This window comes from Leucoraja erinacea, chromosome 5 (assembly GCF_028641065.1).
Source record: "Leucoraja erinacea ecotype New England chromosome 5, Leri_hhj_1, whole genome shotgun sequence".
NCBI classification, from domain to species: domain Eukaryota; kingdom Metazoa; phylum Chordata; class Chondrichthyes; order Rajiformes; family Rajidae; genus Leucoraja; species Leucoraja erinaceus.
In genome coordinates, this window is record NC_073381.1 from 39,425,401 (window position 1) to 39,497,489 (window position 72,089).

At 41.8% G+C, this 72,089-nt stretch overlaps 1 protein-coding gene across 1 annotated transcript; it reads right to left on the minus strand.

Annotated features, from left to right (window-relative positions):
• Positions 1-7,172: 7,172 nt before the first annotated feature.
• Positions 7,173-55,005, minus strand: LOC129697144 (syndecan-1-like). Its single transcript, XM_055635396.1, has 5 exons — positions 54,817-55,005; positions 19,095-19,245; positions 14,719-15,182; positions 14,208-14,409; positions 7,173-9,689 (listed from the first exon to the last, which is right to left on the minus strand). Exons 1-5 carry the CDS (start codon positions 54,877-54,879, stop codon positions 9,523-9,525), a joined length of 1,047 nt encoding a protein of 348 aa, XP_055491371.1. The 5' UTR covers positions 54,880-55,005; the 3' UTR covers positions 7,173-9,522.
• Positions 55,006-72,089: the final 17,084 nt, after the last annotated feature.

A 72,089-nucleotide genomic window follows, 5' to 3' on the forward strand; every position in this document is an offset into this window, starting at 1 on the left:
TTTGACTTTCTGAGGTTCAGCCTTAGATTTCCCAGCATGTTGGGAACAGTGGCACAGCTGGTAGAGCTATTGCTTCACAATGCCAGAGACCAGATTTGATCTGGATTTTGGGTGCTATCGGTGTGAAATTTGCACATTGCACATTTTCCCTGTGACCATATCCAGGTGCACCGATTTCCTCCCACGTCCCAAAGATGTGCAGGTTAGGAGGTTGATTGGCTCTTTATAACCATATAACCATATAACAATTAAAGCATGGAAACAGACCATCTCGGCCCTACAAGTCCGTGCCGAATAACATTTTTTCCCTTAGTCCCACCTGCCTGCACTCATACCATAACCCTCCATTCCCTTCTCCATTTAAATTACCTCTTATGTGTATTTCTTTCATTTTAGTTGCAGAGGTACAGCGAGGCATCGGCCCTTCAGCCGACTGAGTCCGCGCTGACCAGCGAACCCCATACACCAGTTCTATCCTTCAGAGACAATTTATAGAAGCTAATTAACCGACAAACCTGTATGTCTTGGGAGTGTGGGATACCACCGGCGCACCCAGAGAAAACCCACACAAAAGTCACGGGTTGAACGTAGGAACTCCATACAGACAGCACCTGTAGTCAGGAATGAATCTGGGTCCCTGGCGCTGTCCCATTCCAAGTGCTCCCCCGAGTTTGCCCTGATTCGAACTCGGAAATTTACGGTAATGGCCGCTCGTCGGTACTCGGGGCTCTCGTGGACATTTTTCAACGTTGAAAGATCTTCACGAGTTCTCCTGAGCTTACCTGCCGTTAGCGAGTCTTCCCGAGTACCTGCTGTTAGCGTTACAAGCCGCTAAGAGACGTCCCCGAGCTCCGACGTACCCGCTATGTTAATTCTCCGTGCTTACCATGAGTTTGATTTTTTTTAAACTCGGGCGAGCTCTTGGAATGAACTTGTACCGTGGGACGGGGCTTTAAGGCAGCAACTCTACCGCTGTGCCACCGTGCCGTCCTTATTAAATGGGAATACTTTATCTACCCCTAAAGGAAATATCTTCACATTACATTAGGAGTAGGTAACACCCCTAAAGATATATATCTTAGATATAGAATTTTAAGCCTCATCTATATAGGCAGTCAGATTTCCAGCTCTCTAATAGATGTAAGTGTCGCTTACGGCAGTGGAAAGTTAGGCAGGAAGCAATTTTTTCCTGGTCAGAAAATGCAAAACCTTGGCATGCAAGAATTTGTAGGGATAATTTCTGCTGCCTGCACTAGGAAAGTCAAATAAAGTTCAAGCAAGACAAAACTGTGTGTGCCTCCCTCTGCTCCTGTTTCTTCTTCCTACTGTGTTGCACTGGCGGAAGGGCCACAACACTTTATTCTCTGGAGCGCAGAAGGTTAAGGGGGGACTTGATAGAGGTCTTTAAAATGATGAGAGGGATAGACACAGTTGATGTGGACAAGATTTCCTTTGAGAATAGGGAAGATTCAAACAAGAGGACATGACTTCAGAATTGAGGGACAGAAGTTTAGGGGTAACATGAGGGGGAACTTCTTCACTCAGAGAGTGGTAGCGGTGTGGAATGAGCTTCCAGTGGAAGTGGTGGAGGCAGGTTCGTTGGTATCATTTAAAAATTCAGATTCAGATTCAGATTCAATTTTAATTGTCATTGTCAGTGTACAGTACAGAGACAACGAAATGCATTTAGCATCTCCCTGGAAGAGCGACATAGCAAATTATTTGAATAAATAATAATAAGTGTCCGGGGGGGGGGTGGTGATTGGCAGTCATCGAGGTACGTTGTTGAGTGACAGCCGCCGCGAAGAAGCTGTTCCTCGACCTGCTGGTTCGGCAACGGAGAGACCTGTAGCGCCTCCCGGATGGTAGGAGGGTAAACAGTCCATGGTTGGGGTGAGAGCAGTCCTTGGTGATGCTGAGCGCCCTCCGCAGACAACGCTTGCTTTGGACAGACTCAATGGAGGGGAGCGGGGAACCGGTGATGCGTTGGGCAATTTTCACCACCCTCTGCAATGCCTTCCGGTTGGAGACAGAGCAGTTGCCATACCATACTGTGATGCAGTTGGTAAGGATGCTCTCGATGGTGCAGCGGTAGAAGTTCACCAGAATCTGAGGAGACAGATGGACCTTCTTCAGTCTCCTCAGGAAGAAGAGACGCTGGTGAGCCTTCTTGACCAGAGTAGAGGTATTGTGGGTCCAAGAGAGGTCATCGGAGATGTTGACTCCCAGGAACCTGAAGCTAGAAACACGTTCCACCTCCGTCCCGTTAATGTGGATGGGGGTGTGCGTGCTGCCTCTGGACTTCCTGAAGTCTACAATGAGCTCCTTGGTCTTCTTGGAGTTAAGGGCCAGGTTGTTGTCAGCGCACCATGCTGCTAAGTGCTGGACCTCCTCCCTGTAGGCCAACTCATCGTTGTTGCTGATGAGGCCAATCACCGTTGTATCATCTGCATACTTGATGATGGTGTTAGTACCATGTACAAGTGTGCAGTCATAGGTGAAGAGGGAGTAGAGGAGGGGGCTCAGCACACAGCCCTGTGGAACGCCGGGTGAGGGTTGTTCAGGGTGAGGGTTGAAGAGGTGTGCTTGCCTAACCTAACAGACTGGGGTCTGTTGGTTAGAAAGTCCAGTATCCAGTTGCAGAGGGAGGGGTCGATGCCCAGGTTACCGAGTTTGGTGATCAGTTTTGATGGTATAATGGTGTTGAATGCTGAGCTGTAATCGATGAACAGCATTCTTACGTAAGTGTCTCTGTTGTCGAGGTGGGAGAGGGCGGAGTGTAGTGCCGTTGAGATGGCATCCTCCGTACTCCTGTTCTTGCGGTAGGCAAACTGATAGGGATCCAGTGTGGGGGGTAGGCAGCTTTTGAGGTGTGCCAGGACCAGCCTCTCGAAGCACTTGGTGATGATGGGGGTAAGTGCAACTGGGCGGAAGTCGTTGAGGCTTGCCGCAGTGGAGTGTTTTGGCACTGGCACGATGGAGGTGGTTTTAAGGCAAGTGGGGACAACTGCTTGGGCAAGTGACAGGTTGAAGATGTCAGTCCAGACGTCTGTCAGCTGCGCAGCACAGGCCCTGAGCACGCGCCCGGGGATGCCGTCAGGGCCAGCAGCCTTACGTGCATTAGTCCTACTCAGTGCCACGTATACGTCGTAGGGGGTGAGTGTGAGGGGTTGGTGATCGGCAGGTAGCACAGCCTTGATGGCTGTCTCTAGATTGTCCCTGTCGAAGCGGCCATAGAAGTGATTAAGCTCCTCAAGGAAGGAGGCGTCGCTGGATGTGGGGGTGGTGTTGGAGGGTCTGTAGTCCGTGATGGCCTGGATGCCTTGCCACATGCGTCGGGGGTCGGAGTTGTTGTTGAAGTGCTCCTCAATCCTGAGCTTATGGCAGTGCTTGGCCTTCCTGATGCCCCTCTTCAGGTTAGCCCTGGATGAACTGTAGGCTCGAGCATCGCCTGACCTGAAAGCGGTGTCCCGTGCTTTCAGCAGTAGCCTGACCTCGCTGTTCATCCATGGCTTCTGATTCGGGAATATGGTCACCTGTTTGAGGGAGGTGACACTATTGATGGTGGAGTTTATAAAGTCCAGAACAGAGGATGTGTAGGAATCAATGTCCGTGTGGGAGTCAAGGGTGGGAGTCAAAAATAAATTGGATAGGCATATGGATGAGAAGGGAATGGAGGGTTATGGTACGAGTGCAGGCAGGTGGGACTAAGGGGAAAAAAAGTTGTGTCGGCATGGACTTGTAGGGCCGAGATGGCCTGTTTCCGTGCTTTAATTGTTATATGGTTATTTGTTAACACCTACTCTCTCAGGTTACTCAAATGACAGCACCAATGTTCAATCTGCATGACAGAGGTGTCAGGGGTTATGGGGAGGAGGCAGGAGAATGGGGTTGAGAGGGAGAGTTAGATGAGCCGTAATTGAATGGCAGAGTGGACTTGATGGCCAAATGGCCCAATTCTGCTCCTAGAACTTATGCTCAGAGAAAGACTCCAATGGGTAGAGGATTGCACTAGCTTGCTCAGAAGCAAGTATCAAAATCAGAATCTGAGGGGAGAATGCACAACCCTGGTGGATGAATCCATCTCTAAAGTTAAGTGGCTGTCTGATTGCTTTGCAGCAAGAGAGCAGAGTTAATATTCTAGTTTAGTTTCATTTATTATTGTCACATGTACTGAGGTACAGTGAAAAGCTTTTGATTCTGTGCTATCCAGTCAAAGAATATAATACAATGATTACAAGCAAGCCGTCCACAATGTACAGATAAGGGATGAATAGTACATTTAGTGGAAGATAAACTCCGATAAACTTATTTACTTACCATCACCCTGCGGGGTCACAACATCGGAAGCGTGGATCGCCTCAACGCAGAGGGAGAACAAGGAGGGAAGAGACAAGGACTTTAAGACTTTTGCCTTCCATCGCAGTGAGGAGGTGCCTGGTAGACTCACTGTGGTGGATGTTAAATCTGTGTTTATTGTGTGTTTTGTTATTTTATTCTATGTTATGACTGCAAGGCATGACATTTCGTTCAGACTGTAAAGTCTGAATGACAATAAAGGATACTTTAACTATGATTAAAGATAGTCTCTGATTAAACATAGTTCAAAAGGTCTCCAATGAGGGAGACAGGAGGTCAGGACCACACACTTGCTGATGAGAGGACCATTGTGACCTGTGACCATAGAAAAAACTTCCACGCCGAAATACTAGCTGGGAAGAAACTGTTCCTTAAATCTAGTGGTATGAGTTTTCAAATTTCTGTACCAGATGGGAGAGGGGAGAAGAGGGAGTGACCGGTCCTTGATTAACCTGTCAACCTTGCCGAGGCAGCATGAAGTGTAGATGGAGTCAATGGAAGGGTGGTTGGTTTGTGTGATGGTCTGGGATGGGTCCACAACTCTCTGCAATTTATTGCAGTCTTGGATGGAGCAGACACCAAATCAGGCTGTTTAGAAGTTATTTAAGAATAAACCATGTTGCTGTGGATCTGGATTTACAAGACCGAGTAAAGATAGCAGATTTCACCTCCTGCACCACACTGCATGAATCAGAACTGACTTGTTATAATTACTTTACATTTTAGGTTAGTTAATTAATTAACAGAATTTGCATTCCACACCTGCAATGGTGAAATCTGAACATAAGGTTCTGTCTTGTTGGGTTAAGTCTCTGCTACATTAACCTATGTCACCATACTAGATGAGAAATTTATGAAAGACAACAAATGAAATAAGCAAAAATATTTTGGATCTTAATCCTTCACTGCGTAAAAACTAAAATGTTTTTGATGGAATGGACATGGAATTTTTTTTGCATGTTCACAGGTCTGAAATCCAAAATAATTTCTCTCCCTCTCAACCCCATTTAGAAAGTGTATTGGAAATTATTTCCTCATATCCAGAAATTCGTGAAATGTCTTAAAAGTCTAATTGGTTTATTTAAAATGTTTTATCGTCTTGGGAATTTGGAGTACAACTTGTGTAACAAGTAAATTCATTCATTCTTAGCAAATAATTAGACTGAATCTGGCACATTACCTCTCATTGTTTGTTTTATGTCAGGTAGTAAAAAGGTATTGCTCAGAAATTGAGTCACAGTAGGAGCACATCTCACCATCCTGAATTCTCTCCCACCTCTACTTCAGCACGTATGGAAAAGGTTGCAGTCCCTCATACCTTCTGTTCACACCCTTCAGAAAGTGTCAGATAATGTTGGAATTTGTAATTAATAATATGCCAGGCAGCACAATGATGCAGTGGGTAGAGCAGCTGCTTCTCAGCACCAGAGAACCAGGTTCGATCCTGACCGGGGGTTCCATCTGTGTGGACTTAGCATGTTCTTCCCTGTGACCACATGAGTTTCCTTCAGGTGGTCCAGCTTCCACCCATACCCCAAAGACATGTTGGTTTGTAGATTAATCAACCTCTGTAGATTGCCCCTGTGTGTAGGGAGTGGATGCAAAAATGGGATAGCATAGAACTAGTGAGTATGGATGATCGATTGTCAGCATGGACTATGTGGGCCGAAGGGCCTGTTTCCATGTTGTATCTTTCAAGCATTCAATAGCAATGAGGCAGATTGGAGTTTAAAATAAAATGTTATGAAAACTATTATGGTAACAGTTAAAGTTACTGATACAGCCTCAAAGATCCACTGCTCTGTGACATTTCCAGTCAAAACTCTAGTTTTAGAATCCTCTGCCCTGGGAACAAGCCTGCATTTGTTTGTTTGTTTGTTTGTTTGTTCCGGCTAAGGTGCTGTGCACACGGCAGCCAGCCAACAGGCGCTTGTCTTTTTCTCTTTGTTTTCACCATTAATTTCAAGTTTTGGTGTACCTTTGTTGTGTGTTGTGACTGTTGGCAGACCAATTTCCCTTGGGGGTGAAAAAAGTTTTATCGTATCGTAGGATGGCCTGTTGCTCATTAAAGACTCAATTTCATCATCCCAGCAACTGGGAGGCAGGCTCCACAGCATGCAACATAATGTAGACACTACATAGACCAGATAAGATTCATTGGAACCCGTTATGCTTTTCAGGAGGTTTAAAAAAAAAAAGTAATTGGATTTCAAATATTATCAATTTGAAATTTGAAATTTCCACAAAGTTAGTTCCTTCTGCAAATGCTTCACATAACCCAGGCAATTCCACAACAATTGCCAGGAGTCAATTGGTGGTAGACTCAAATCACTAGCACCAATGCTGCCGCAAACGTTGCCTACTTCTTTCGCGCCATAGATGCTGCTGCACCCGCTGAGTTTCTCCAGCATTTTTGTGTACCTTCGATTTTCCAACATCTGCAGTTCCTTCTTAAACACTTTGTCTACTCCACTGCAAAATCTCCTCAAGGTATGCCTACTTTGAAGAAGTTCTCCTCCTCCCTCCGGAGACAGTTTCACAACCTCCTCTCTACTGCTCCTCCTCCTTTTTCCTTTCTTCTTTCCCCCCCTCCCACCACTCCCACCCACCATCAGTCTGAAAAAGGGTTTCGGCCCGAAACGTTGCCCACTTCCTTTGCTCCATAGATTTCTCCAGCATTTTTGTGTACCTTCACTAGCACTAATACCACATTTAAGGAGGTGGACAAGATGCACATCTTTTCAGAGCTTCCAAATCATTTAATTTCAGAGTTTCCATCAAATGGGTCCTATCACATTCACAGATCACAGTAATTAGTGTGCCAGAGTGCCTTTATTGCTTGATACAATTAGAAGTAGCACAGATAATAAATAGAAAACATTAAGACATACAGTATTTCAACACTTGTGGAACAACTCACTAATTCATAAACCCTGTGTTCAACCAAATCTTTTGATAATTGACATTTTCGGTAGTTACAAATGGTTCAATTAAAAAATTTGGCCACTATTTCTGTTGTACAAAAATAATTATATCTTTTAAACGTTGTTACCTTAGAAATGTTCCCAATGTTGGGTGAGTCCAGGACCAGGGGCCACAGTCTTAGAATAAAGGGGAAGTCATTTAAGACCGAGGTGAGAAAAAACTTTTTCACCCAGAGAGTTGTGAATTTATGGAATTCCCTGCCACAGAGGGCAATGGAGCCCAAGTCACTGGATGGATTTAAGGGAGAGTTAGATAGAGCTCTAGGGGCTAGTGGAGTCAAGGGATATGGGGAGAAGGCAGGCACGGGTTATTGATAAGGGACGATCAGCCATGATCACAATGAATGGCGGTGCTGGCTCGAAGGGCTGAATGGCCTCCTCTTGCACCTATTTTCTATGCTTCTAAATGTTGTGCAGATTTCATACTGCAGAGGAGCCAGGTTAGGACCACAGCTAACTTTCACAGACTAATTTAAATTAAATGGCATTAATTGGAAGATACCAAAAGGCACATATCCCTGGTTATAAATCATTTGTTCAAAATTTCACTACAGTTTTAAATTACAAGATGTTAAAAAGAACAAATTGGGAATGCAGAATGCTCGTCAAACTTGGTAGGAATAGAGGAGCAGCTGAAAAAAGAAAAATCTCCTGCAAAGGCAAGATTATGCCAAGGTTCAGCTCATATGTATTGATCTATGCAGAAAGGTGCATGACTATTTTTTTATGCTTTGTCACATTCAGTAAATTATTCTAATTGAGGAGCTTTCAAAGTCTCAGCATAAACTGGCTACACTGCAGGACTGCTTACTACAAGCATGCCGACATTTATCAGACAAAAGAAATATCTGAAAAAAAAGTGAAACGTTTTATTTAGAGTTGCAGGGACTGCAAATGCTGGTTTACAAAAACAAAAGGCACATGCTGGGGTAACTCAGCGGGTCCGGCAGCATTCCTGGAGAACATGGATAGGTGACGTTGGGTCGGGACCCTTTTTCAGACTGGCTGGAGGGGAGGTAGAAAGCTAGTGGAGGAGTGGGCTGAATAAAGCATAACAAGCGATAGGTGGATACAGGTATGGGGTGTTTGATAATGCAAATCCACCTATCATTTGCCAGGCTTTTTCCTGCCCCTATATGTTTTCCAGCTGCCACACACACACACAATCAGTCTGTAGTCCTGGCCTGAAAGGTCACCTATCCATGATCTTCAGAAAGGCTGCCCAACCTGCTGAATTACTCCAGCACTTTGTGTAAGTTTTATTTAGTTGAGTTAGATCACCAAGATAAGTGACGATCAGGAAAAAAACAAACACCTATCTATGTAAAATGGGGGCAGACCTGGGAGGGTATTGCCCATAATTAATCTTTTACAAACTCAGAGGTCCAGCTCTCTAAAATAGGTCAGGTGCTTCAGTGGCTGATTATATTATGAAAACATATTATTGACAGAAATAAGGCAAAAAAGCATCGGGATCAAAAATATATGCAACTCTAGAAACATTCATCTATTCTTGCCATCCGTCATTGATTAATTACCTTTTCAGTACATAATTTTTCAATTAATCCTTCTGTTGTCTTAAAACTGGAGCAATTGTTAAAATTAGTGTCAGTTCTTTAAAATGGTTATGTATTTTCTCAATTAGCTACATAGTACAACACAAAATATAAACAAATGTGTATCCAAAGGTGTCTATTGTCTATATCTATATTATTAGATACACACCTTAAGCTTTCATACAATTTGAAATCATATCAATACAAGTATCTCTTTGTCATCTATCTCCCACCCATTTAGTAAATATTTTTACATTATAAAAATTTACATGTGTAGTCATATTGCAACTTTACAATGTAACTTTGCAGATTCCCAACTGATTTATTTAGGTCCAAAATAAAAGCCTAACTTTGCTTACCCTAATGTTTCACAAGGCAGCTATCCATGAGAATATAAAAATTAAAATGAAAGTTGTCACCAATGAAGCCAAATTGCAATGCTTCCTGTTAAACCAATGCATTATCTCTGCCTGTCTGAGAACTGTCAGAAAGTACAATTGTCATGGCGATAGAAATTAGACTGGCAATTTTCTGATTCAATTTCTAATGCAGGCAAGAAGAAGGAAAAAAATAAAACTTGTTCTTTTGGCATAAAGGAATAATGCAAAACTTTAAAAACATATTTAGGCGTAGAACTCCTCCTGTTTTTTTGGCTTTTGGTAGCCTCCATTTGGCTGCTTTGCTTCATCCAAAGTATAACTTCCCTCATCCTTTTTCTTCATCCGATATACCAACAATACTACCAGCAGGACAGCGATCATGAGTCCCACAAGTCCTCCAACCACAGCAGCTTAAAAGGAACAAAAAAAATAGTTATTAATCACCTCCGTGGAATTTGTAACAATAAGTTATGTTCCAAATTATAATAGTCACAGAAAATGTCACAATTATTGAACACTGCCCTAGCAAAAGAAATACAGTGAGTTGTTTCAACCACAAAATATGTAATTCAGTACACACATATTATTCATCAGGTCTATCACCACGTAATCAATGTCATCAATATTTCCTGTTCTACTGGTCCTTTGAATCTGATAGCGGAAAATAAGTGCCGCACAATATAAATTAGCTTTAGAAATTTAAATACAAATGCTTGGAAGGGTTTGCAGTCAGAATTAACAGGAGTTTAAAGATAGTGCATTTGGAATGATGAATAAAGTGTTAAAGGATATCACACAGGGGAGGGGGGGGTGGGGGAGACAGGGACACATATATATATATATATATATATATATATATATATATATATATATATAGTGGAGTAACTCAATGGCAACATCTCTGGAAGACATGGATAGGTCATGTTTCAGGTTGAACCTTCTTCAGATTCCATCAGTTTTCAAAAATAATTTAAAAGATTTTTTAAAGGGAGAGCATTATAATGTTGCCAAAGTGAATACTAAACTAAATGTCTGAAGAAGGGTTTCGGCCCGAAACGTTGCCTATTTTCTTCGCTCCATAGATGTTGCTGCACCCGCTGAGTTTCTCCAACTTTTTTGTGTACCTTCGATTCTCCAGCATCTGCAGTTCCTTCTTAAACACTAAACTAAATGAATTGTGTTATTTTTTGAAAAAGTTGATCAAGAAGATTAGCCAAAGTAAATGTAGGACCAGCATGAATTTCTTGAGGAAATATCATGTTAAACCTTTTTGATAAAGTTAGGACCGATTTAATAAAGTTTTTTAATACAACAGACAGAGCTCATGAAGATGATTTATTATTAATGTGTGCAAAGTTTTGATAAGGTGACTTAAAAAAGGGCTATCAGCAAAGTTTATAACATAAAAGGAACATAGATTGCATGGAAATTAAGTTGCCAAAGTGACAGATTGCAGAGGGTTGTGATGAACGGTTGATTTTTTGGAATGGAGATAAATATATAATCATATTGGTTCATTATTGCCATGTGTAGCAGGATACAGTGAAAAGGTTTGTTTGCATGCTATCCACTCAAATATACTATACATGTGCAATCAAGCCATACACAAGTACAACAGGTAACACAAAGAGAAAAATACCAAGATGCAGTTTATAGTGTTACAGTTACAGGGAAAATGCAAGGTCTACAATGAGGTTGGTTGGAAGCTCGTGTCTACACCGTAACATTTCAGAGCTAATGAGATAACATCAGGAAAGAAGTGGTTCCTGAATCTGGTAGCACATGTTTTCTTTTTTAAATTTTTTTTTTTTATCTTCTGCACATTAGGAGAGGGGAGAAAATAAAATGATATGGACAAAAATAATTCTTGATTATGTTGGCTGGTTTCCGAGGTAGCGTGAAGTATGGATGGAGTTGACTGGATGGGAGGCTGCTTTGTGTAATGGCCTGGGCTACATCCACAACTCTCTGCAAATGGCAGTGTTTCCCAGAGATTTAGCATTGGGCCATTACTTGTTTTCTCTATATTCGTGGCCAAGACTCCAGGGTGCAAGTGGTAATTACTAATTCTGTAGATGACACATAAGCTTGGCACTATTATGAACAGCAAACAGGAAGTGAAAGATTGCACCAGGCCATAAATATACTGATGAAATGAGCAGATTAACTTTAATGTGGAGAAATAAGAAGTCATGCATTTTGGTAGGAAGAACAAGTAGAGGCAAGATAGAATAAAATATACTATTCCAAAAGAGATGTAAAAGAATGAAACCCAAGGTATTTATGCACAAATAATTAAGAGGTTTTAATTATTAATTAAGGTTGAGAAAATGTTTGTTAAGCCATGCACAATTATGGCTTCATCAACGGGAATGAAATGGATAAAAGCCGGAAAGTTATGTCTAACTTTTATAAAAGGTTGATGTGGCTAATTTTTTTTTTTTTTCTAATTATGCGAGATTTGGTACTGTTGAGGTATGAATATCCTCGCACTCAAACCGCAAAAAGTTAACATGCAGTTACAGAATTTACTACAATTTCATTGGGAAGACTGCAACTCGAATGCTGTGAACTATTTTAGTCTCCATACCAAAGGAAGGATATAACTAACTTTGGAGTTACAAATGTGGGTGGCACAGTGGCACAGCAGTCAAGCTGCTGCCTCACAGTGACAGTGACCCAGATTCAATCCTGGCTGTGGGTGCTGTCTGTGCAGAGTTTGTGTGTTCTCCCTGTGACTGGAAAGGGTATCCTTTGGATCCTCTGGTTTCCCCTGCATTCCAAAGACATGCAGGTTTATAGGCCAATTGGCTTCTGTAAATTGCCCTTACTGTGTAAAATGCAAAAGTGGGTGATCGATGGTCAGTGGGGGATCATTGGGCCAAAGGCCTGTTTACATGCTGTCTCTCTAAACTAAACTAATAGGTTTGTAGTTAAATTGGCTTGGTAAATATAAAAAATGTGTGTAGGATAGTGTTAATGTGCGGGGATCACTGGTCGACGTGGACCCAGTGGGCCGAATGGCCTGTTTCCGCACTTTATCTTTAAACTAAAAAACGAAAACTAAACTAAATATGCAAAAATTCCTCCCAAATCATGAATAGTTAGGTAGAAATTAAATGATAACATTTTGAACTAAATCAGCTGGCACATCTCACTAATTCACTCACATTGGAGTAGGTATGTTGCAAAGCCTACCTGAAGCGTCGCTGAAAATCTGTCCCAGCCCGTGTGCGCGATTTTGGCGCCGTTTAGAGGGGGGCGGGTTTAAAACGCGATTTTCTCTAGGCTGTTCCAATCGAAGATGTTCAGCCTAGTTAATTATTAATGAAAAATCGCTGGAAGACCCCGTCGCAAAAGCTATTATTAGTTTTAAAGGCCTTGTATAATAGTTATAGTAGTTTAAAAATCAATCTCTAAACCCGCGACCACCGGCAGCCGTCAGGGTCGCATAGAGCAGACAACAGAAGGTAGGCTGTTTATTTTTACATTAAAAAGGGCTTCTTAAGATCCCTTTATACAAAGTTTAAAGTTGCGAGTAGCTAATTTTGGGCCCATTATATCCCGCAGTATTTTTCTGGGCATTTGAGGGCACAAATCTACCGCAATGTGAACGTTCTAAACCAGCGCGTTCACAGGATCCCACTAGAAAGCTGATTTAAAATGGACTTTAATTTACAGCAATTGAACACTAAATTCCTTCCATTTGGCCTATAAATTAATGTAAATGAGATTTAAAAATCATGTTTTATTGTGAATTATTTATGAATATTATTTGGACATTTAGGCTATTTAAAAATGTTAATCATTTATTAAGAAATGGATAGATGTTTAGATCTAGTAATTGAAGTTTGAAATTAGCTACACTTGGGTAACTAACTAATTATATGCTTTAATTTCAGGTCATCCAAGTAAGATTATTTTATATTTGTTTCAGAATGGTTCAATCTACGATAACTGAAAATTTCATTCAGTTCTCTTAATTTTTAAGAAAGTTATGGGCTTTTGACTGCACACGATCACAGCTTTTTTGTTATGTCCATAGAAAATCAATAGGGTACAAGATGCTTATTTGAAAATGGCCATCACTTTTTAAATACTTGAGATATGAAAGTGAATTAGGTGTCAAATTAAACTTCTTTTTATGCTTTATCTGATGGGATAAATTACAGACTTGATTTTTTAAATCTCAAAATTTTGTAACATTGCTAATTGGAATGCATTGGCAAGTCAGATGGACAATGTGGTTAGGAAGGCCTGCTTTGGTACGCTTGCCTTCATTGGGAGGGGTATTGTGTACCAAAGTTGAGACATCATGATACAGCTGTGCAAGTCATTGTTAAGACCATGCTTGGAGTGCTATGTGCAGTTCTGGTCACCTAGCAAAAGGAAGGGTGTCATGAAGTTGGAAAGGGTACTGAAGATATGCACCAGGATGTTATGTGGACAACGGGCTATAGTGAGAAGCTGGATAGGCTCAGACCTTTTTCTCTGGAGCACAGGAGGACCTTTTAGATGTGTACAAGATCATGAAGAGCATAGATAAGGTGAATGCTCACTATTGTTTGGATTAGAGATATGTATTTGACAATAAAGAAAAACACAAAGTCAAGAAAGAAACGGTGGTACTTCAACAATGATAGGAAGAAATTGTTAACATTTGAAATGTCGTGTCTTCAGAAGAAAATCTCAATATATATTTTTTGCAGGCGCTGATGAATCATGGGCAGTTTTGCAATTTATCTGCATACAGAAACATGGAAAATAGGTGCAGGAGGAGGCCATTAGGCCCTTCGAGCCAACACCACCATTCAATATGATCATGGCTGATCATCCAAAATCAGTACCCCGTTCCTGCTTTCTCCCCAAATTCCTTGATTTCCAGAGCTGATTTCAATTAGTTGCTGTAGAAAATGAAAAATACATACCTGCCAATAATTCACGTCTTTCGAGAAAACTGCCCGATGTACTGAAGTCTCGCACGTAGCTGTCTTTTGGTGGCATCACCGAACTTTGGTGATCTTGAATGGGGTTTGGGTTCCGACCATTTGGAATCACTGTTTCATCTTTGATGAAAATGTCATCTTCAATTGGACTGTTTACTGTTTCCACAGTCATTTTCACCACAACCTAATTAAATCAGTTAAGATTGCTTAAGAATTTAACAACAATCATTGTTTTGCTGATATTTTTTTACATGACTTTAAGAATACTTTGACAAAATATATTTTAGCATTTGAAATAAATATTCACATTTAGACAAAATGTTCAACTTGCTAAGAGTGGCTTTCTCACCAGAGTTGTTGTTTGAAACAAGACAGAAATTGAACTCTCTACTCAGTGAACAGAAACAATCATGTGACTGCTGTTTTAAGAAATAATGGGGAATAATTCCCAGGGCTAAATCAGCATCATGAACTATTTTTTTGCGAAACTCACCTCGTTAATTAGATCAATGTTTGTGTTTACCGTTGTAGCTTTTTCATTTTCATGTTCTGCAACCACATGTGACACAGTGAAGGATTCATCCTTGACAATAGCAGTTGTATGATCAGGTAACATGCTTGGAACTTTAGGACCAGCACTACTCATAAGAGGAGCAGCAACAGTTGTGTCGTGCTTGATGTCAACAATACGTGGCCTGAAATGATTAGCTCTGGTTCCTTTTGAAATGGTGGTGGAAGGCATACGGCTGGTCATTATGGCATCAGTAGTGGTGTCAACAGCATGCAAATCAGGAAGCACTGGTATTGTGCTCAAATCTTTCACGACACCTTGGCGTGGGATGTCAGTCACAGTTACTTGGCTTGAAGAAAGCGGACTGCTTGAAGATGTTGAAGGAGCAGTCGGGAAATCTGTTGTCAACTTTGCAATGAAAGAGCCTTGTTTCAGCATAAAGCCACCTGCAAACAAAACCAGAACAAGGGCCAGTTAGACTAATATCCACTTCAGGTGCAAAATTCTCAAATTGATTGATACGTGCTGATTCCTGTCTCCAACCTTATCTGAAGGAGCTGCTTGCTCTGCAGGTAGTGGAAGGGTAGGGCTTCCCTATCACATGGTGGTGGTAGAGTTTGTCATTACCCTGTAGTCCAAACACTATCACGACACTGGATTCTCTCCGTTAAAATAAAACTCCACTATAATCAAAACTTTGGGGCAGACAGATCTGTCAGGATCTGGATTCATAAAGAAAATTAGTCCATCGTTCCAGATGCTTAGCCTTTTTACTGCAAAGAGTGCTCTTAGAGTGCAGAGAAGATTTATGAGGATGTTGCCAGGATTTGAGATACTGAGCTATAGGGATAAATTGGGCATGCTAGACTTTTTTCCTTGGAGCGCTGGAGACTACGGGATGATTTTTTTTAGTTTAGTTTAGAGATACAGCGCGGAAACAGGCCCGTCGGCCCACCCAGTCCGCACCGACCAGCGATCATCACACATTAACATGATCCTACACCCACTAGGGCCAATTTTATTTTACATTTACCAAACCAATTAACCTACAAACCTCTACGTCTTTGGAATGTGGGAGGAAACTGAAGATCTCGGAGAAAACCGACGCAGGTCACGGGAAGATCGACAAACTCCATACAGACAGCGCCCGTAGTTGGGATCTAACCTGGGTCTCCAGCGCTGCATTCGCTCTCAGGCAGCAACTCTACCGCTGCACCACCGTGACTGCCCATTATTATGGAGGTGTATAAAAATCTTGAGGGGAATTGACATGGTGTCATTAACTCAGAGTAGAGCAATCAAAATCCAGAGGACATAGGATTATGGTAAGGGGCGAAAGATTTAATAGTAACCAGAGGGGCAACATTTTCACAGCGGATGGTGGGTGTATTGTATGAGCTGCCAGAGGAGGTATTTGAGGCATTTAAAAGACACGGGCAAGTACATTGATAGGGATAGAGGGATATGGATTAAATGCAGGCAATTGGGACCAGTTCTAGTCGAGGCATCTTGATCCGTATGGACGAGTTGGGCCAGAGCTGTGGGACTCTATGACTCTATGTATAATTAACTAAACATCGAGCAGGAAGTTATTAAATGACTAAAGTACTAATAAGCATCTCGTTAGCATTATTGCAGCTGTGCGATTTATTATTGGCACATAATCTTGTTTATTCTCCACAGATGGTAGAAAGGAAACATAATACCCAGTTATTCAATGCATTAGATGTGGAATCCTTGTCCCCAGATACTGCATCAAGGTGAAAAGAAAACCAAACCTTAAGGCCCATATAAAAGAAAAGGAACCCACTGACTCCCATGGCTATCTGGATTACACTTCTTCCCATCCTGCTTCCTGTAAGGACTCCATCCCCTACTACCAATTCCTCCGTCTCTGCCGCATCTGCTCCCAGGATGAGGTGTTCCACACCAGGGCAACGCAGATGTCCTCATTCTTCAGGGAACGGGGATTACCCTCTTTTCCAATAGATGAGGCTCTCACCAGGGTCTCTTCTATACCCTGTGACTCTGCTCTCACTCCCCATCCCCCCACTCATTACAAGGGGAGAGTCCCCCTTGTCCTCACCTTCCACCCTACCAGCGTCACATGCAACAAATAATCCTCCGACATTATCGCTACCTCCAACGGGATCCCACCACTTGCCACATCTTCCCATCTCCTCCCCTATATAACCATATAACAATCCCCTGTCTGTTTTCTGCAGAGACTGCTCCCTCCATAACTCCCTGGTCAATTTGTCCCTTCCCACCCGAACCACCCCCTCTCCGGGCACTTTCCCTTGCAACCGCAAGAAATGCTACACTTGTCGCTTTACCTCCCCCCTTGACTTCATTCAAGGACCCAAGCAGTCTTTCCAGGTGTGACAGAGGTTCACCTGCACCTCCTCCAACCTCATCTATTGCATCCCCTGTTCTAGATGTCAGCTGCCCTACATCGGTGAGACCAAGCGTAGGCTTGGCGATTGCTTCACCGAACACCTCCGCTTGGTTCACAATAACCAACGTGATCTCCCGGTGGCTCAGCACTTCAACTCCCCCTCTCATTCCAAACCCGACCTTTCTGTCCTGGGCCTCCTCCATGGCCAGAGTGAGCACCACCGTAAATTGGAGGAGCAGCACCTCATATTTTGTTTAGGTAGTTTACACCGCAGCTGTATGAACATTGACTTCTCTAATTTCAGGTAGTCCTTACTTTCTCCTCCCCTTCTCAGCTCTCCCTCAGCCCACTGGCTCCACCTCTTCCTTTCTTCTTCCCCCCCCCCCCAACATCAGTCTGAAGAAGGGTCTCGACCCGAAATGTTGCCTATTTCCTTCGCTCCATAGATGCTGCCTCACCCGTTGAGTTTCTCCAGCATTTTTGTCTACCTAGGAATTCCAATTTATTTATTTTTAATCTTTTGTCCACCCTGCTCCACACAGAGAGTCACAGTACATTCTTCTGCACTTACACAATGTTGGTGGTTTACACACAGTTTGAAGCTAGTGGTGCAATATATTGAGTCGGAGAGCCATACAGTGTGGAAACAGGCCAATCAGCCCACACCAGTCAACATGTCCCATCTACACTAGTCCCACCTGCCTGCGTTTAACCCATATCCCTGTAAACCTGTCCTATCCATGTACCTCCCTAAATGTTTCTTAAATGTTGCGATAATACCTGCCTCAACTACCTTCTCTGGCAGCTCGTTCCATACTCCCACCACACCATGTGTGAAAGATTTATCCCTCATGTTTCTATTAAATAATTTTCCCCTCACTTTAAACCTGCATCCTCTGGTTCTCGATTCCCCAACTCTGGGCAAGAGACTGTGTGTCTCCCTGATCTATGTCTTTCATGATTTTGTACACCGCTATAAGATCACCCCTCATCCTCTTGCGCTACAAGGAATATGTTATGTTAGCTTTCATTGCAAAAGGATTTGAGTATAGGAGCAGGGAAGTTCTACTGCAGTTGTACAGGGTCTTGGTGAGACCACACCTGGAGTATTGCGTACAGTTTTGGTCTCCAAATCTGAGGAAGGACATTATTGCCATAGAGGGAGTGCAGAGACGGTTCACCAGACTGATTCCTGTGATGTCAGGACTGTCTTATGAAGAAAGACTAGATAGACTTGGTTTATACGCTCTAGAATTTAGGAGATTGAGAGGGGATCTTATAGAAACTTACAAAATTCTTAAGGGATTGGACAGGCTAGATGCAGGAAGATTGTTCCCGATGTTAGGGAAGTCCAGGACAAGGGGTCACAGCTTAAGGATAAGGGGGAAATCCTTTAAAACAGAGATGAGAAGAACTTTTTTCACACAGAGAGTGGTGAATCTCTGGAACTCTCTGCCACTTGAGGCCAGTTCATTGGCTATATTTCAGAGGGAGTTAGATGTGGCCCTTGTGGCTAAAGGGATCAGGGGGTATGGAGAGAAGGCAGGGAGGGGATACTGAGGTGGATGATCAGCCATGATCATATTGAAATGGAGGTGGCAGGCTCGAAGGGCCGAGTGGCCTACTCCTGCACCTAATTTCTATTTTCTAGAATAGAGTCTAGCCTGCTCAACCTCCCCTGTAGCTCAGGCCCTCGAGTTTTGGCAACATCCTCGTAAATCCTCTCTGCACTTTTTGTGCCTTCTCTGTGCTGGAGGAAATGGTGAAGTGGGGAAGAGAGGATGGCTGACACAAAGTGATTTCCTACCTGCCATGGCATAGCCCATCATGTCAGCTCTTATCCCACATTTTGACGGTGGGAATGTTAAGAAGAGTTGGCTCTGGCTAAATTTTATTTGTATTCAAATTCCAAAACAAAATAAAAAGGAAAATGTCTAGGAAAAATATGATAAACACTCACCACCAGAACCAGATCCAGACCCAGACCCGGAGCCAGAGCCAGAGCCAGAGCCAGAGTACAAATCATCATCATCACCTTCTTCAGAATAGATGTCAGACTCTTCCACGTCAATGGAAAATAAGGTTCGGTGCAGCTTTTGTGGTCTGTTGGCCTAAAACAGACAAGACAAAATATACAATGATGGTTACATGGAGGAAAATAAATATTTGATTTATACATTTGTATTTTCACTATCTTGTATTCATTCTGGCCTTGCTTTTGCTTTATTTCACACATCCAAAGCATTGTAAAAGAATGGAAAGCCATAATGTTTTTTTAAACTGCAGACATTGGTCTGCTACAGAATACACAATGATCTTTACTGCTCTAGTAAAAATACTTTAAATGGTTAAGCATCCTTTGAGGCTGCATAAATGAATGAAGCACAATAGCCTGATCTCCTTCACAGTTCAGCTGCAGACATTAAATAAACCATTTCAAACCAAGGAGTACAGTATATGTGGTTTCACTTCAAAACTAGTATCTTCCTGTTGACTGAATTATTTCCCCTTCTGCCTCCAAAGCATATCGGAAGTAATGTTACTCGATTTCCTTTTGAAGGAATGGTCTGATATTGATTAGCCCTTAGTTTGATGTACGATTCTTCAGAGCAAAATTCATAACAGCTTTGAAGAGGACAATGTATAACTATTTGAAGCTGGGTACTAGGAAAGGGAAGATAATTGATTAAGCAACTACTTCTTTTGACCAGTATGTCTTTACTATTCACTTGGAGTTCCAGCTCAGTAATGCATTGTATATCCTTATACCTGCCCCTTCCATCACCATAGTATTTAGTTACCATACTTGGGAAATCTTGCAAAAATATCAAGATGGTTTGAAATATTTAAACGTACATGCTCATGAGACATGTGCTCCGGGTACAGAACAATAAAATTCTTACTTGCTGCAGCTTTACATGCACATTATTGTATGTTTATTGTGAGTTATTGCATTAATCAATTGTATAATAACTTAATACGCAGTAATACTTGATAACCAGACATAATGGCACAAAATCAAAGGACAGATTTTTTGAGATTTCCACACCCAGGATTCAGTTTCATGGGAACCGACATTTAGGGATTGCACATGGATTCAGATCATTTGCATGTGCTCCAATAGAAGGCACAAAGATTATTATCCCCTTGTACAACTTTTTGCCAAACTCCTCACCTCTCCCTCCAACTACAATCAGTATCTGTGTTCTCCACAGATCCTGCCGGACCTGCTGAGTTAATCCAGCACTTTGATGTGTTTTTTTTTTGTAAACCATCAACTGCATTTCTTTGTGTCTACATTTTATAGCTGTTATCCAGTTTATTTTTTTTAAATCTATCAATTACATTTTGCCAAAAAAGACACAAAATTATTGGATTTCTGGGCCTTTTTCAATAATAGCCATTGGACAAATCTTATTTATTGTAACCGGAGTACAGAAAGCATCTCAGAAGTTGTTGTGAATTAAGCGTTGAAACTGAAAACAACATATTACAGATTAATGTCACAAAAAAGTTAGGCTGCTCGATTTTTAAGCAGCAAAGTTGAGCTGGGATTGCCCGACTGCTTTGATGTGTTGAGTAGGAGTTAAAAGCACTTTTCACAGTGGGAAATAAAGCATGTATGTATTCAGTTTATTATTAAATGTATTCAGCATATCAAAACAAGATTCATAAAGTTCTTATTGCAGATTACGTGAAAACAAACCTGCATCTATGAAGAGCTTTTCATGATCAAGCTTGAAATCAAGCACCACCTGGTTCAAGAACAGCTTCTTCACTGTTCGCAGACTCTTGATCGGACCTTTCATTCGCTGGGGATGAATGACCTGAACTTCAAATCTACCTAATTATGGCATTTGTACTTTTGTAAATCTGCATTTTCTCTCTGACTGGAACACTAGCGTCATACAGCACAGAAACAGGCTCTTTGGCCCAACTTACCCATTCTGATCAAGATGCCCCATCTATGCTAGTCCCACTTGCCCACATTTGCCCCATAACCCTTTATACATTTCTTGATCCATGTACCTGTCCAAATGTCTTTTAAATGTACCTGCCTCAACTACCTTCTCTGGCACCTCGTTCCATTTACCCACCATCCTCCATGTGAAAAAGTTACACCTCATGTTCCTATTAAATCTTTTCCCTCTCATCTATATTCTGCACTCTGTATAATTTCCCTTTTGCACCAATTAGTATAATCATGCCTGGTACGATTTGCCTAGATAGCATTCAAAGCAAAGTTTTTTATTGTACCTTGGTACACATAATAATAATAATAATAATAAACCATTTTCATTCTCAGGAAGACTAGTAGTAAAGCAAAGGGAAAGTAAAGAGTTGAGAATGGATAAAAACAGTTCACAATGGCATTGTTTTGTCAACTGAGGAAAATAGACAAAGTTCAAGACTGCAACCCAGCTCAGTAGCAGTGACTGCAGCCATCTTGTATGCCACCGAGACTTGGGCTACCAACAGAGGCACCAGGAAGCACTGGAGATCTATCACCATCTCCGCCTCCATAAAATCTTCCAAATTCAACAGCATAATTCATGAACACAACTGATATCAATGTCCTCTCCCAGACTAACTTCAGCATTGTGAGGCCCTAATTCCATCCTATCAGTTTTGATATTCAGATGACATTGCTACATGCCCAATATTGGATTTATGAACTAGACACTGTACTCTAAGCTGCGTCATGGCCAGGGATTACCAGGAAGACAGAGGGAAAAGGATTGAAAGAAGGACGTTCTCAAAGCCACCTTGAAAATGTGTAACAACCCCACTGATTTTGTGGGAAACTCTGGATCATGGCCGATTAAAATGGAGGAGCATTTGGGATGGCAACGGGAACCACAAGTCCATCGGTCTGAAGCACAGAGGGCCCAGCATAAATAGTGTGACGGTACCAACTCCAAGTCTACCCAAACCTCTGCCACTTCCTGACCTACTCCCAGTTATGGGCAAGTCACTGGATCCACATTATCCTCATCAACAAACCTCAGTACAAATGGGCAGCATTGCAATGTTGCCTCACAGTGCCAGAGACCAGAGTTTAATCCTGACCTCGAGTGCACGTTCTCCCTGTGACCATGTGGGTTTCCTCCGGATGCTCCAGTTTCCTCCCACATCCTAAAGACAGGTCGGTTTGTAAATTAATTGGCCTCAATAAATTTTCCTCAGTGTGTAGGGAAAGGACGTGACAGTGGGATGCCATAGAACTAGAGTGAGCGGGTGATCTATGGTCGGAGTGGACTCGTAGGCTGAAGACTCTGTTCTCTAAAACTAATCACTAAACCTAAAAGGACAAGAAATCAAGAGATGTGTGTCAGGCAGAACATGAATCACCACCAAATCAGCCAAACAATTTTTGAAGGGAATACATGGATAATGTCAGGGGCTTACAGCTTCTCTCTCAGGTTCTAATGTAGTTGCCATTTTAGCAAATACTGCAATGCCCGTTTCATGAAACAGCTAACTAATGACCAACTCGTGCATGTTTGTGTATGAACACATGCAAAACCTTTTTCAGAAGGTCTATGCAGAAGCTCAGATTTCAAAATAGTGACACTAAAAAAAAATCTGAGGCATCCTTTCCAAAGAACAGAAATTGTGACTATCATGAAATAGAAATGCACCTGTATTTTAACTGAGATAGCAATAAAATATTTCTATATCTTCTAAAACCTATCGATATACATTCATATACGTTGTGGTAAATATTTTTTTCCAGCAAGGAGTGTCAATGAACTTTATACTTTGAATGTGCTTTGGTAAAATGGAGTTGGTTTTGGGTTGGAAAATGTGCAATCAAATAAGACTGTACTTTGAACTGCAAACAAGGCTAGTGGTCAAACCATTTTCTATTCAGATGTACCTTTTTAACTCTTCACTTTGTGCAGAAAATTGTATCACTGCAATAAAAATACAGTTCCTACATTTAGAAAGCTCACTTCAGAGGTCATGATTAGTCATAAAGTAATTTCCCAAAACCAATGAAATCTTTACAGGTACCAGAATCACACCTTTAATTTGCAGAATAGATTCCACTAAGGAATAAATGTAGCCTCAAGGGTGAGCTGACATGCAAAATCTGGCATTTCGGAAAATATTAAAACTATACATTTAATTAAAGTTCAAAGTATTGATACTGAAATAATTCCAAATTATTATTTTCAATATTGTAAGGCAAGCCATAATTTTCTTTAAAATAATTCTTCACACAATTTGCACTAAAACTATCCAACAGTCTCCTTTGAGACACAAGGAACAGCAGATGCTAGTTTACAAAAAAAGCCACAAAGATCTGGAGTAACTCAATAGGTCAGGCAGGATCTCTGAAATCCATCTGACTTTTTGGATTGTGACCCTTCCTGAGACTGAAATCCCCTTTGATGTGATATATATCGATAGATCAACATCTCAGAGGAATCTGTTCAGATTCCTGTTTAAACACGCCATCTTGTTCTTATTATTCCTTCCTCCATTTCACCATTCCTCCATAGATACTGCCTGAATTGGTGACCATTTCCAGCATTGTCTGTTTTTGGTACAGATTGCCAGCACATGTATTTTCTTGCAAGTTAGGAAAGAAGTAACATATTGTACTTCTGGAAAAATATTGTACCTATTAATTCCGAAAATGCAAATCTTTGCCAACATTGATGTTTACCAACATGGAAGAGAATGACTTCCATGACATCAAGAAGTTTAAGATCATCTACGAACATTAAGATAATTGGAATTCTATCAATAAGAATCAAAGATAAATCAAAAAAAAGTGATCACTTCAGGGAGGATAATGCAGGTTAAAATAGTATCTTGTATACCAAGCTGAAAAGCATTCAGCAGAAAATCTTGTAAAACACTACAAAATGCATTTTAGTGATATCACACCAAATAATTCCTTTAACATATTTAAAATAAATATTGGTATGCCATAAAATTATATGCAACAAAATTAGTAATTTGTTGCATGCATAAAACACTAAATTAAATTTAATAGGTGAACATTTGACTGGAAATACAGTATGGAGGTAAATAACTTATTCAGCACGGGTTTGATACTTCATATCTGTACACCAACAATAAAAAAACATCTATCCAATCTATGCTCACCTCCGATCTATCTCATGCCTCTATGCATTCACATAAAATCCTGAGTTCACCTTTAAAACCTTCATATTCTCACTCTCTCTCTCCCCTTGTTATCTCTTCTAATTCTGCACCGTTGGCAAGTATATAATGGAAAGCAATCAAAACACAGTTAGTTTCCTTTAAAGTTATTTTGAAAAAACTCATGTTCCATGTATTCAACAGATGTCGATTGCTAACAAACTCCACAGGACAGCACTGCTTGCTTTTGATATCTTATGCAGAGGCTGGGATGTATTATGAGCAATATACTGAAATCTGCTTGAAGCATTTTTGGGGGAATATGTAAGTCACTCACAGGATGTCGATATCACAGTCAATGCCATTGTCTACCACAACTGCCTTTAAGAAGTTGACTCTCTTGACTTGCGGTAATTGTGGTCTTCAAGTTATTCTTCAGTGCTGTGGCCAAATGAATTCCAGTACAAGGGCTCCCCATGACTTACAGAAATGTGTTTTTATGCAAGTTATCCCATAAATTAATGTTTTAAATGTTTAAGATAAATAAGTTAGTTACAGAAATCCAAACATCCTCATGAGGTATGGAATATGAGAAGTAGCTAGTTAATTCAAAATACATCTAATCTTAAAAACTCTTTAACCTCCCTAGAGTAATCAAATAGACAACGTTGTCTGTCAAGAAGGATTGGCTGCTGGTTTACAGTGAGAGATAGATCATTAAGAGATTTCATTTGGAAACTGACAAGGCAATCTCTTCATTGATATTTGCAAAATACTTCATCAAATAATGTAACATCCATTGATACCTTAAGGCTATTAAAACTGAGCCTATTGGATGCGGGAGAGATAGCCGAATGGATAGAAAATCAAAGATCAAAAAGATCAAAGTATCAAAGTCGCCTTTATTGTCATTCAGACCTTGCGGTCTGAACGAAATTTCATTGCCTTGCAATCCTACATATTGTAAAAATGACAAAAACACACAATAAACACAAATTAACATCCACCACAGTGAGTTCACCAGGCACCTCCTCACTGTGATGGAAGGCAAAAGTCTTAAGTCTTTGTCTCTTCCCTTCTTATTCTCCCCCTGCGCCGAGGCGATCCAGGCTTTCGGATGTTGTGACCTCGCCGGGTGATGGTAAGTAATGTCAGTAATTGGCATCAAGGAAGGAAGCAGAGGGTGATGGTGGAAGTGTGTTTCTCGGACTGGGGACCTGTGACTAATGGTGTGCCTTGGTTCGGTGCTGGGCCCGTTACTGTTTGTCATCTACATCAATGATTTGGATGAGATACATGACGATTAGTAAATCTGCAGATTTTGCAAAATTGGGTAGTTTTGCAGATAGTGAAGATGGTTGTGAAAAATTGCAGCAGGATCCTGATCGATTGGCCAGGTAGCTGAGGGATCTTTGATGAAATTTAATACAGAGAAATGTGAGGTGTTGCATTTTGAGAAGTCTAACATGGGCATAACCTACACAGTGAATGGTAGGGCTCTGGGGGGTGTTGTAGAGCAGAGGGATCTAGGAGTGCAGGTGCATGGTTCCTTGAAGGTGGCGTCACTGGTAGATAGGGTGGTCAAAAAGGCTTTTGGCACATTGGCCTTCGTCAGTCAAAGTATTGTATAGAAGTTGGGAGGTCATATTGCAGTTGTATAAGATTTGAGGTGAGGCTGCATTTAGAGTGTTGTGTTCAGTTATGGGCACCATGTTAGAGGACAGATGTTGTCAAACTGGAAATGGTGCAGAGAAGATTTATGAGGATGTTGCAAGGACTAGAGGGTTTGAGCTATAGGGAGAGGTTGAGTAGGCTGGGACTCTATTCCTTGGAGCACAGAAGGTTGAGGGGTGATTTGTAGAGGAGTATATAATCATGAGAGGAATAGATCGGGTAGATGCACAGAGTCTCTTGCCCAGAGTAGGTGAATCGAGGACCAGAGGACATAGATTTAAGGTGAATGGGAAAATATTTAATAGGAATCCGAGGAGTACTTTTTCACACAAAGCGTGGTGGGTGTATGGAACGAGCTGCCAAATGAGGTAGTTGTGTCAACAGTTGAACAGGTACATTGATAGGACAGGTTTAGAGGGATAGGAGCCAAACACAGGCATGTGGGACTAATGTAGCTGGAACATGTTGGCCAATGTGAGCAAGTTGGGCTGAAGGGCCTGTTTCCATGCTGTATCACTATGACTCTATCTGGCTGGCCCACTTACAATTTCAGATCAATACTCATCTCAAAGATGTTGATAGCGGTAGCCTTGTCAATGGCAGTATTTCAATAGGTCTCTAAACAAAATAGGTGAGTGGAATTTGAACAGTGGTTTTGGAAATGAAATTTACAGTACTGGAATACAAAATCAGGGCTACAAAAAAAAAGAACAAATCAAGATACCTTTGTGCTTATGAGTGCTGATTGCACACATTGGCTACCTGCTTTCCTCAGATGCAACATTCCTGCTTCATCTTTCCTCAGATGAAGCAGGAATGGTAATATGTACAGTTTGAAAGGGAACGTACTGAGTGCGAAGGAACTGAGCACCTATTGCCTTTGTTATCAACAGTTGGGAGAGGTTGTTGTAAGGAGCTCTAATGAATTAAATATAGGACTAATAGGTATGAGCCCATGAGTAAACCATATGGGTTTTAAAATAACAATAATGTCCATAGTCACCTTTACAAATACTAACTCTCTGTTATAGATTGATTTAGTTGTACAAATATAATTTCATCAAGTAATATTTTGATTTAAACTCATGTCTCTGGATCTAGGATCTAGGGCTGTGGATGCTATTCCAGTGTCAACTGTGCTGCTACCAGACCCTCATCTATGTTAGCTGTAAAGTACTTTGGAACATCTGAAGTCATGACATCAATGAATATTGCAAGAAGGTGAAGTAAAGTTGGATTGTTCCCTTATTTTAACTGCAGTATGCATAATTCTACCCACATCTTTTTTTTTAGTTTTGACCATGTGGTTGCCAAATTCTTGCATTAAATGAATGTTAAGACTTTAGCAAGATCTGCAGAGACACTTCATCTTGAATCACAGTTATGGTGAAGGTTACTACACCTAGATCATTCTATAATTCACTGGGCAATCCAGGAAGCACAGACCTCAGAGTAAAAAAAGAAGCAAGGCACAATATAAAAGAAAAATGGCAAGTGCTTCAAATATAAATTCTGACTTTAAAGTAGAAGATGTCTAAGAGGTTATCAATGTCTGAGAGATAGTTTTCAGAAGATAACTCAGTTGAAAATGTGTATCCAAAGCATTCATATATTTCTTTTAAGTATTTAGATTTAATTTGATGGGTGAAGAAACTATTGCATTATAGAATTCTTGGACATAGTCAAACATTTCTAAATCTCCTGTAGTTGTAGTTGGCAAAAAAACCTACTTTACCCAATCTAAACCAACCATAAATCTAGGTTCCAAATTTTATCACCAATTAGTCGATTCAGGGTTCAGATTCAAGAGACAATTGAACTGATCGTATGATAAATGTAAATTTTGTTAAGAAACACAGAGTGGAAAACTGTGACCTTGTAAAGGTAAAAATGTTTATGTTTTGCAATATGCTTGGTTGCTCTGATGTTTTCAGATGCAACATCACCATTCACAAAATCAGTCCATGATGAATTGCTTTATGCCCAATTACAGAGACAGAAAGAATTAGTGCACAATAATAATACTGGTGTATGAATGAATGGCCCTAAAACTGATAACTCCCAAGGACGTGATGACCTGCATACCAGTGCTTTGAAAGATATGGTTATACATGGATTCTCCAGTTATTATTTTCCAAAACACTGAAGCTTGAGGACGAATTTCTGCTGATCGAATGGTAGAAGATTTGCTCATTTATTTAACAAAGGCAGGAATGGGAAAACAGGAAACCACTGTCTGACAATAACAGTTGAGAGTTTACAACCTTTGGTATTTTCTACCCCAGAATGGTGCTCAGTAGTTTTGTTGGTGTGCACACTATCAAATCCTTTATTCGCTGGAATAAAACATTTAAGATGCTTCTACACCAAGCAGGTAATCAAGGGTCCACCTGGAACCAGGTTAAAAATGACAAAAGAGTGCTGTGGGATTAAAGGAAAGCACTATGGAAAACACCAACACTACCAGCTTTAAATGTAACTCATTAGTATTTACAATATGCTTACTTGAACTCTGCCAGAGATTAGGCTCCAGATAGAAGAAAATGAAATTAGATAAACTAGACAGTCATAACCTTTTATGTCAAAAACTAGAGGGCATTGCTTTAAAGTTAAGGGGGGGGGGGGGGGGGGGGGGGGGGGGCAAGTTCTGCACTTTTCTATGTTCTATGTTCTATGTTCTTATTTCTTTGATAACATTCGTGAGAACTTAAAACCCAGTTACTCAGATTCTGGCCAATTAAAAATAGTCCTGTTTCAACAAGAGTAAAAGGGAGGTTATTAGAGCATTGATACGTTGCAGTCTGGCCAATATCACTTGAAGGAGAGACAACACCGAAACAAAATATCTCTTTTCACAACACTTGTAGCCAAAATCAAATGTCATAAGCCTGATGTTTATGGTGTCAACTAATGTACCGTTTATATTTATACATATGAAAACACATTCAGGACCAAACAGGATAGCGAAGGTTTTGAGCAACTTGATAGTGGTTCAGTAGAGGGCTGGTGTTAGTTAGGACCAAAAACCAGCTACTTATCCATCGTGGACTGATACATTCAATCACTGTTCTTTTCTTCAGCACTATATCATTGAAAATTGATTTTTCCCATAATATAAATATAATAACAACTAATTGTCGGCTGAATTGAAATGAAAAAAAAAAAAAAATGAAATGATTCAATTTATTGTCATTGTCAGTGTACAGTACAGAGACAACGAAATGCATTTTTAGCATCTCCCTTGAAAGGGAGACACAGGGCGTCGCGGTGTGCCCGCGCCTGCCGCCGTACATTCCATTACAGGCAAAGGTGGGTGAAGTGTCTTGCCCAAGGACACAACGACAGTATGCACTCCAAGCGGGATTTGAACCGGCTACCTTCCGGTCACCAGCCGAACTCTTAGCCCATTGTGCTATCTGTCGCCTTCATAGTACTCTGGAAATTCAGCCCGTTTCCTTTTTCTGGAGAAATTAATCTTCACACAAATTACACAATTTATGCATCAGTCACGCATGCTATCACATCATTTCTACTGCAAAGTTCCTTTAGAGCACTGTGAGGATATTGTACCTAGTTGTCGACCAACATTGGCTACTGCTGTAGAACTAAGTTCTAACAAAGTAGTGCTAGACACTGGATGGTAGGTTCAAAACTTACTTTTAATCTTTCAAGACTACAGCAACATGATCTTAGTTCCAACAACCCCACTGACAGAGGTGCCAAACTCATTGAAACGAGTCACTCAACACAAACTGACCATCTAGAAATTGTCCCAAAATTGTAAAGTCACATGTTGCAAATCACAATTCCCATCCATCACCACTCCCACCCTCATCCCCTCTGCCTCTAGTTACTTTACCCGATCCTCTTCTTTCTTAAAAACTACCTTCTGGACCCAATTCTTCCATCTTACAGACAGCTTACCTCGTACAGATGACCTTGTTTGCTGCCTGACCCCAGACCCTGATTATTATCCATTGTCTGCCTGCCTCTACTGCGGTCAGGCACAACATTGAGCTTACAGTGGGACGGGTGCAGGTTGCCCAATGGTCTTCAGCACCCCCTAAGCATAGACATCTGGCATTTGTATGGATTGGAATTTCTAGACCATAATGTTCAACTGCAAGCCCATTTCTTAAAATTTCGAACATGACAATCAGCTTGCTGGTTACAGTACAGTTGGGACTGATTCCCTTTCTAGCTAATCCTATGTCCAGTAGTTGGCACTCTAATGCACCGAGGTGAAGGACCATCAGGTCCATGCCGGGTTGCTGGACAACCCATTCACTCAGTTACTTCCCAGTAACCTATCCTATCTCACATACCCATGCACCCTCCTGATTATGTTGCTATCCACCTACACCGAGGGCAATCTAATAGTCAAGAGTGTTTAATTGTCATAGGTGCTGAAAAAAGAATGACAAAATCCTTAGGAAGTCTGAAGAAGCGTTATGACCCGAAACGTCACCTGCTCATGTTCTCCAGAGATGTTGCCTGACCCCCTGAGTAATTGCAACACTTTGTAACCTTTAATGAAATGTTTACTTGTTGCAGATTTACAGCCCTTTAACGCAATGACACAGAGGTAAATACATAATAATCAATAATAATGTTAATCAGTAATACTAGGTAAAGAGACAATGACAGTGCAACAAAACCAAAGTCCATAGTAGGTCATAGTTGCTGAGATAGGGGTGGGGTTAATGTTGTGCAGAGTGCACGAGCCCAATGATTTCTGGGAAGAAGCTGTTGTTGAACCAGTTTTTAGACTCCTGTACCCTCTTTTGATGGTATGGTATGGTAATATTCCACAGAAGGCAGTGGAGGCCAATTCACTGGATGTTTTCAAGAGAGAGTTGGATATAGATCTTAGGGCTAAAGGAATCAAGGGATATGGGGAGAAAGCAGGAACGGGGTACTGATTTAGGATGATCAGCCATGATCATATTGAATGGTGGTGCTGGCTCAAAGGGCCAAATGACCTACTCCTGCAACAATTTTCTATGTTTCTGTGTAATAGAAAGATGAGAGCATGGCCAGGCATCTTTGATGTAATTGCTGCCTTCTTGAGGCAGCTCCTCCTGTATATCCCTTCCACGGTGGGGAGGTCTGTTCCCAAGATGGACCGGGCAGTGTCTACCATTTCAGCATCCTCCTTCGATCTTGGGCATTCGATTTACCAATGCAACCAGCCAGTATGTTCTCTTCTGTACATCTGTAGAGGTTTGATGGAGTATTTGGTGACATGCCAAATCTCCTCATTCTCAGGAAGTATAGGCGTTTCTTGGGATTACATCAGTGTGCTGGACCAAGGATAGATCTTTCCTGGCTTTCCCCTCCTGATGTCAACAAGTAGCTTGTTGGTATTGGTGACATTGTCCTTGCAACATTCTCACTCCTGTACTCTGAATCATCCTTACTCGTTACTCATCCTATAACAGTGGCATTGTGTAACAATTGAAAGGTTGCGTTGAAGTTGTGTCTGGCTGCAGAGTCATGGGTATTGAACAAGTAGACCAGAGAGCAGGGGAATGAACACACAACCTTGAAGTGCTCCTGCATTGATGGTTATCGAGGAGGAAGTGTTGTTACAGTAGCCAATTTCCCTACCAGCATATTTTTGGGATGCAAGAAGAAATCAGAGCACCTGTAAGAAACCAGCTCACAGGGAGAATATATAAGCTCTGTCAGCTACACTGCAGATCAGGATCGAACCAGAGTGGCTGGTGACAATGCAGACCTACACCACTATGCCATCCATTTCTTTATCCAACTCTGAATTTGCCCAAAAAGAAAAACATCCTTTTGACTTGTTAAGACCCCTGGAATCCTACGTGTAGTTAAGATCTCAGCTCTTAATCTTCTAGACTTCAATGAGTATAAAGCCAATCTTTCCTCGTTTAATAATCCCTACATTTAAGCAATCAACCTGCCGAACCTTCTCTGAACTACTTCCAATATCAATATAATCCTCGTTATAAAAAGTCTTCAAATCTGTACTTGAAAATCTGGGTGTGGTCTCACCTATTTTCTGTAAAATTATAACAAGACTTCCTTATTTTACACTTCATCTCATTTGGGGGGAAAAAAAAAGCTAGCATTCCATTTGTCTTTGTTAATTATTTGCTGTACCTGCACAGTGTTTGTGTTTCAGGTACAAAGACACCCTGATCCCCCTGCACAGTAGCTTTCTGCAGTCGTGTAAAATTGTTTCATTTACAACACAAAACCCTGAATATTTATTAATATAACTAAAGTTGGAGCCTACTTAAAGCACTTATTTAAAGCATTTCCAAAAAATGTCAAAGCTTGCAGTATTGGCTCTCTCCCAAAAACTAGATTCCCAAATTTTACTTGAAAGAAGCTTTTCTTATGTATTTGATAATAACTCTTAAACAAAGTTCAACTGTGGAAAACTTTAAACAATTCTACTGTGGGAACTGCACTGGTCCCATATCCACATGGAATTCTTCACATTATGTTGGGCGGAAAAAAAATCAAATGTACTTGAATAAAACTAATTATGTTTAGTTCCTGCAGGTTCTCTGATACAAATAAGATTCTAAAATATTCATTTATATAGTTTATTCTGGAACTTAGATTTAGTCAAGATGCCTTGAGAACTCTAGTCAGGAATCATGATGATCCTGACCTTGGATTCTCCCTATGTCCATGTGGATTTCCTCCAGGTGCTTCGGTTTCCACCCACATCCCAAAGACGTTCATATTGTAGGTTAATTGGCTGCTGTAAATTGCCCCTATTGTGTAGGGGATGGATGAGAAAGTGGGATCACATAAAACCCATGTGAATGGGTGATCGATCGCCAGTGTGGATTCGATGAGACAAAGGGTCTGTTTCCATGCTGCACGTCTAAACCAAACTAAACCAGCATGGGGTAGTGTGCGACATGCATTTGTGTACAATCACCATTAATCCAATCCTACCCACCTAATGCTCAGGGTTTTTTCTTGGGAGCATTGGGTGTGGAAAATGATAAATTTGGTGAAATTCTGTTGCATGGGAGTGGTTGTCCTAACATCCTAGTATCTCACCTTTCTATTTGAAAGCTGTGGAAACTTATTGGAAGAATCAAAACAAAGAGTCAGCTCTTTCTGGCGAAAATTAAAACCTATCCTTGGTAGCTGTAATCACCAATGATAATTCACTAGACTGTGTTTAAGGAAAAACAGGCTTGATGTTCCTCTTGCTCATTATTGGTGTTAAGACCATAACAAAATTAACTCTCTTTCCATGATTTGTTTGGCCTGTGTTATTCACAACTCCGCAGCAATTTATTTGAGTTCATCCACCAATTTAGGCAGGACCTTAATACTACTTTAACAATTGCACTTATTTCAATTCTATTTTATGCAATAGAAATGGCACAATGGAAAATATTGGAATATATTTACTAGGACTGTTTCATTTCTATCCAGTTCAATACTTCCACCTCCTTGCTCATTTGTATTCCTAAGTTTGAACCTGTGTTTGACCCATTTTGCCCCTCCATTGACTGCTGATGTTTTTAAGCACAATGTTCCAAGTTCTGAAATCCCTTCCTAAAAAGCCTCTCAGTTTCCTCAATATAAAACCAGGTTTGTTTTTATCTCTCATCTTCTCCAATTCAACTTCCTTTCGCACACATAGGCTCTCACCTTGTCCAATTTTTCAGTATCATACAATTAGAGACATTGAATATTACAACCCAATTAAAACATTAGTCTAACCATTTTAATTACAAATCCCACCTTAAATTTTATTTAATTTACAGCTCAGGCACAGACCATTTGACCCCGCAGGCTTGTCCCAGTTTTATAGTTCTTGCAGCCTAGGGGAAAGAAGCTTTGAATATGATGGAAGAGGGACAATGCTGAAAAAGCCCCGGCACAAAAGACACTGTCAGGTCTTGTACAGGTTCTAGAATGACTTACAACATTAACAATCCTGCAACATTACTCTTTGCATTGCAGAAATCTGAATGACTTCCTATAAACAGACTATCACATTTTACCACAGAATTTCAGGACATGCCTTTGCAAGTTAATCAGATCCTACTAGTGGTATATTAAGTGGAGCATCAAGCAGCCTTGCCTGTACCCTGAATGTACCTGCCCCGAGAACAAATATGCAGCTCCATTCACAAGTCAGAGCCTGCTGTAATAGCCACTGTTACTTAGGTTGCTTGGCAACATTAGGGTAATGCCAAATCATGGAACAAACTAAAAATTCTGATACTCAAATCATTTGCTCGAGCGGATTGCTGTTAGTGCACTTTCTAGCCCACAATGTTTCATTTCTGTTTTGCAATCATCATTTCTCAGCCACCACCCAGTTGTTAGGTAACTCATGTTCTGGCTTGCAAAAACTTAAATACTCAGATCACTTTTTCCCGCTTATTCCTCAGTAAGCAAACAGGCCAACTGTATAAAGGAAGAGCATCTTTAAAACCACAGACCCTCCCTACTTTCTTACATACACCCTCAATGAGACTACTAAAAATGAGTAGTGGGACATTACATAGAGGGTGTGTGGATAGTTTACAGCAGATAACTGCATATTGTGGAACCAGAGACCATACATTACCTTAACTAGACAGCAGTTATCTTGTTACAATTTTTAAAAAAAAGCAATACTCATGTGGAGGAAACCTATAGCATAGACCTAATGGTAACATGACCCATTTTTGTACAGTGATAGATCATGATTCTTTTAACGGCACCTTTCCCATTATAAAATTGCATAAAAATTTCCAGTTTGTGTGTAATATTAAATATTAATATCCTTGGATTAAATCAAAATTCATTTTGTTGCACTGCATTCTAATATCAAAATGCTAAATGTAAAATCTATGCAGTGATGATAAACAGTCTTTGTTCTTCACACTGGAGGCAAAAATGAACCAAAATAGTGTCCAAATTATCATTTCTAGAAGATCTAAAATGAAAAAGGATGTGCAACAACACAAAACAATTTGTATCTCCTTTAGTACAGCCCTAGCTGCTTACAGCCAATGCAGCACCTTCGAGGTAGGGTAACTTTTGTAAGTAGGAATGATGGCAACCAAATTGAACACAGAAAGCTCCCATGAAAATTAAAGCAAAGTGTTAATGACCAGAGTGCTTGAGAAACATTGCCTGAGGGGGCAGAGAGAACTGCACCATTCCTCTTCAAAATATTACCATGCCATCTTTTCTACCTATCCAAGATTTGAGATGGGATCATTTTGACTGCTCAGCTATTGTACTTTGGGCTGAATGTCCACACTTTGTGCAATCTATCATGATATTAATATGTCCCATTCTCTAAAATTCACTTCAGCAACCGCCAGGACAAATTGGTCTAAAGTACGTCACAGAACTTGTAAATAATGAATTCTCAACATCACTGTTTCATTGTAGGCAGCTTGAAGGTCAGCCAAGTGGCATTTGTGAAACCATGTTCAAAGGGTCTACAATACAAACTGATGAGGAAATTCCAAATTTCCCAATACAATATTGCAAAACCAATGAGGTGGGCAAAAGTTCCCTTCTGGGAGATTGCCAGATCTTTGAATTTAAGTTAATGAATGTTGTAATTTTAAAGTAAATGGTAATGTGCAGAATGAACAGAGTTTAAGCGTTGAATTCATTCCACATTCCTTCTCAAGTTCCTTTATCCTAAATATTGAACTCTGAAGACACTGTTAATGAACATTAAGGAGAATCATTCTGATCCTATAAACAGATCGGTTCACACACATTGTTTAAAAGAAAAACTTCTGAATTATGAGTTCAAATCGACTAGAAAAAAAATAATCAGGAAATCTATGTGAGCTGCACTTTTGAATCTTTTTTTTTTTTTTTTTTAATTTTATTTTTATTAGAAGTACGGTAAATTACAATCCTACACAACACATATATCTTAATACATTTTTTGTACCGCTTCATTTTTTTGAGCTTTAAGAAAAAGGTAGAAGTAAGGAAAGTAAAGAAAGTGCAAGAGAGTCGTGCAGTGCAAGAGTGTTGGGAAAAGAAAGCCCCTTAGGAAAGAAGTTAGAGAAGGAAGTAAAGTGAGAAAATAGACCCTAGAAAAGAAAGAGAGAGAAAATAGAAACAATCGCTCTATTATAACATTAAACTCCGCAGAAAGGGGACTACCAACCAAGTCTGTTTTTGTTATTTTACCTCCCGTTACCAGGTCCTGATACCACTTATTTATATATTTGTTTTTTTTTTAAATTTACTATTGACTATTATACTAAGCACTTTTGAATCTAACGTCAGTGCTGATGAAGCTCTGTTAACGGACTTGTGGAAGGTTATGGGTAAGATATTCAGTACTAATATTGAAGTTCAATTCAATGTGGCTATTGCATTGTAACACGCGAGTCACAGCAAATTTCCCAATCTTTCGCAATGATAATTAACGTCCTGCCATTTTAGCACAACACTATGGGAAATCGAAGTTCTCACCACCTGAAGGATTCTTTTGGGCCAATATCACTCACTAATTCATTCTTCAAAACTCGGTTTCACCATGTCCAGACAGCTTATGCACCGATTCACAGAGTTGTCTTCTATATATGCCCATGAGAACCAAAGGTTCTGACGGATAACAGCTGCTCAAAACAAAAGATCTTGCACGATTCAGAGCAGATCGTTGTCAGGCTTTCTACAGAAACACTTCATCTATTTACGCAAGGGGAAAGATTTCATAGGAACCCGAGGGGTAACTTTTTCACACGAAGAGTGGTGGGTGTATGGAACGAGCTTCCAGGGGAGGTAGTTGAGGCAGTACTATCACAACGTGTAAGAAACATTTAGACAGGTACATGGATAGGACAGGTTTAGAGGGATATGGGCCAAAAGCAGGCAGATGGGACTAGTGTGGATGGCACATATTGGCTGGTGTGGGTAACTTGTGCAGAAGGGCCCGTTTCCACTGTAACACCCTCTATGAATCTATTTACGCCTAGCAAGAAGAAACACCATCATCACATTGATAGCCCCAACTCTTGTGGTTCCACTTGGCTGAAAGATCAAAGTTTAACAAAGTAAACCTACATTTTGGGCCCCAAACTTCCATCAAACTGGTCATTTTGGAGCCTCCTGAACCCAGAGAGATTCCAGGTGAGCAGCTGGAAGAGAAATCAATTATGTTTCCCTGCACAAAATGGGAACCACAACACAGAAATCAGAGCTCATGATCAGCACAACTTGCTGTAAAGCGGAAGTGTGCTGATATTGCCCAATTTCCAAGTGTTTTAAAGCTTTAAAAAACCTGCCAAGAAGAAATTTAAGAATCAGTTGCCTAAATCTCCTAGATTAAATCTGATGCATTCTGTCAAACCCTGACATAGAATCCATTGACAGATCCGGTGCAGAATGAGGTCATTCTACTGATCATGTCAGGACTGGCAGTGTGGAAGGTTATGGGTAAGATATTCAGTACTAATATTGAAGTTCAATTCAATGTGGCTATTGCATTGTAACACGCGAGTCACAGCAAATTTCCCAATCTTTCGCAATGATAATTGACGTCCTGCCATTTTAGCACAACACTATGGGAAATCGAAGTTCTCACCACCTGAAGGATTCTTTTGGGCCAATATCACTCACTAATTCATTCTTCAAAACTCGGTTTCACCATGTCCAAACAGCTTACGCACCGATTCACAGAGTTGTCTTCTATATATGCCCATGAGGACCAAAGGTTCTGACGGATAACAGCTGCTCAAAACAAAAGATCTTGCACGATTCAGAGCAGATCGTTGTCAGGCTTTCTACAGAAACACTTCATCTATTTAAGCAAGGGGAAAGATTTCATAGGAACCCGAGGGGTAACTTTTTCAAACGAAGAGTGGTGGTGTATGGAACGAGCTTCCAGGGGAGGTAGTTGAGGCAGTACTATCACAACGTGTAAGAAACATTTAGACAGGTACATGGATAGGACAGGTTTAGAGGGATATGGGCCAAAAGCAGGCAGATGGGACTAGTGTGGATGGCACATATTGGCTGGTGTGGGTAACTTGTGCAGAAGGGCCTGTTTCCACTGTAACACCCTCTATGAATCTATTTACGCCTAGCAAGAAGAAACACCATCATCACATTGATAGCCCCCAACTCTCGTGGTTCCACTTGGCTGAAAGATCAAAGTTTAACTAAGTAAACCTACATTTTGGGCCCCAAACTTCCATCAAACTGGTCATTTTGGAGCCTCCTCAACCCAGAGAGATTCCAGGTGAGCAGCTGGAAGAGAAATCAATTATGTTTCCCTGCACAAAATGGGAACCACAACACAGAAATCAGAGCTCATGATCAGCACAACTTGCTGTAAAGCGGAAGTGTGCTGATATTGCCCAATTTCCAAGTGTTTTAAAGCTTTAAAAAACCTGCCAAGAAGAAATTTAAGAATCAGTTGCCTAAGTCTCCTAGATTAAATCTGATGCATTCTGTCAAACCCTGACATAGAATCCATTGACAGATCCGGTGCAGAATGAGGTCATTCTACTGATCATGTCAGGACTGGCAGAAGCAGACCCACCCAACCCAGAAACCCACATTTCAGCTCCAGATCAACCTCTACACACTGTTAGCCCAAACCTACCGATTTTTTACACACTTTAAGGATGTTTTTGCTGTTTTTAAAGCCTTTTTAGGAAATGCTTTTTTGACCCCCCTCCCCAGAACATTCTAACCCATGTTCTCCACTTAGATCCATGCACCACTGGTATTGATCTTTATGCCGAGGTAAATAAGTCATTCTTATCCACTCTTTTTAACCTCTTCACTATTACATTCCACAACTAAACCCATCTTCAGCTTTCACCTTTCCATGTTGTAACCCAAGCTAAGGCCCCTGTATTTCTACATATAGTAGGCACCTCAAGACACCGGGAAGACACCATTAATGTTGTCAATGGACCTCCTAATTCCATGTAGGCTAAATAATCCAACATTGTTGTCCTCTTGTAGACCAACACCCCCAGCACGGAGACTTCAGTTGTACTCAGTGCTCAGCCTGATGGGCAAGCAACAGATGGTGACACAAAACCCTTTGTCCTACCCCACCTCAGTCAGGGTAAGAGATTGCTAGTCAGACAGAAGAATAGATTCAAGGATGTGCTCAGAAGCCAAGTTGAAAAATATCCACCTTTATTGACCCCTTGAAATTGCTGGGCCATGGCTACTGGCGGTGGGGAAGGAACCTTTGGAAAGGTATTGTAAATATCATGGAAGCTCATGGATCAGGGCCACATAGAAACTCTTTGTAAATATTGACAGAGCACAGCAGTTCACAGATTGTTTACCTGCCCAACAGATCAGATACCTACAACCCCAAAGCCCGTAGTGTCCATTTTGAACACATCAGTCACCTCAGAATCCATTAAAACTTGAGTGGAAGCAAGTCAGCCTCTCATGATACTGCCCAAGAAGACTGTAGTGCAATCACATAATTCTGAAATGATAGGGAAAACTAAATGATTCCACCGGTGGGCTAACTTGTTCTTCATTTTGTGTCAACCTAAGCTTCCTGTTCTTATCTTCTGTACGTTTGGAAATTTGGAATCTCGCAATAACACCTTGTCTGTCTTTCCTTTATTCATCGTAAATCAGTAGATATATATACACACATCGAGAAATGATTATGTGATTACTTCCTATCTGCAGATCATCCCATGCTCAGTCAGCCATGTATTAATGGGCATGTGGGCCAGGTGTGGCCGTAACTGATGCTAGAGTCAGATACAAAGTGTGAGATTTCGAAACATATAAGGGAAATAATAACGGCATTGTGAAGTCTGACAATATTTCTATTCAATCTTCAGATAAGTTTGGGGATTTGATTTCCAAATGATATCAGATTTAGCTATTAGTAAAACAACAGCTATGAAAATAACAAACATTAAGAAAATAACAAGCAATAATCAGCTTTGGAAGTGGCAGCGCTGCCTTAGCAGCTACGGCTCGCCTGCAGTCCATCTGTTGTATCTTTTTTTGTTGTTTTCTCGTCCTGTTTTAGTTTGTTAATTTTAGTTATTAGATTGTGCATGCGGGGGGGGGGGGGAAACCTGTTTTAGTCTCTTCCTTCAGGGGGGAATGCGACCTTTTCTTGTCGTATCCCCCGTCTCCGTCTCCGTCTGCGCTGAGGCCTAATGGCGGAGCTGGCGGCCTCCAACTGGGACCGATCTCGAGGCTCCGGAGGCAGAGCCAGCCAGGACTTACCAGCGCGAGGCTGGCCGACTTCGGGGCTGTGGCGGTTCCAGCGCCCGATGGCGACCCGACTTCGGGGCTGTGGCGGCGCTCCGATGGCAGCCCGACTTCGGGGCTGGGGCGGCGTTCCGGCGGCGGTGGCGACCCGACTTCGGAGCCTCGGAGTCCGCGGGCCAGTGGACGACATCGTCGGGGGCTCGCAGGTCACAGGTTGGTGACCTGTTTTTCCGGGGCTCCTGCAATAACAGCTTCGTCCGCTGGACTGGAGGGCGGCAGCTTCGGCAGCTTCGACCACCCCGGGCCGTGGAGTTTGAACCGGCCTGTTCGCGGAGCTCAGATGCAGCCGCGGGACTGACTTACTTACCATCACCCGGCGGGGTCACAACATCGGAAGCCTGGATCGCCTCAGCACAGAGGGAGAACAAGGAGGGAATTGACAAAGACTTTAGCCTTCCATCACAGTGAGGAGGTGCCTGGTGAACTCACTGTGGTGGATGTTAAATTTGTGCTTATTGTGTGTTTTTGTTATTTTATTATATGTATGACTGCAAGGCATGAAATTTCGTTCAGACCGGAAGGTCTGAATGACAATAAAGGATACTTTAATTTAGGTGTTTCGTTTTAAACCAGAGGCACAGGTCGTGCAGATGCTGGAATCTTGAGTGAAACAAAGTGCAGCAGTATCTCAATGGGTCAAGCAACATCTCTAGAGGGATTAGACAGAATGTACATTACTCCATTAATTCTGTAAAGTTAAACACTTTGCTGTGAAGATACGATTCAAATGTGGATCGATAAATATATATTTGAGATAAATAGAAACAGTACACATCATTAAAAAACTTCAATTTAAGCTCCAATCAGAATTAGTAAGTGCATAATTATGGAGAAAATGTTAAGCAAGATTTTCACGTTTATGCTTTGCAGTATCTTGATACTGATCTTGCCATGCAGCAAGTGAAACTTTATTTCAGGCTTCCTGTGGTGACAAATCATTACTCAATAGCACACAACATGTACACAAATCAAACTTACTACAAACAGGATGTGTTCTTCCAATGACTTGTACAAGTGTTATTAAACTAACTGAAAGAAGAAGAGTCAGGAAGTCTGCAAGAGTCAGAAAGAGCATGAGAGTCAGGAAGTCATGATGCAGCCCCAGAGGACTTTGGTTAGGCAGCATTTAGAGTATTGTGCGCAGTTCTGGTCGTCCCATTAACCGGGAAGATGTGGAGGCTTTGGAGAGGGTGCAGAGGAGTTGTACCAGAATGCAGCCTTGATTAGAGGGTTTCTGCTACAATGGGAGGCTAGATAAACTTGGATTGTTTTCCCTGGAAAATCAAAGGTTGAGTGGAGACTAGATAGAAGTATGTAAAATTATGAGAGGCATAGAAAAGATAGACAGTCAGAACCGTTTTCCCTAGGGTGGAAATGTCCAACACTGGACAGCATACTACATAGAGACATAGAAAATAGGTGCAGGAGTAGGCCATTCGGCCCTTCGAGCCTGCACCGCCATTCAATATGATCATGGCTGATCATCCAACTCGGTATCCTGTACCTGCCTTCTCTCCATACCCCCTGATCCCTTTAGCCACAAGGGCCACATCTAACTCCCTCATAAATATAGCCAATGAACTGGCCTCAACTACCTTCTGCGGCAGAGAATTCCAGAGATTCACCACTCTCTGTGTGAAAAATGTTTTCTTCATCTCGGTCCTAAAAGATTTCCCCCTTATCCTTAAACTGTGACCCCTTGTTCTGGACTTCCCCAACATCGGGAACAATCTTCCTGCATCTAGCCTGTCCAACTCCTTAAGAATTTTGTAAGTTTCTATAAGATCCCCTCTCAATCTTCTAAATTCTAGCGAGTACAAACCGAGTCTATCCAGTCTTTCTTCATATGAAAGTCCTGACATCCCAGGAATCAGTCTGGTGAACCTTCTCTGTACTCCCTCTATGGCAAGAATGTCTTTCCTCAGATTAGGAGACCAAAACTGTATGCAATACTCCAGGTGTGGTCTCACCAAGACCCTGTACAACTGCAGTAGAACCTCCCTGCTCCTATACTCAAATCCTTTTGCTATTAATGCTAACATACCATTCGCCTTCTTCACTGCCTGCTGCACCTGCATGCCTACTTTTAATGACTGGTGTACCATGACACCCAGACCTCGTTGCATCTCCCCCTTTCCTAATCGGCCATCATTCAGATAATAGTCGACTTTCCTGTTTTTGCCACCAAGTGGATAACCTCACATTTATCCACATTATACTGCATCTGCCATGCATTTGCCCACTCACCCAGACTATCTAAGGTAAGGGGGGGGCAGGGAGGGGGCATGATGTAATGACAGATTTGCTAGATTTTTTAAGATTAAGCAAATTACTTAGATTTCAAATGACTCGTAATTGAATATTGTTTTAACAACCAGTTCTATAGTGTTTTATTCTTCCATATATTTTGCAAAGTTCATGAATTGCCAGAATTTTTTTTTATCAGTAACTATAAAATGGCAGACTGAAAATATGCATTTTTCCCTCCAGAGCAACTACACAGGCAAACAAACAATCAGAATTCATTCCCTTTAAGAGCCAATATATTCTCCAAACAACTGTTGCCATTGGAGTTATTATGTAAATATTTGGCAGTTACGGGAAGCACTTTGAACTACCGTCATCCAAGATCATATACAGTAGCTTGCAAAAGTATTCATACCCCTTGAACTTTTCCACATTTTGTAACGTTGCAACCACAAACGTAAATGTATTTTATTGTGATTTTATGTGATAGACCAACACAAAGTGGCGCATAATTGTGAAGTGGAAGGAAAATGATATATGGTTTTCAAATTTTTTTACAAATATAAAACTGAAAAGTGTGGCGTGCAAAAGTATTCAGCCCCCTTTACTCTGATACCCCTAAATAAAATCCAGTGCAACCAATTGCCTTCAGAAGTCACCTAATTAGTAAATAGAGTCCACTTGTGTGTAATCTAATCTCAGTATAAATACAGCTGTTCTGTGAAGGCCTCAGAGGTTTGTTAGAGAACATTAGTGAACAAACAGCATCATGAAGCCCAAGGAATACACCAGACAGGTCAGGGATAAAGTTGTGGGGAAGTTTAAAGCAGGGTTAGGTTATAAAAAAATATCCCAAGCTTTGAACATCTCACGGAGCACTGTTCAATCCATCATCCGAAAATGGAAAGAGGATATGGCTCAACTGCAAACCTACCAAGACATGGCTGTCCACATAAACTGACAGGCCGGGCAAGGAGAGCATTGATCAGAGAAGCAGCCAAGAGGCCCATGGTATCTCTGGAGGAGCTGCAGAGATCCACAGCTCAGGTGGAAGAATCTGTACAGAGGACAACTATTAGTTGTTCACTCCACAAATTGGGCCTTTATGGAAGAGTGGCAAGAAGAAAGCCATTGTTGGAAAAAAAGCCATAAGAAGTCCCGTTTGCAGTTTGCCACAAGCCATGTGGGGACACAGCAAACATGTGGAGGAAGGTGCTCTGGTCAGATGAGACCAAAATTGAAGTTTTTGGCCTAAATGCAAAACGCTATGTGTGGCGGAAAACTAACACTGCACATCACCCTGAACACACCATCCCCACTGTGAAACGTGGTGGTGGCAGCATCATGCTGTGGGGATGCTTTTCTTCAGTAGGGACAGGGAAGCTGGTCAGAGTTGATGGGAAGATGGATGGAGCCAAATACAGGGCAATCTTGGAAGAAAACCTGTTAGAGTCTGCAAAAACCTTGAGACTGGGGCGGAGGTTCACCTTCCAGCAGGACAACGACCCTAAACATACAGCCAGAGCTACATGGAATGGTTTAGATCAAAGCATATTCATGTGTTAGAATGGCCCAGTCAAAGTCCAGACCTAAATCCAATTGAGAATCTCTGGCAGGACTTGAAAATTGCTGTTCACAGACGCTCTCCATCCAATCTGACTGAGCTTGAGCTATTTTGCAAAGAAGAATGGGCAAAAATTTCAGTCTCTAGATGTGCAAAGCTGGTAGAGACATACCCCAAAAGACTTGCAGCTGTAATTGCAGCGAAAGGTGGTTCTACAAAGTATTGACTCAGGGGGGCTGAATATTTTTGCACGCCACACTTTTCAGTTTTTTATTTGTAAAAACATTTGAAAACCATGTATAATTTTCCTTCCACTTCACAATTATGCGCCACTTTGTGTTGGTCTATCACATAAAATCCCAATAAAATACATTTACGTTTGTGATTGTAACGTGACAAAATGTGGAAAAGTTCAAGGGGTATGAAGACTTTTGCAAGCCACTGTAGGTCCATTGAACTGTTACTTTTAAAGATTATAAAACCAGCTTTAGGCAGAAATATGTATGTGACAAATTAAAAATACATTCTGTATAAAATCATGAGAGGAATAGATCGGGGAGTTACCCAGAGTAGGTGGATCAAGGACCAGAGGACATAGGTTTAAGATGAAGGGGAAAAGATTTAATTGAAATCTGAGGGGCAACTTTTTCACACAAAGTGCAGTGGGTGTATGGAACAAGCTGCTGGAGGAGGTAGTCGAGGCTGGGACAATCCCAACATTTAAGAAACAGTTAGACAGGTACATGGACAGGACAGGTTTGGAGGGATATGGACCAACTGCAGGCAGGTGAGACTAGTGTAGCTGGGACATGTTGGCCAGTGTGGGCAAGTTGGGCCAATTGTCTTGTTTCCACACTGTATCACTCTATGACTAGCTATGTGGACCAATAATTTAGAAACGTCATCTCCTATCCATGTAACACATGTACCATGTAACACAGATACTGGGCTATAGACTGGTACCCGCCTGCTCAAACACACCAGCCTTTAAGGGAAGAGAAGTTGTCCAATAATTTTTTTTGTTGTTGAGTCGGGGAAAGAAAAAGCAAATTAATATTTTTTCACGAGTACATTCAGACTTTAGGAATATATTTAGCTTCAATGTGGTGTTATATTTGTGTACACAATAAATTCCTTGCGTGTGTTCCTAGGTAATGACTATTTTAATGACGAGATATTATACCTATTTGTAACAAAGAATTAGGAAGTTAAATTTCTCTTCTGTAAAAGGACACAAAGTACTGGAGTAACTCAGCAGGTCAGGCAGCATCTCTGGAGAACATGGATAGGTGATGTTTCAGATTGCGACTTCTATGAAACTTTGTTTTATGTGGAATAGGATGGTGCTTAAAATTAGAAACCATTGAGTATTCATATTGCTGGTCAATAATCCTTGCTCATTTGATAGAAATCCATGGATTAAATACGTTGCTCGATTACATAAAATATACAATGCTGAATTTCAAATGGAGATCAATTCCTTTAGAAGTGAAACAATGTGGACGGAAGTAATATAATGACAAACTGTTAAATTAATTCTGAAACTAGGTTCTTGCCCCTGCATAGAAATGGAGAAGTTAGGGTAGGGTGACGCGGAATAACAGGATCGATGCAATCAAATCAGATCAAAAGGTCACACTAACATCAGATGTTGTTACCTAAAACAAGTCTTATTCTCTTTATGCATTCAGCAGTCATCACATCAGTTCTAGAGACGCGTCTAGTCATTTACTTTGAGACGTAGCCATGGTGTGACCAAATAGCAACGTTCCATTCAATAAATGATACAATAATCTTATTATATGGGGCCAATAGCACTCTAATTTCAGAAATAATTTGCTCCACATGGAAATATCTACCACCAATATCTCAACTACTTTCCTTTAAAAAACAAATCAAAACATTATATGCTCCAAATCAATGGTTTGAGGCAGATAAGCAACTGGTTGGCATAAATAAAATGGGCTAAAGGTCTGCTTCCATGCATGTAACTATCTTTATAACTCAAACAGCCACTACCACAGCATATGGCAAAATTGTTGAAAAGAATCCCAATCATGTTGCAAGACCAAGGGGAAAAGAGAAAACAAGGAGGGAAAGAAGGTGTTTACTCAACATACATTTGCACATAGGTAGACAAAAATGCTGGAGAAACTCCGCGGGTGAGGCAGCATCATGGAGTGAAGGAAATAGGCAACGTTTCGTGTCGAAACCCTTCTTCAGACATTTGCACATAGTGTCTAATTAAATTTGGCAGCCCTTCAGTATAATACATAAAAATGAATAACTTACTAATAATTGAATAATAATAAAGAGTAATGCTATGGGACTACGCATGCCTTTCACAGCTTATAAAAAGATTCCTGGATTTTCCAAGGCAAATGTCAAGAGTTCTTCTGAGAACTGCCAATATTTTCCCGTACAAATACAAGGAAGTTTAGAAATCCCCCAGATATGCGGTCTGATTAAGAAAGCCCAGTGTTCTTGCAACTGATCACCAAGATCTTGCTAACTGTGTTCCATTGGTGAACTCCACATGGGAGAGCAATTTCACCGCTTTGATTGGGAAGAGAAGTGTATTGAAAAATTTCGAGTTGACCATGCAATCTGTTCTGCATGGTAAAGAATGCCTTAATGCAAAGCTCGTTGATTACATGCCAGGACAACACTTTGGAACACAACCGACCTTGAGAGAGAATGAGAAAAATGTGCTAGTACTCTGAACCATGACCACAGTGGAGAAATCTTCAACTGAACAGTTCAAGTGCATACATTCATATTGAACCGCTTCATAAAGTTACAATGCCTCCATTAACTTCTGAATAGCTTGCAACACTCAACAGGAGCCCACATGTTAAATAACAGCAAGGAGCATGAAAACAAAACCAAATAATAATCTTGAATAAATGTGGCATTGCATATGAGGACCTTTATAACACTGCTTTTCCAACTGCTGCAAATGTGGATTGGTTTTGTTAGTTCCACAAAATTACTGTAAAAAAAACTTCAGGAAATCATTGATGACGACATGGAATATACATCTGCAGATGTAACATTTATCTTTTAACTTGAATGCAATTGACGATTCAGAACTAATCTAAAATATAAGAACATTACAAAGAAGCAAGTCCTTGCACCTATGGTGTTGATTTTTAACCAGTGCGAGTACCAACTTCCTGATATCCCCCGACTCAACTCCCTAAAAATGTGAGCACAGTAATTAATAGTGAGCAAAACGATCTTTTGATCTAGTGAAAATCTACTGGGAAAATAAAGCATTATATTCTCTAGTGAAATCAGTTTCCTTTTAGATGTTCATTTTCTTGCTTCCCCTCTATTGCATTATAAGATACCCTTTTTTCCCCCAATTGGTAGCCAATTCTGATTGCAATGCCTTGCTGGGCTCATCCTGTAATTAATATTGTATAACTGAAAACTGACAGATTATGTTTAGATTAGAAAATGACCAATATTCCACATAAAGCTGTATTTGTCCATTCACAATGAATTTCATACTGCTCCAATAACTAAAGCTCTCCATTAAAAAAAAACGTATGGGAGCAATCAACTTGAAAAATTGCTCCCAATTGCTGTGGTTTCATTATAATACTCTATTTTAACTCCTTCTTAATACTAATTAAGAAATCAGAGACAAAGATTCTACATTGCATTCATCTGGCAACTTTCACCACCGAGGTATTTTACAGCCAATAAGGGTTTTTTTAAAAATTTAAAACATTCTAACAGTAACCACACTTATTTTTCTTTTAAATCTTGAGATCTAAACCATTTTAATAAAAGATACAGAAAGGAAAGGATTTGAGAATTAAATCTTAGAGTGGGCGTGATTACGAATTCTTGACCCTATGGGTGGCTGAAGCAGAATTCATGCCATTAAATTGGTATTGGATCAGGACACAAAGAAGAAGAATTTCCAAGCCAATGGGGAAATCTCGAGGTAATGGGATTGGTAAAACATGGAGTTAATATGAACTAAAATGAATTGAACTGCTTCATAGATTCATACAGCAAGGAAACAGGCCCTTTGGCATAATTCACCCTTGCTGACCAAGATGCTCTAGACAAGATAGTCCCATTTGTCCATGTTTGGCCCAGATCCCTCCACACCTTTCTCCATCCATGTATCTGTCCAACTGTCCTTTAAAAGCTATTATAGTATTTGTCTCAACCACCTCTTCTGAGAGCTAATTCCATGTATTCATCACCCTCCGAGTGAAAAAGTTGTCCCTCAGGTTCGAATTAAATCTTGCCGTCCTCACTTTAAACATACATCTTCTTGTTGGTGATTTCCCCTACCCTGGATAAAAGACTGTGCATTCACCGTTTCTATTCCCCGCATGATTTTATACAACTCTATATGATCACTACACTCCTGGTAATAAAGTCCTCATCTGCCCAACATCTACCTATAGCTCAGCCCTCCAACTCTTGCAACTTTCCATTAAATCTTCTCTGCACTCTTTCCAGTTTAGCAACATCCTTCCAATAGCAGGGTGATCAAAACTGAACCAAGTGTGGCCTCACGATCGTCTTGTACAACAGTAACATAACATCCCAAATTCTATACCCACTACCCTGACCGATGAAGGCCAATGTACCAAAAGCATTCAGACCACCATATGATGCCAATTTCAGGGATCTATATACCTGTCTCTCTGCTCTACTACACTCTCCAGGCCACTACCATTCACTGGGCAGGTCCTGTCTGATACTATCAAAGTTGGCTGTACTCGATTTCAGAACTTTAACTTGGGGACCACCCTGTCCTTTTCCATAACTACTTTAAAACTTCCTTCTGAGCTGCAAAAAAATTGCCATAATTTTATACATGTAGGAAGTGTGGCATGAACTTTCAAAGAGGTGGTTTGCCATAAAATACAAAATAATAATGTCCAGATCATTTTATTTTTAAATTGATGTTCATTGAGGAGTAAATATTGGGGAGGACAATAAAGTTAATCCCATCCTTCTCATTATCACAGGATCAACATCTGATGCAAAAGGTGACACCTAGAATAGTGCAATATATTAATTTAAGAACCATCTAGACATGAACTTGATTACCAATCTTGCTGGGCTGGAGTCAGCAGTCTCAATCAGAAGAGCTGGGTTTCAGCCATGGAAACTTCAGCAAGTCTTTCGCTTTTAAGTACATGGTACCAGACATGGAATTCCAAGATTACTGAGTGTCGCACCAGTTAGCACACCCCAAGCCTGGACTCTCTATCGAGTCCAGCCCAGCTTTGCAGGCATTTTAAAGAATTGCATGGGTTAAAATGCAAACTCTAGCCAAGCTGATAAAAGCACAAGGGAAAGTAAGCAAAAATATGATGTTTTAATGACGTATTTAAGAATTAATTTGACTTTAGACTTTAGAGATAGTGTGGAAACATATCCTTCGGCCCAGAGAGTCCACGCTAGGGACGATTTCCAATTTACAGAAGCCAATTAACTTACAAACCCACACATCTTTAGAGCATGGGAGGGAACTGGACACCTAGAGAAAACCCACATGATCACAGGGAGAACGTGTAAACTCCGCACAGACAGCACCCGTAGTCAGGATCGAACCCGGGTCTCTGGTGCTGTACAGCAGCAGCTGTGCAACCGTGACACCTTTGAATTTTTTTTTTTTTAATTCAATGTTATTTTCTTAATTCTGAAAGTTAGCTGCATTAAAAGAACTTAAAATCCTTGCAGCGTTTCCTGGAGGTAAAACTCTGCCTCCAGCTGTGCTTTCTGTCAAAACCTGTCAGAGACATTAGGTTAGCGCCTCAGCACTTTGCCCTTTGAAGCCCCATTGGACGGCCAAACTCTAGAGGACATTGCGTTTGGCCATCCATATCTATGCCAGGTTAATGAGCATGGGCAGGAGTCATGATTGGACTATCCGGGAGGTGGGCCTGGTCAAGTCCAATGCCAGTGGCAGTCAGGAATGGTGCCAGACACAAAACCGCCCTGTTTTAATTTCACACTTGCGTGATTTGGAAGCCTTCGGGCAAAGCTAGTTAGAATCAATGATAGGGCTCAAAAATATATATTTTTTGGAAATGTAACAAAACTGTTACAAAAACCCAACTTTTGATTCAAGTACGAGAAAATGGGGGAGACTCGAGAATTTAAGACACTAGTTTATATGTCGCATTTTCAGAGTAGTCTTCCCTTCAGCTCGGGCTCCGCACCAGAGTGTAGCTTGCAAAAGCTGTCCCAGAGTGTCCTTTCATAATTGAATGCATAGTAATTTAACTAATAATCGCAGTAAATTATGATTAAAAACATCCATGGAGCACGTCTGGAAGCTAGGTGGAAAAACAGAAGGATTCAGTTTTGCCCGGTGAACTATGGTAAACACCTCCTCTAGTACACTGTTATTATATCTCAATTCCAACACATGCATTAAAACATAATTGTATACAAGTAAATAACACATTCTAATGGAGCATACTGGTGAGCCCTGGCGTTTCTTGGACAAACATAGATTTGATTCATTTTGGTCTCTCTTTGATGTTATTCTTTTTTCAGTCAACTGATCAGGACTTGTATGTTGCTCATAGCAATGAAATAAATACTCATTTGTTTGGAAAAGTCTTAATGCTACATTAGTCACCACACCCTTACAGAGGATTTGAAAGGGCAGAATTTGCCTCCAGCAATCAACAAGAAACAGTAAAACATAAGCAGATATCAATATACAGTTACCTTAAGTTATTTCACTTATGAATAAGATTTCGTCTGCATCTCTTCCACTGAAAGTCTATGCAGAAAAACTCTTAAAGTTTGAGAGTGCGATTAAATGCAGTACTTTACTCTAATCATTAATCCTCCACAAATGAACAAATCCAATACTAGTTGGGAAAGCAATCCACAAGAAGGATGCAATAAAACAAAGTTTTTGAGTGGGCAAAAAAATGAGGCTAGAGAAATATATTGTAGTGAATTGTGAGATTAGTCACCTTGCTCAGTATAGAATGGTGAAAGGCCAGTCAATGTCAATGTGCAAAAATATATATTTACAGACAAAATCGAGAAAAACACAATGAAAGTGAACTGTTGGCATCATGAGTGGGCAGAGGAACATAAAGCTTCCAGATTTTGGTGAAGTTATATATATTTATCCTCGAGCATCATAAGGCAAATATGTACAAGCTCGTCTACATATATTTATATATGGGGTCTGAAGATGCACTGTGACCTGCGGCACTTTATGCTGCCTCATTGGATATCATTGCAAGGGGTGGCCACAGTACAAAAGGAGGGATGGTTTGCTGCAACTGGCAAGTCCACACTGTTAGAACGATGCTGCTTTGTTCTGCATAACCAAGGATGGATACACTTCCTTTCAATGCAGTGAACATTCATTTCACTGCTTCGTAGGAGGGACCATGTATTCACTATAATTTAGAGGAATGAAAGATTATCTCAGGATCTAGAAAGAATTGACTGAATGACGACTTCTGTTTTCTTTTTCTGCAGAAGTAGGTGCAGTACCTCTGGGTAAGAGGGTGACCTTTTATGGCTGAGAGAAGAAAAAAAATCTTTACCCTGAGAATTCTTAATCTTTGGAACTCTTTATCCAAAAAACAGTGGATTCTTAGTCAATGAGCATATTTCCAGCTATGATAGATTTCTGGATTCTTTGGGGATATGACAATTGGGTGGGGTTATCATATATTGGAGATGATCTGCCAAGATCTCACTGAATCAAAAATCAGGTGAGATGGCCTCTATGGTCCACTCCCATTTCTTTTTTGAATTTCATTTACAAAATCACCAAGACATGAACAAATAAAGAAATTAAAATAATTTTTCATTAAATTATTATTTAAACAATCTTTGACAAAAGTCACATTTTATGCAAGGTAAGCAATAATTATAATTACTGGGCTCAAAGTCAATGAAACAAAACATGTCTACACCTCGTATGAAGGTATAGACACAGAGCCACCTTCAAAAATATTGCAAGTCCCATTAAGAGTGAACAATTATTGGTCACATAAATGAATTTGTCTTTTTCTTCACAGGTACATAAACGACACAACCATAAAAGAAGATCATTGTCTTCCTTCCGTGAATTTTGTAGAAAATATCAAACCAATTGAAAGGTTTTTACACCAGTCAGTTGGTTTGCCATGCCAATGAAACAGAGTTTTGCAGAAATGGTTTTAATTACATGGTTGGCAGATAATTGGGTACTAACAATTAGCTAATTAAAACCAACTGAAGATAAAGCTGCACCACAACAGCAAAATACTACAAGGGTGAAAATGGCATTCAATAATCAAAACCGGAAGCAAATAGCAAATAGAATATTAACTGCATGTTATGTACAGCATGGAACCAGGCTCTTCGGTCCAACTTGGCAATGCCAACCAAGATGCCGCATCTACTGTACATTAGTCCCACCTGCCTGCATTTGGCACGTATCCCCCTTAATCTTTCCTATCCATGTGCTTGTACAAATGTAATTTAAATGTTGTTATGGTACCTGCCTCAACTACCTCCTCTGACAGCTTGTTCTGTACACCCACTCTGGGTAAAATACTCTGTACACCTACCCTATATATCCCCCTCATGATCTTCCACACTTACAAGATCACTCTTCATCTTCCTGTGCTCCAAGGAATAAAGTCCTAGCCTGCCAAACCACTCCCCATAGCTCATTCCCCCAAGTCCTGGCAACATCCTCGTAAATCTCCTTTGCACTCTTTTCAGCTTAACTTCAAGGGCCTGAACAGGGACTTGATCCTGGATCCTCAGTTTAAAAGTCTGATGCTCAATAGACTAAGCTACTTGGGCACTCCTCCCTGACATGCAATAAATCATAAATGTAGTACCAATCCATCATAAGATTAAAATTAGTAAGATTTTCATTAGATCAAATGCAGTAAATCTGTAATTATTACACTTAAATCATATCCAGCAAATAACAGTTTGAAAGGCCAAAGCACCTTTTATAAAGTGGCTTATATATCTGGCAGGTCATCAAGACTCAGTGTTCTGCAGACTGTCAGGATTGAACTTTTAGATATTTTTGAAGGGTTAGTACATGTCTCATTTGAATGACATATTTTCACAACACAATCAATTTGGATTCTTCCAGTACTTGCAGTGAGTGCTGTGTATGTGCAGGCAGGAATGGGCAATGAATGGGTCTCGTACATAGGTGTACATTGTGGCAGATCCAGTCAGGCCAATAACATCCCTAAGCATGTTGAGACCAATGTGGCTCTGGGGGGCGGGGATGATGTACATTTTGCCCAAAGCAACCTTTCCGTGTTCCACCCACGCCCATCTTCAGACCATGTCAGTATTTCTTAGTTCTTAGTCATGCCCATCATTTGACATATGATCTATCTAAAGTTGCCAGGCTCAGCTCTGTGACTTCCCATATATGTACTGCAATACAGACATCCTTGCACACATTTCACACCCAAGGCCAACAGAGCAATGGACCAAAAAAAGCTGGAGAAACTCAACGGGGCTAGCACTATGTAAGCGAAGTAAACAGTTACGTTTAGACCGAAATGACCCAACGTTGCCTATTTCCTTGACTGCTGCTGCACCCCTGAATCTTAACCAGCTTTTTTGTTACATTGGATCTGCAGCCTCACATCCCGATAAAGACCACCTGGCTAGACTTATGTAAGTAATCAGTTGGGAGGTAATGATACTAAGGTTGACCTTTACTGCTATCCAATATTAACCATTACATTGGATTTAGCAGCAGATGATAAAGCCACTAAAAGGAATGGATCATTGGGAGGAACGTGAACTAAGAGTTGACCTTTATGAAATATTAACAATATAATTCAAAAGCAGATTTTAACCACCTTAAAACAAGTGAGTGTGGAGAAACAACACAAGCACAAAATAAGCATCAAGTAGACCAAATCCTTACTAGGACGCCCTTTCTCTCCTCTCTCTCTCCCCCCCACGAATATTCTGGTTGCTCTTTTAGTCAGATTAAGGAGTAAATATCTAAAGTATCCAAAACATTGAGTATAGGTTATATTTAAAAGTTTTAATTATAATAGTCTTGTTGATGTGTATTAAACGTCATTAAAACACGTGGGATAGAGGCTGAGAGAAGTACGCACATACATATTTTAAATATTTATTTCAAAAATCTTGCTGGTGGGGGGACATCAAAGAAGATCGTCTCGGAGCAAAAATGTTAACAGAATAAAAATATTCGGATTTCTCCTAACTATGTTAGATTTCCTTTAGGAATGCATTTCATGGCTGTATCACATTCAGAATAGGATCTGGCTCACAATTATGCCTTCAGGTAATTGTATCGCACGCAGATTGCATTCATCGGTGTGTCATTCATGTTGCCCACTGCGATGTGCAACAGTTTAGTGTACACGGCAATGGTTAACCAAAGAATCACAGTGCTGCTTCTTCTTCAGCTAAACACAGAACGAAAGGGGCAAGAAAGTTACAATAAATCAATGTAACTCCAGTTTGGATGGGGTTCGGTACTTTACGTGTGTGTGTGTCTATGGAAAGGGGAGTGTGGAGTGTGCTCTCTAGACGTGTATTGCATAATAAAAAGCCAGACCGATCCAGGAGCACAATCGAACCCAACGTTAAATCCGATCACATTATTTCCGGTCCCCTTGCAAGGTAATTGTGTTTTCATGTTTCCAGACGATATTTTAAAGGAACAATTAAACACAATTTTCTCTATTTAGGCACATTCTCGGGACGTTGTAACTCACGTGGGGAGATTCATACCTCGTCAAACTATAACCACGTTCGAATAAAGACCATACGATCACTTCAACAAACCACAAACACTTACCAACAGGACGGCGGGGTAGACCATGGCCAGAAGAAAGGCGAGGCTGAAATTTGGCATCTTCATTGTTAATTTGAAATGAAATATCCGACAACGAAATCCCCTTTTATCAATGTATAGAGCTGCCTTTAGTGAGTTAATTTCTGGCAGCTCCGAACTAATATAGTCTCCAGTTCCTGGCGTCACTGCTGTACTCTCAACCACCCGCCCACTCCATACACTTGGAGATAAAAACCTGCCTGCGGCAAATCTGCTCAGCTGCCTTAGTCACCTGCGGAAAACCTGCTCATTCGTTTTATTTGCGATAATTGCCGATCTGAAGTTGGAACAAAAATTAAAGATACAAACTACCAAATCGTGTGGCTTGCTGCATACGAACATTTTATTTTAAAGTTTCCAGTTTTTGGATTAGTTTTATTTCATTGCTGGGGCTCTTTTTGTTTTAAAGAAAGAGAACCTGGTCACATTTAAGTAAATAAAGTATAATGTATTCACTTTACTCCTACAATGGCGCGACAGAAATAAGTGGTGCTACAATATAATTTTCTCCAATTGGAAAAACTGAAAACGCTGGAAATAGTTATTGCGTGAGGCAGCATCCAGCTTTATCCCAAGCCAAGTTCAGTTGGTGCGACAAACCTGTTGCGAAATGGAGGTGAACGTGATGGCAGCATCATCTTGCATCCACACTGTTGCCCTGGATTGTTGAAGGACATCACTATGTTGTCCTGTTGCATTGCTCATACAACAGAATTGATTGATAGGTTGAAAGATACACCATGGAAACAGGCCTTTTGGTCCACATGGCCACTCTGACCACACATCTCCAGTTCACACTAGTCCTATATTATCCCACTTTCCCATCCAGTCCCTACACACAAGGGATAATTTGCAGTGGGCCATTACCCTACAAACCCGCATGTTGTTGGGGTGTGGGAGGATACCGGAGTAACATGCAGGAAACCCACGTGGACACACAGGAAGAACATGCAAACTACGCACAGACAGCACCGGAGGTCAGGATCAAACCTGGATCACATAGGTAGAACATGAAAGATATTGTTTCTACTATTCCATTTGGAAGAGGAAGTTCAAATCTTTCTCCGTGTTATTTTCATATTGTTTTTCAAATGGTGTTATGAACAAGAGAGACATTTACTTTGAACTTTAATTTCCATTTAGGAGTACAAACATTCAGGATGAAACAAACATAACAGACGAAGGGTCTCGACCCGAAACGTCACCCATTCCTTTTCTCTAGAGATGCTGCCTGTCCCGCTGAGTTACTCCAGCTTTGTGGGTCTATCTCCCACTTTACCAAATCTTTGGTGCGGTTGGATGGGGTGTGGATGTCGGAAGTTACAGGAGTCATGCTTGCTCATAGTTCAGTGACTTGTGGAGGCCTGTGGATGAATCATTCTATACATGCTTGCTTCGGATGCATCCTCACCACCTCCAGCCTAATGACTTTTCCCCAGAAAGGAAATGCTGTGAGAAAGATTGGAGGTTTCATCCTCCGAGTCTGTAGTGTAAACCACGAATGAAACAGTAAACATGTGAATGTGAGAGTAAAGCCACAGAACTACAAAGTCAGGATTTTGGGTTTTGCAACAAGGATGGGAACTTTACAGAGGAATTGAGAAAAACTGTCTGTGCCTGAAAGTAAACTGAGGTGAAACTAAAAGTAATAGACATTTTGCAAAACTTGTGATCAGTTGCGGTCAGTTTCTCTTTTCGTCATTTGATTTTTTTCAACTAACTGCTCAAAAATACTCAAACAGCAAATGTGGAGAAGTCCCAATGCTAACACATCAGATCAAATAGCTTTTGTTAGATCTGTGGAAAGCCTGAAGATAATTACTGTGTAAAAGGAGAGGGGTGGAAGGAACAAAAAGGAATATCTGAGACACAGTGAAGTCCAAGAGAAGGCGGGTGCACATGACGGTGCTGGCTGAAAGAGGGTAGCAGGGATTGATTCTTCTATGTCTGGGGATGGTGTAAACAAATGACAAATGAGGCCTGAAATGGTGGTGGGAAGGAGGAATGACTGACTGCTTGAAATGCAACATAGCATTCTGGAGTGACTGATTATCTGAAATTATTGAATTCATCGTTGAATCTCATAGGCTTTAATGTACCAAGTTGGAAAATGAAACACTGCTCCTTGAATGATTGATGAGTGTCCTTGGGCCAGTGTAGATGACCAAAGATCTTGTTGTTGTGGAGAATGTACCAAAGTGTTAAGCAACGGAATCTCACTGCAGACCAGAACCATATAATCAGTTCCATCATCATCCCACCATGTCTAGGTTGCCCATCAGCCCCCAGCCGATTAATCCCACATTGGCACTCGTTCCACGGCTTTTTATGCTTAGGCGTCACAAGTGGACATCCAAATAAGTAAATGGCAATGTGTTCCAGAGTCTAAACACACTCTGGATAAGAATAAGGAGTAAGCCTTTTAGAACGGAGACGAGGAAACACTTTTTCTCACAGAGAGTGGTGAGTCTGTGGAATTCTCTGCCTCAGAGGGTGGTGGAGGCAGGTTCTCTGGAAGCTTTCAAGAGAGAGCTAGATAGGACTTAAAAATAGCAGTCAGGGGATATGGAGGAAGGCAGGAACGGGGTACTGATTGGGGATGATCAGCCATGATCACATTGAATGGCGGTGCTGGCTCGAAGGGCCAAATGGCCCACTCCTGCACCTATTGTCTATTGTCTATTGTCTATTGGATGAAAAATAAAATCTTGCTCATATTCCCTCAAACCTTACTACCTCTTACATTAAACCTATAATTTCAAGTTTTATAACCTCTGCCATGAAGATGTATTTTCCTTATCTACCATATCTCTGCTCATCATTTTGTATACCACAAGCAATGCCCCTCAGCCATCTCTGCTACAAGTAAAACAAACCCAACCTATCCAGTCTCTCCTCATAAATGAAATGCTCTATCTCAGGCAAGATCCTGGTGAATTTCCTGCACAGTCTTTCTAGTGTAATCAACCACATTTTTCCCCATGGTGTGGTGACCAGAACTACTCACAATAGTCTAGGTACGGCCTAATCAATGCTTGTAAAAGTTTGCCATATTCTCCCTACTTATATATACTACTAGACTAAGTGGGAGGGGTGTGTGTGTGGGGAGGTGTGGGTGGGGGTGATGTGGGGAAGGAAGGGGTGTGCGGGCGGGCGGAGGGGTTGTGGGGGGGAGGGTGTGTGTGAGCAGGGGGGGGGGGTGTGAGGGAGGGTTGGAGGGAGGGGGGGGTGTGGGGGCAGGGGGGGAGTGTGTGGGAAGGGGGTGTGTATGGGGGGCGTGTGTGTGAGGGTGGTATGTGGGAGGGAGATGTGGGAGGGGGTTGTGGGGGGGGTGGGTTGTAGGGGCAGGAGGAGTGAGAGGGGGGGGGTGTGGGCAACGGAGTGTGTGGGGTGGGGCTGGGTGTGTTATGTGTGGGCGTGGGGTGTGTGTGGGCAGGGGGCTTATGGGGGGAGGGGTGTGTGGGCAGGTGTGGAGTGAGCTCGGAGAAAAGGCGGGAGAAGAGCCATGGGGGGGGGGGGGGGGGGGGTCAGCGAGCAGGACCAGATGGGTAGAGGCTGGAATTGGCGGTGCGATGGGGACTCACAGCAGGCGCTGGTCGTTCTCCTCCGCTGGGATCAGAGTCTCCGTTTTCCATTTGGCGACAACTCCGACTCCGGCTGGGCTGGGTCTCCCATGCTGGGCTGGGCTGGGTCGGGTCTTCGATGCTGGGTTGCTGCTTGGGGCTGGGCCGCTGCTGCTTGGGGGCTGGGCCACTGCTGCTTGGGGCTGGGCCACTGCTGGCTAGGCTGCAGCTGGGGCGGGGCTGCTTGGGGCAGGGCTGCTTGGGGCTGGGCTGGGCTGCTTCGGGTCCCTCCGAGAGTCCGGTTGGAAACCTCCATTGGCTTTCCTCAGCCCCAGTAAAGAAGCGATGGCGCAGGAAGGGGCGGACCATCCCGGGGAATGACAGGGGAAGAGACTAATCCATGCGGCGCTGACTGGCAGAAGAGATCGATCTGTGCATGCGCGGTTTTTAAGATTTTTAAACCTCGCTAACTTTTACGAAAATCAACCGATCAGAACTAAACTTGGTGGACTCATAGTATAGGAGAATGGTGAGTGAACTGGTGAAAAATCGTGGCGCTATCGCAAACCGTTTTTCCTCAAATAGAAGGACCACCAAACCGGAAGATAACAAGATCGGAGTTTTAGTTATGTATAGATATTCCCGCAAAAGAAGGAAAGTACCCATGCACCTTCTTCCAGACTTTCATGGATCTATGAATGAGCACACCAAGGACTTTCTATTGGATATACAAGAGACTGCAGATTCTTGAGCAATCTGAAGATGGATCCCAACCTTTTGTCTTACTTCCCTCCATAGTTGTTGCCTGCCTGCTATGATCTTCCAGCAGCTTGCTTTTTGCTCAAGGTCTTCCTGTTCCAAGCTCCTATAATTTATGTATATGTTTGATCCTTATTGGTCCTGCCAAAATACATCTCCTAGCACTTTAACTGGATTAAATGCCATCTGCCATGGCTCTGCCCAACTTACTAACTGATCAATATCATGTAATATCATGTATCATGTAACCCTTTACATCATCAATAACTTCACCGATGTCCAAATCATCGGCAAACTTATGAAATGTCACAAACTGTTAATGAATATAACAGAAAGTAAGGGTCCTAGCACTGATCCCAGTGGTAGGCCTCTGCTCATAGGCTTCCAAACAGGAAAATACCCCTCTACCATCACCCTCTGTGTATTACAATGATGCCAATGTTGGTTCCTTTGCCAATTTTGCCAAGTTTCCCTGGTTCCCATGGGCTCGAACCGTTTGGATGACTCGCATGTGGAAACATATCAAAAACATGAAGATAAGGTCAAGGACAATACTATCCTTGATGTGGGTGGGCGGAATGAGGGTGGGAACAGAAATGTTGAAAATGGAATAGACACAAAGAACGTGGTGAAGGAAAAAGGAAGAGCATATCAGGAAAAACAGATGTGGAAGGTGCTGTCATCCGAACTGATACGGCAGACTTCGAGAAACAAGGGAAATGGAATGGAGTACTCAAAGGAAGCAATAGTTAGTAAATATACCAAAGGAAATGTGTGGGAATTTTGCAATCACCAACTGGCAATATAATCAGAAGGGGTTGATGTACATGTGGAAGAGAATACCATGCAGGAGGACAGGGAAACATGGAGAGAGGAAATGGATCTGGTGGGATTGCTCTGTTGGGGGATAGCATGGGCAAGGTAGGGCAATAGGTCTCCTTCTGTAACCTAAATGAATCAACGTGTAGCAATGGGAACCTCAATGCTTGTTACTTTGTGGGATATGCGGAATCATTCGTGTTTCAGTTTTAGCCTGATACATGACATTTTAGTGAGGGGCAAGCAGTTCTCAAATATTTTTAAGCCTTTTAAGGTTTAAAAAAAAATTAGCGTCGGGGAGAAAAAAATATCCCCACAAGATCACAGATTTTTTTAAAGCATTATTGAAACCATAAAACAGCACATTCATTTAATGGGAATCATAAAGTATCACGTTGGATAGGAGCAGTGATTCTTATCCAATTGAAAATAGTTCATCTAAAGTTAGATGTGTGAGAATTATTCCCATTTCCATGATAATCCCTGGAGAAGGTATTATCTTGAGAAATAAATACAAGAAATCCAACCCCTGAATCCTTTGCCCCTGAAAACTGCTTTCATCTGTTTTCCCTTACCTCTCGAAAGTTCTTGAGCATTTTCTAGCTTACAAATTCATGCTTAACTTTCCTATAAATCTGGATCGCTGAAATGAGATTTTTGTCCCTGCACAGTGCAGGGTCTGAGCAGTGGCATCTTGAATGTTTGTCATCTTGTTGTACCTCTAATTATCCAGTCATAGCGTGAGAGCTACAACAATTACTTCTTTGCCCATCCCTGCCCCAGTAATTCTGGAGTCCATTTTTCTCTTGACTCCTTTTTATTTTAATCTTTTAATCTACATGCTTTCTCTCAGCATCAACTTCATTCTCCAACCTCATTTGAGACCCTTGGACTATCTTTGATCGGACGGTACTGGACTTTATCTTGCACTAAACGTTATTCCCTTTATCATGTATTGGTACACAGTGAATGGGTCGATTGTAATCATGTGTTGTCTTTCCGCTGACTGGTTAGCGCTCAACAAAAGCTTTTTGTTGTACCTTGATACACATGACAATAAACTATTGGGGGGGGGGGGGGGGGGGGGGGTAGGGTTAAAACGTGTTTTTTTCCTACCTTGACCCGGAATATATGTGGTTGGAGTGCAAGCTTTTGCTGAAGAATCGTTCCGAAGGGCGTTCTGTGTATTTTTTTTTTTTTAAATTGCCCGACTAGTTCAGCGCTGGAGTAATTTTAAAACCAGCTTCTAAAGCCGTCAACGCCGACAACGGGAACGGATTTCAGGTACGGGACAGGTTAAAAAAAGCCGTTTATTTTATGCATTTAAGATGCGTTTAATTCACATTTTAAGTTGCGAAATGGTGATTTAGTCCCCATACGAACTGGCAGTATTTTTCCTGCCGATATGGGGACTAAATCAACGCAAACTGCAACGTTACAAATTATCACGTTCCAGAAAAACCCACTTGCAAGATGATTTAAATGGCCATTAATTTACAGGTATTAAACATAAAATTCCTTCCATTTGGCCTATAAATCCATGACAATGAGATTTAAAAATTATGTTGTATTGTGAATTCTTGTGTGAATGTTATTTGGACACTTAGGCTATTTAAAAATGTTAATCTATTCTTAAGAAATTGCTAGATCTAGTAATTGAATTTTGTAATTAGCTACAATTAGGTAACTTACTAATTATATGCTTTAATTTCAAGTCTTCTAAGTAAGATTGTTTCATATTTGTTTCAGAATGCTTCAATCTACAATAACTGAAAATTTCTTTCATTTCCCTTAATTTTTAAGAAAGTTATGGGCTTTTGATTGTCCTCGATCACAGCTTTTGTGTTAAGTCAATGGAAAAGCAATAGGGAACAAGATGCTAATTTCCGAGTATGAAAATGGGCATAAATGTTTTAATACTGAAGATATGAAATGAATTAGGTGTCAAATTAAACTCTTTTTATGATTTATCTGATGGGATACATTACAGACTAGATTTTTTAAATCTCAAAATGGTGTAACATTGCTACAGATGCTGCCTGACCTGTTGTGTTTCTCCAGCACTATTCAGATTCAGATTCAGATTCAGATTCAGATTCAGATTCAGATTCAATTTTAATTGTCATTGTCAGTGTACAGTACAGAGACAACGAAATGCATTTAGCATCTCCCTTGAAGAGCGACATAGCAAACGATTTGAAAAAAAAAAAAATAATAAGTGTCCGGGGGGGGGTGGTGATTGGCAGTCACCGAGGTACGTTGTTTAGTAGAGTGACAGCCGCCGGAAAGAAGCTGTTCCTCGACCTGCTGGTTCGGCAATGAAGAGACCTGTAGCGCCTCCCGGATGGTAGGAGGGTAAACAGTCCATGGTTGGGGTGAGAGCAGTCCTTGGCGATGCTGAGCGCCCTCCGCAGACAGCGCTTGCTTTGGACAGACTCAATGGAGGGGAGCGAGGAACCGGTGATGCGTTGGGCAATTTTCACCACCCTCTGCAATGCCTTCCGGTCGGAGACAGAGCAGTTGCCATACCATACTGTGATGCAGTTGGTAAGGATGCTCTCGATGGTGCAGCGGTAGAAGTTCACCAGGATCTGAGGAGACAGATGGACCTTCTTCAGTCTCCTCAGGAAGAAGAGACGCTGATGAGCCTTCTTGATCAGAGTAGAGGTATTGTGGGTCCAAGAGAGGTCATCGGAGATGTTGACTCCCAGGAACCTGAAGCTAGAAACACGTTCCACCTCCGTCCCGTTAATGTGGATGGGGGTGTGCACTATGTTTTCAGCTCAAGATTCCAGCGTGTGGAGATTTTTGTGACTACTACTTGAACTTGAGTTTTGAACAATCACTACAAAGACTAGTTATTTCCATTGTATGTAACAATGCCCAACTCTACCTCAACACAGCTGCCACCAAAACATTCAGGCATGACTTGGTAAACTCTAAACTTTTTTTTTTTCCAAAGCACACTTTGCTTTGTAAACATGGTCATCCAAAAGGTTGTTGTCTATTCTGCAGCGTATGGCAAGTCCATCACCCCTGTTGCTTATTAACCTGATTATCAAATGTGACGAAAAGCTTGATTTTTATATTCAAGCCTTTCTTGATGATATTGCCATTATTTTTATGTAATCTCTTCCAAAACCTTTACACTCTAATTCTGGTCACTTCATCACTTGCTGTGCAGTTAAAACTACATATAATGATATCCTGTCTTTGTTATAATACCTTTTGATTTAGATTATAAATAGTACATGCATTTAAAGATATCGTCTCCACCTTGTCAGTACACATTAAGTAAAAACACATGGTCATCCTTTTCATGTCCTTTGCTTTTGTTCTATCTGTTAATCACAACCATCATTCTGCCAATGCTTATGATTATGCACAGATTTGAATTGGCATTTAGACTTTAATCTTTTGTGAACCATTTACTTATTCAGTGATGGTGATGTAGCAATAAAAAAATAGGATTCAGAACCCAGCTGCTCTGTTGGCCAGCCATTTTACTACCTTAAAGGAACTACAGAATTGGAAGCAATTATTACTGTGAAGCTTCCAGGAGGAGTAGATTTTTGTTACTTATGCCTGACAACATGTGAAGTGCAGTTCTATACGAGTCAGTAGTTCAGTGAAATCTAGATAATGTCCCCCAAAAAAATGTATTTCTAGGAAAGCATTATAAATTATGCTAGAGAATTAAATTCAACATTATTCAAGGGAGTGTTTTTCTTCCTTATCTGTGAAGCGAATATGTGAATCTAGAAGCTTGGTGCAGTGAATTTCTATGCAGTTACACCACTTCTCTCAGTTAACATTGATAAAACAAGTTTCAGAAATTGCAGAATACAGTTTACCTCATTATTCTGGGGCTTCAGTTGATCTTCCACTAATGTTACATCAAGTGAAAGAGTATAAGGGCATAAGAAATGGAAGCAGAAGTATGACATTCAATACCATCACTGATAATCTTTTATTTTCACACCACTTTCCTGCACTACCCCCCATATCCCTTGATTCCCATATCTTAATAAATCTAAGTCTGAATTGAATATGCCAGTGATCAACCTCCACGGTCCTCTTGGATATAGAATTCCAAAATTTAGTACCTTCTGGGTAAAATCATCCTTCCAAACTCATGAGTTTTGGCCCACTCTGCTTAATCCCTCTTCATATCGCAAACCTACTAGTGCAGGAATCAATCTGGTGATTCTTTACTGCATTGCCTCTAAGTAAAGGCTCTGGAGGTATATAATATATTCTAGGTAGTCTCACCGGAGATGAACAAACAAATAGATGTAATGTTTTGGTGTCACTAGTGACTGGTAACCCAAACGGCCCTTCCCAGGGCCAAAACTCCCGCAGCATCGGGAAATATCGACACATTTACCAGCTAAATGTGGAAGGAATGTCCAGGGCAAAGAATGAATACATCCCAAGATCTGCTGAGGACCTTAATGCTGATGTCCTCCTTCTACAAGAGACGCACATCGCTGATACTGTCACAAATGTATATAAACCCCCTATAGTCACGTGGCCTGCCTCCGCTACCCACTTTCCACCACTCAGAAGTACATGCAGGGGACTTTAACAGTCATCACTCATCCTGGGGCTACTCAACCAACAATGAGAATAGAGAATTACTGGCTATGTGGGCATCCAACAATGATTGCTAACTCCTCCATGATGCCAAGCAAACAGGCACATTCCACTCAAGCAGATGGAGGAGAGACTACAGAGCTCTGCTTCACATTGAAAACCGATGTTGGCCACCCTCTCCATGCGTCACGTAAGACCCTTTTGCACTTCCCTCACAGTCAACATAGACCTGCTCTGATCCTCGTCGGTGTACAGATCATTGCGATCTCATCCAAGCCTCTCCCACGCTGGAACTTCAGGAAAGCAGATTGGACAGGCTTCACACAAGAAGTTGGGGAAAAGATCATGTCTTGAACCTGTCCCCAAGAACTACAAGTCCTTCGGCACGATCCTGGAGGCTGCAGCAAAGAAGTACGTCCCTAGAGGCTTCCGCAAAGACTTCACTCCCTGCTGTCTCCCTGAATCAGGAGACCATTTAAAGCAGTATGAGGCCACGGATGACCCAGATACTGCCACATAACTGCTAGATTCCCTGGATGCAGGAAGACAGCGCTGGCAAGAGACTGTAGATGACTTGCACTTTACGCACTCCAGCAGGAAGGCTTGGACTCTCCTTCGTCATCATGGTTTAGCTGCTCCTGCCCGGTACAATCCCCCCAAGGTGTCAGCAAATGCTGTAACCTCTCGCCTGCTGGCAAACTCGAAGGCTTCCAAAGATGCCCGACAAGAAGTGAGACAGAGCTTGACAAAGTCCATCTCTTCTTCACCATCCTCAAACCCCCTTTCTAATCCATACTCTCCAGTTGATGTACACAAAGGCCTGTCCTCTACCAAAGCTGGGAAAGCAGCAGGAGTTGATGGGATCTACCTGGAATTACTGAAGAACCGTGGCCCCCATGGACGCAACTGGCTGGCCGCTTTATTCACTCATGTCCATTGTGGTGGAATTATCCCTAAGGCCTGGAGAAAGTCTAAAGTCATGGCCTTCCTCAAGCCTGGGAAACCTGTTGATGATCCAGCTAGTTACCGACTCATCTCCCTCTTGTGCACATCCTACAAGTTGTTTGAGCACCTCCTGCTTGCCAGGATTTCTCCATTGGTAGAACCTGTTCTGCCCAGGGAGCAAGCTGGCTTTAGACCTGGTAGAAGCTGCACAGATCACAACCTTGCCCTCATTACCAATACAGAGGCTGGCTTCCAACGTGCCCTGAAAACTGGTGTTGCTCTCATCGATCTGTCATCAGCTTATGACACCGTGTGGAGCCATGGTCTGTTGCTGAAAGCTTCCAAAATCTTGAAGTGCCAAACCACCATGTGTGCCCTCTCATCCATCCTCAGCAACCGTAGATTTAGAGTCTCGCTTGGGAACTGCCCTGTCCGGACCCTGAATGATGGTCTCTCCCTAGCTCTGTCCTAGCTCCACTACTCTTCAACATTTATGCAAGTGACATGCCAACTACCTGGTCCAGGAATTCTGCATATGCAGATGACCTTGCCCTTGCCTACTGCTATGATATGTGTAATGTGCCTTTAACAACTCAATAAAGTACATGCATGCGTGGGGGTTTCAGGCATGCGTAGGAGTTTTATTTACTGGAAAAGCTTGTCCTTGAACATGGTGGCAGCGGTTGTGCCCTCAAGAATCATTTTTCTGCCACAATCTGAAGCTCCCGGCTGGAACAGTTAGATTAGATTTGATTAGATTCAATTTATTTGTCATTTGGACCCCTTGAGGTCCAAACGAAATGACGTTTCTGCAGCCATACATTACAAACAAATAGACCCAAGACACAACATAATTTACATAAACATCCATCACATCGTTGTGATGGAAGGCCAAAAAAACTTATCTCTCCACTGCACTCCCCCCCCCCCCCCCCCCCCCCCCCCCCCCCTGATGTCAGAGTCAAAGTCAAAGCCCCCGGCTGGCGATGGCGATTGTCCCGCGGCCATTAAAGCCACGCCGGGTGATGCAAGGTCGCGCACCGGGTTCTTGATGTTAGAGCCCCCGGCGTGCGCTCGCAGAGTCCCGCGGCCATTCCAAGCCGCGCGGGGCAGTGCTGTAAGGCCCCGCTCCAGGAGTTCTTCAACCCCGCAACTCGGGCGGGAGAAGTCGCCGTTGCGGGAGCCCTGAAAAGCGGTCTCCCTCCAGGGACCCGCAGGCTCCCGGTGCCGTGTAGGGCATATGGCAGTCGCAATCACTTTGCCAAAGTGTGCAGAAAGAAGAAAGTACACAAAGTGGACGACCAGGCCGGAAGTGACACGAGCATTGAGAACATCGATAATATCACGCTCACAATTAACATGGTGCGGCCTAGGGATGATGTCTACGCATCGATGCTTGTCAATCGGAAGCAGGTCGACTTCCAAGTGGACAGCGGAGCAAACGTGAGCATCTTGCCATGCAGATATTTACACAGCGTAGACAACACACTAGCCCCATGTCAAAAGAAGCTCATGATGTGGGATAAGATTACAATGGACGCGGAAGGAGTTTGCTGGGTTAAGCTGCTCAACCCCAAGACAAACCGCAAATATTCCGTGGAGTTCATTGTGGTCAATGATGGCTTAACACCACTGCTAGGAAGCAAAGCTAGCCAGCAAATGAATTAGAATTTGTAAATGATGACAGCTTTCACCGTGTGCACAAGTCGACGGTCTTAAAAGAGAAAGCACTTAAGACTGAAGAACGCTATGCAGAGGTTGTCGATGGTAAACTAGGAGAGCTGCCTGGTGAAGCACACCTGCAGATTGACGAGGAAGTGCAACCCACAGTCCTACCGCCACGACGTTTACCTCATGCGATAAAGCAGAAGGTGAAGACGGAGCTAGAACGCTTGGTAGAGCATCACGTGACCGCACCAGTTCACAAGCCGACGAGTTGGGTCAGCCAGCTCGTGGTCGTGGAGAAAAAGAATGGCGATCTCCGGGTGTGCATCGATCCACGACCACTAAACAAAGTGCCAAAGCGAGAACACTATCCACTCCCAGTTATTGAGGACATCTTGCCAGATCTCGACCAAGCGAAGATCTTCAGTAAGCTCGTCATGAGCTCAGCTTTCTATCAGGTGAAACTTGAGGACGAATCGTGCAATCTGACGACGTTCAACACACCTTTCGGGCGTTACCAGTAACGCCGATTGCCATTCGGTTTAAGTGTATCATCTGAAATCTTGCAGCGAAGATTACATCAAGCGCTCCCTGGAGTGATCTGCTTTGCAGCCAACATCCTCATCTATGGTAAGGGAGAGGTGATGGAAGACGCGGTCATCGATCACGACTTGATGCTCGAGCAGTTGCTTCAGCGATGTGTACAGCAACACATCAAACTTAACAAGGACAAGTCTGTCTTCAAAGCAACTGAGATACCCTTTTTAGGATGTAATCACTGGCACAGGACTCCAACCCGACCCCAAAAAGGTCGCAGATGTCATCAATATGCCAGCACCCTCAGATGTACAGGGTGTGCAGAGGCTAGTTGGATTTGTCAACTACCTGAGCCATTTTCCTCACAGCCTGTCTGATACCATGGAGCCCATCAGACAGCTGACGAGACCAGACATAGCATGGGATTGGTCTGCCGATCAGGACAAAGCGATGTCCAAGATCAGACAGATGGTATCGGAAGCACCGATCTTAACATACTACAATCCCAAGGATGAGCTGACGATTCAGTGTGTCGCCAGCAACAAGGGACTGGGGGCAGCCTTGCTCCAAAAGGGATGTCCCATCGCGTTTGAGAGCAGAGCAATAAGTGATATCGAATCGCGATATGCCTCGATTGAGAAGGAGATGCTCGCCGTGGTATTTGCAATGGAACGTTTCCATCAATATACATTTGGTCGTTTCACCAGCATGATCAGCGATCACAAGCCGCTGGAAATTATAGCAAAGAAGCTGCTAGTGAAAGCCCCGAAGCGTCTTCAAGGAACACTACTCCGCCGACAGAGCTATGATTTCAACATCAGCTACTGTCAGGGGAAGTTCATGTACCTTGCAGATACACTGTCGTGTGCAGCTAGCGGTACTCTGAGCAGAGAGCAAGCATTCGAGGTCAACATGGTATCACACTTGCCAATTCGAGATGAGCGTCTCGAGAAAATTCGCGATGAAACAGCAAAAGACACACTACAGATGCTGAAACATGTCATCATCGGTGGTTGTTCAAGTGAACGAGATAGGCTACCAGAGCAGCTCACACCTTATTACAGCTATAGGGATGAGCTCGCAGTCCAAGATGGTTTGATCCTCAAGGGCTAGCGTGTGATCATACCGATAAGCTTAAGAGACATGAAAGGAAAGATACACTCTTCACATCTAGGCGTTGAAGGCTGCCTGTGAATGCCTATTCTGGCCTGGCATGAGTAGTGACATCAAGCAGTATATTGCTACATGTGATGTGATGTGCCGCACCTATGAGGTGAGCCAGCAAAAAGAGACACTCATGACTCATGAGCAGCCGACAAGGCCATGGGAGAAGGTCGACACAAATCTTTTTACATGGGATGGGAAAGATTATCTCGTCACCGTAGACTACCATAGCAACTTTGTCGAAGTAGACCGGCCGAGAGACACGAGCAGTCCAACCGTTATTCGCAAGTTGATACGGCAGCCTGACACAAGTTGTGAGCGATAACGGGCCGCAGTACACATCGGTTGCATTTCACCAGTTCACGAGGGGATGGGATTTTGTGCAGCAGCCCCAGTAATAGCAAAATGAACGGGAAGGTAGAATCAGCCGTCAAAACAGCAAAGCGAATCATGTCGAAATCATGACCTGACCCCTACCTAGTGATGTTGGGTTATCGTAATACGCCTTCGCAAGGGTTGAGCACAAGTCCCACTCAGCGCCTCATGAATCGTCGCACGCACACACTTCTGCCGTCAACAGCGAGACTACTTGAACCCAGAGTTGTGTATGAGCTTGAACGCATGAAGCAGCGCGTTCAGCAGCAATGTCAGCTAAAGACCTTTCACGTGAGCGACAGTGCGAATGCAACCCCTCGTACAAGGAAAGAAGAGTTGGGAGAAAGCCATAGTTTCTCGCCAACTTGACGCGGTACATGTGTGTTTCAGAGCCCATCTGGCATATACCGTCGCAATCGCGTACGTCTCCGCAAGACCTGAGAAAACCCACCAGACAAGCTAGACGCAAGTCACTACGCGAAGCACGGCCAGACCATCAAAGACCAGGGCGAACCTACTACACCGACCACAATTAACGCGACACAGGCGACAACAGCCAGCGCCTACTGGAAATAAAACAGCTACTGAGCAAACTGACAAAAACAAGGACATGGATATAAACAAAACAGTGAGAACTCGCTCAGGTCGAGCTGTGAGACTGGCTAAGTAATTTGGAGACTATGTGACCCATTGATTTAGTTCTTATCAATTGTTATGTCTGTTATGGGGTTGCAAGTGTGATAACCAAGTCTGTGTAAATAAGATAATGAGAAGGAAAGGAAATTTTACTTTAGAAAGTCCCCAAGAACCTCGGAGTCACCTTCACCTATTGTGAACACCTGAAGAGGGTGGCTGATAAACTGAAAGCAAGGGTCAACATCATCAGGAAACTTGCAGGCAACAGCTGGGGATCCAATGAACACACCCTCCGCACCGCAAATTTAGCCCTAGTCTACTCAATAGCTGAGTTTTGCTCAACACCTTGGGCTAACAACTGCGACACCAAACGAGTTGATACTGTCCTTAACTATGCAACGTGGGTCATCACAGGGATGCTTAAGTCAACTCATTTGCAGTGCTCCCTGTCCTCTCTCAAATTGCCCCTCCCAGCATACGCAGAAGGGAGAGTATGTTGCAAGATTGATGCACCGTCGAGGCTAACCCTGACCTTCCCATCCATGCTGATTTGAACAATCTGCCCAACATGCGCCTTCTGGTCTTCCGTTAAATCCCTGGAAGACTTTGACTCCAAGACTGAGTGATGCAGAGCCTGGAAAGATGCCAACACCAACAACGGAGAGGTCATCACAGGCCCCACAGTGAAACCACCGGGTTTTGACCTCCATCGCAAGCAATGGATAACCCTGAACAGAATCCGCACCCTCCATGCAAGAACAGCCAATCACCTGCATAAGTGGGGGATGACAGACAGACTGCAGACATCCAGACCATCATGAATAAATGCTCACTGAGGCTTTATCTGCAGGCATCAAAGCCATCCACCCAGTAACTGAGGCTGTCCTGGCCTTGATGTCTACCCTAGATCTACAACTTTAGGCTGTGCATGCCATACGCAAGTTGATGTCTCACCAGAGGTCCACATAACTACTCTAGTACTCAAATTTACTTGCAATAAAAAACAAATGTAGTGTTTGCTTTCCCAATAGTGTGCATGATCATTTTCAGTAATCTGTGTACAAGGACACCCAATTCCCTCTGAACACCAACACCTTTCAGTCTCACACCTTTAGAACTAATTGCTTTCTATGTTTTTCTGTGAAAGTGGATGACTTCACATTTATTTCCATTATATTTTATCTGCCACCAATCTTGCCCATTTAATTAGCTGGTCTATATTACCCAAAATCCATTCTGTTTCTTCCTCCGCCTGTATTACCATCTAGCTTTGCGTCATCAACAAATTGAGATATATTATACATCAGCACGTAAATCAGCGATTTAGATTATGAAACATCAGAGATCCCCACAATTCATGAGTCCCTCCCTAGTTACTGCTTCACCAACAAATTACCCATTTATTCTTATTATTTTCCACCTATTTATCAATCCTTGGTAATATATCCCAATACAGTTGTATTCATGGCACACATATTTTGTGTGCCATGAAGTCTTTCTAAAGTTCAGAAACATGTCAACTGGATCCACTTTATCTATTCTATAGTTTACAAACTCAAAACTCCTATTTACCTTCAGTATCCAGCTATATTACTATTTTCTAGGTGTTATGCTATTATTTCTCTACACTTTCCCTGCTACTGCTAAAGGTTCATGGATCCCAATTTTCTCTTTTGGGAACCACTATACATTCTATGGAATTTGTGGATGACAACTGGTTGATCCACTTTCTCCCTTAACCCCAAGCTACCATTTCGTCTTCCACTTTCTTGACACTTTCCTCAACCAGGTCTTCGTTACCCTCACAATTTGTTACTTTGGCCAAGATTAACTTTTCTTCCTCATCCTATTCATCATACTTAACTCTTCACCTTCCAGCAAATTTCTGTCCCCTGTTGACCAACTGATGGGACTACTTATTTATTTAATAATAGCCAGAGCCACCTACATTGGCTTGTTTTTCCGATTTAAAAGAGTTACATAGAGCTCTAGGGGCTAGTGGAATCAAGGGATATGGGGAGAAGGCAGGCACGGGTTATTAATTGGGGACGATCAGCCATGATTGCAATGAATGGCAATGCTGGGTCGAAGGGCCGAATGGCCTCCTCCTGCACCTATTTTTTTTTTTAAATAAAAAATGTGGATTTCCCCAATCAGGATGAATGTACCTTTGGACGT

What these genes read in the sequence shown, in the direction of transcription:
- LOC129697144 (XM_055635396.1), bottom strand. Translation starts at nt 54,879, where the DNA reads ATGAAGATGCCAAATTTCAGCCTCGCCTTTCTTCTGGCCATGGTCTAC. An exon ending in TCTACCCCGCCGTCCTGTTG is followed by an intron (nt 19,246 to 54,816) that starts GTAAGTGTTTGT and finishes TGTCTGTTTTAG; the next exon opens with GCCAACAGACCACAAAAGCT. An exon ending in GTCTGGATCTGGTTCTGGTG is followed by an intron (nt 15,183 to 19,094) that starts GTGAGTGTTTAT and finishes TTTTGTTTGCAG; the next exon opens with GTGGCTTTATGCTGAAACAA.